General features: G+C 43.0%; 1 long non-coding RNA gene across 1 annotated transcript; it reads right to left on the bottom strand.

Moving 5' to 3' along the window:
- Positions 1 to 37,340: 37,340 nt before the first annotated feature.
- On the bottom strand, positions 37,341 to 45,789 carry LOC124258958. The gene is made up of 3 exons (XR_006893718.1): positions 45,779 to 45,789; positions 45,464 to 45,469; positions 37,341 to 37,438 (listed from the first exon to the last, which is right to left on the bottom strand). It is a non-coding gene; the product is annotated as an uncharacterized LOC124258958 (long non-coding RNA).
- Between the last annotated feature and the right edge of the window lie 26,300 nt (positions 45,790 to 72,089).

Here is a 72,089-nt window from a genome sequence, read left to right as displayed (position 1 = left end):
CCTCTTCGTGGTGGGCCTAGATAGGGGAATTTTATTCCCTGAACTGAACGGACATCACCCAGTTAGGGCTGACCCCCCGAAGCTGGTTTTTCACTGGGTTACAAATAGCCAAGAAGAATTTTATCTTTCAACTCCGCAGCCCAGTCAGCCTTCCTCCGGTAGTGACACCAACCATACTGGAGATGGGACTTGCCCAAGGGGAAGGCACAGAACCCGACCAAGAATATCTTGGTCAAACCACCTTAAAACCACACTACTTGAGTGTGCGAGAGCGACAGGATGGCCTGAAAATCCACGTATCAATGGCAAGTCGCTGAAGCTGCATTGGGACAATGCCATGCCCATGTATGCTTACCTGACGGAGCAAAATCTCCGAGATCAATTCCGGCGGCTTAAAAATCTCTTGCCCCGTGAGCCAGTTCAACCCACAACTGGTGCCCGTCAGGAACCTTTGCATGAACAGAATGCTCAAGTGGCAGCAGACCCAAAACTTCTAATGGACGTCCGTGTCAACCTCTTTCCTCTTGCTGATGGAAACTCTTCCGGCGTAGAGCCAATTGGCCCCGAAATTTCAGACCCTCACTCTTCCCCTTCTTCAGTTGCAGATCTTTCCGAAAACCCTGTGTATATTTTGTTTCATTCCATTTATGATGAAATATCTGGCATACCTTTAGAAAATCGGAGGCCAATTAAACAAACAAATGAATCTTTTCCCAAAACTGAAATCAATTTATTAAATGATATTATTTCTATGAAACTTTCATCGGACTGTTCATTACATGAAGTTAATTGTTGTGTCTATGCTGCCGCTCGAACCTTGGAGGAAATTCACACAGTTTCCAAAGAAAAATCATCTAATACTAAGAACAATACACCAAAGAAAAACCGGTTTCAAGTAAAACTAACGGAAACTCGAAAATACATTTCCTGGATAGAGCTGTGCCTGAAGTTAAGATCATCAGGGAGTCCAATGTCAAAACGGCAAAAGACAATTTGGAGAAAATTAAAATTACAATACAAGACAACAAAAGAAAAGGTACTTCTCCAAATTGTCGATTCCCTTAAGGCCAAAATAAGGGTTTGGACTGAAAGAAAGAAAAAATGGGAAAAGAAAAATAAATTTATCAAACAAAATAAACTTTTTAGAAATAATGAAAAGCACTTTTACAGGCAATTGAAAACAAAGGGTGATGGTGAACATGATAAACGGCCTCCCTTGGATGCCAATGAAAGGTTCTGGAAACAGTTGTGGTCTGTACCCTGCAACTGTAACCTTGAGGCACCATGGGTCCGTGATTATGACCATGCAATGCATGAGAAAGTAACTAGGTCGTTTGTCTGTTACACTGTTACATCTCACCAGATTGCCTGAAAAGTGTTATAAAAAAGTCCAAATCTAATACAGCTCCAGGGCCTGATGGCATTCGAAACCGGTATTGGAAACTGTTCCCCTGTGTCCAAACACCATTACTACACTGTTTTAATACTCTCGTGGACACAGGTGATGTTCCTCCATGGTTCTGCAAAGGTCGAAAAATACTCCTTCCCAAAAAAGGAGACTTGACTGATCCCAAAAACTTCCGCCCTATCACATGTTTGAATACACAATACAAAATATTCACAGGGTGAGCGACTGCTTGATTTACTCAAGTCTTTAATGAGTTACTGGTCGACTCAGCTTGAGATGTACTCGCAAGGGCAGGTGCAGACTTCGGAATCTATTCCAATCAGAAGGGGAATATTTCAGGGGGATTCCTTTAGTCCTTTGCTTTTTTGTCTGTCTTTAAATCCTTTGAGCTTTCTGCTCAATAAAGAGGAGGGTTACCATCCCGGACCTCCTCAGCACAGATCCCCAACACCTCCTACTCATCTCCTTTACATGGATGACATCGAGCTCCTTGCCAAAGGAGATACCAATTTGAAAGAGCAGGTTCTCCTTGTCGAGTCCTTTTCGAATGATATTGGCATGACATTTGGACTCGACAAATGTAATACTCTTCATTTGAAACGAGGCAAGGTAACTAATGATGGATCGGTCAAGTTACAAGGGGGAGGAGTTATTGAGCATCTTGTGGAAGATCAGGCCTACACCTATCTTGGAATGCAAGTTCGAGACAAGCTCCAGGATGCCCAGATTCAAGACAAACTTCGGGCCGAGTATAAATCTCGTCTAAAGAAAATCTGGAGCTCAGAGCTAAATGCTCGAAACAAGGTCAAAGCCACCAATACTTTTGCTGTGCCAGTCCTTTCCTATTCCTTTGGAGTAGTTGATTGGACGAAACAAGACATCCAGAGTCTTGACCGTCTGACCAGAAGGATCATGTCTGATAACAGAGCCCACCACCCTCGTTCCTCTCTTAACCGTTTATACATGCCAATCAATTCTGGAGGTCGGGGTTTGATTAATGTGGAGGCTCTTCATGATAGAATTTTATTGTGTACTTTTGCACATATTTATTTATCAGATGATCCTCTGGTGATGCATGTGAAGACTCATGATGAAAGCAAGGAATTCCACAGCTATTTTAAGCGTGCCAAGGTTGTTGGACAGAATCTGAAATTTGAGGTTGATTTTGTTAATGGCGATGTACTACTGGACGGTACAGTGATGGGAGTAAACCAGGTGAAGTCCTTCACCAAGTCTGCCCAGAGTCGGTCTTTTGTGGAGAAGCTTTCTGAGAAGCCATTGCATCGTGTGTACATGCAGTGTGTTGAACAGAATAGCACTCCCACCGACTCCTTCGCCTGGATGAAGTCGGCTGGTCTTAAATGTGAAACTGAGGGCTTCCTGTTTGCTGCTCAGGACCAGTCACTTCCCACTCGCAATCGCCTAAATGTGATTCTTAAAGAAAATATCAATATGAAATGTCGACTTTGCAATGAATTCACGGAGACCGTCCAACACCTTGTCAGTGGATGCCCTCCTTGGCACAAACAGCATATCTTAAACGACATGATGGCATGGCTCGTTGCTTTTACTACCGTCTCCGACATGCCTGTGGCTTTGACTCCGAGGTCCATCCATGGTACGACCCTGAACATGTCCAGGGCGTCATGGAAAATGATGCTTTCAAACTTCTCTGGAATAGGCCCATATACAGCCTCAGAAGATTTCCAGCTAACAAACCTGATCTTGTCCTTTTTGATAAAGCCAATGAATTTATTTATATCATTGAATTTTCTGTCCCTTTTGACACCAATGTGATTGGCAAGATTAAGGAAAAGCATGATAAATATGCGGACCTCGCCTTTGAAATGTCTCGCTTGCATCCCAAGTACACTGTCGTCAGGCTCCCCATTGTTCTCGGTGCCCTTGGTTTGGTACCTCCTGATCTCTTGGCGCAGATCAGGAGAGTGCCCGGGTTCTCCACCGGGAGTACAGCCCTTCTGACACTCTGGGTAATGCAGAAGGCGGCAGTGTTGGGGAGCCTTCATATTCTCCGGAAAGTTCTTGGTGGGTTCGACTAGGCAGCGTTTCCTGGGAGAAGTCCCATTCGCTGTCTGGGCTGCGTGTAGAGGGGGCAAGGGCCCTGAGCTGATGATGAGCCTTACCAGCCTGACTGTGCCAGGATCACCCAAACCCTCTCTGCTGCATATTATCTTTAATCTGTAAAACATAATAATAATAATATTAATAATAATAATTGCATTTATATAGCGCATCGTTCACTAATAAATGCTCTGTGCGCTTAAGATGGAAATTGACACTTGAAAAGAAATGTTTTGAGGCCAGTCTTAAAAGATGTTAGTGACTCGCTGGTTTTGAGTTCAAGCGGTAGCGCATTCCACTTCATTGCTGCATTGAAAGCGAACGACCTTTTGCCAAAGTTGGTTTTGATGTTTGGCACTGTCACTAGCATTTGGTTTTGTGATCTCAGTAAGCGTGAGGGCTGATACAGGGGCAGTAACTCTGCAAGATAGTCAGGGGCCATTCCGTTGAGACACTTGTACGTCATTACAATAGTTTTGTAGTCAATTCTTGCGGTGATTGGTAGCCAGTGTAAATCGTTTAGAATTGGAGTAATGTGATCGAAGACTTTAGACTTTGTAATGATTCTTGCAGCAGTGTTTTGGAGGGCTTGAAGGCGACGTAGCTGATCTTGGTTGACGTTGTTGAGGAGGCTGTTGCAGTAATCTACTCGGGACATGACCAGAGATAGAACAAGTTTTGAAGTAGCATCAGCACTCAGATAGTTGCGGAGTCTTCCAATGTTCCTGAGATGCATATGGGCCGTACTAATGATGTTGGAGATCTGCTTGTCCATTTTCAGATTTTCATCGAGAATAACCCTAGATTCTTGACCTTCGGGGTTGGAGTTGTGGCAGTATTCCCTATTCGGAGAGATGGCATGTCAAGTTTGGATAGTTTTGTTTTCGACCCAATAAGCAGGAATTCTGTTTTACTTTCATTAAGTTTCAGTAGGTTTTTAGTCATCCATGTCTGAATGTCATTGCAGGAATCAGAAAGGGTGTCCAAAGATGGCAGGGCTTCTGTGGTAGGGATGAAGAATAGATTTGATTGTCATCTGCATATTGATGTTGGTTGACTTTATGCGTGTCTGCTATTCTTCCCAGTGGTGTAGTGTACACAGACAACAGCGCTGGTCCTAGTACGGAACCTTGTGGGACGCCACTCCTGAGATCTGTGGGACATGATGTTTTGCTCTCAATTTTAACTACTTGAGATCGATCTGATAGGTAAGATTGGAACCATGAAAGAGCAGTACCCTTGACTTTCAGGTCACTTTCCATTCTTGACAACAACGTGTGATGGTCAATAGTGTCGAAGGCTGCCGAAAGATCTAGAAGAACCAGTGCTGATACGTTTCCTTTGTCTGCTTCTGTTAGAATGTCATTGGTGACTTTTATGAGTGCTGTTTCAGTGGAATGGTTTGGTCGATATGCAGATTGATGTTTGTCAAGCAGCTTGTGTTTCTTCAGATGTTCAGAGAGACGGGTACACACAACCTTCTCTAACACCTTCGAGACAAACGGGAGATTAGATACAGGTCTGTAGTTGTATACACCATACACAATATACACCATGCACAATATACCCCATACACAATATACAAAAGTGTATATTGTGTATGGTGTATATTGTGTATGATGTATAGTGTTTATTGTGTATGGTGTATATTGTGTATATTGTGTATGGTGTATATTGTGTGTGGTGTAATGTGTATATTGTGTATGGTGCATGGTGTATATTGTGTATGGTGTATATTGTGTATGGTGTATATTGTGTATGGTGTATATTGTATATTGTGTATGGTGTATATTGTGTATGGTGTATTGTGTATATAGTGTATGGTGCATGGTGTATACACAATATACCCCATACACCATACACAATATAAACCATGCACAATATACACCATACACAATATACACTATACACAATATACACTATACACAATAGGTTTCTCACTTAATTAAAATGGTATCCGAAATTTGTGACAGACCTTAAAATAATGCTAGCTTCTGTGCTTTGCCTTTTGTTGTAGATTTAGATGTTTCATTACACTGGATGTCAAAACAGTTGTACAATATTTCAGTGAAACTGTCTTGAGTTCTAGCATTATTCCAGTCTTATTCAGTTGAACATGATCATTAAGCGTTATAACTGGAGATATCCATGTTATTGGTCCCTCGATAATACATATCCTTCGTCATGGCAGCCGACAAACGTTCCCCATGTATTATACAGTTCCATTATTGTATAGCCATTTAATTTGTCAAAAGTGTAAATACTACTACTTAAGATACCTGAGGTTAGTTGTTATGGCGCTTGAAGGATAGACGTTGTGAGCTAATTGTGATGACATGACAACTTGCTCCCCTCTGAACCGTTACTTCGACACGTTCCAATTTATGTCAAAGTTAAGAAAACTCCTGAAAAACAATACAATAAACAATAGTATACAGACACAATACACAACGGCGAGAGTGTCCGGTATAGCATAAAGCAGTTTTGTTTCCCATTCAGTTTGCATGGGGATTTCACCTTCTTATTAGTTGAGATGAACGCAGTGGTGGTGGTGTCGAGAATGGCGTTGTACTAAAATAGTCATTCATCTCGCCGGCTTGTACATGGCTTGTACATGTCTTTTTACTAGCGGCCATTGTATGTAGGACAAACAGACCAGTTGGTATATTGATGCAGACAAGCCAGCGTTGAATGTTTATCAAGCCTCTGCAAGCATGGCGGCCTTTACAAGCAACACTTCTTTCTTCTGTTTCCGTTCAAAAAAACCCACCAAGGGCTCAGCTGAGTGTTTTCGCAACAACTGACATTTCAAGGTCTGCAGGTGGTTGTTCAATGAAAGTGAACTATTCCACGCCAGATTCACTCAAGAGCACGTGCCATGACTATTGTCCTATCAGATTTCTGGCACCTTGTCATTCCAGTGTGGGAACCAGAAGGAAAACACAAACTGGCGAGGTTGAAGAAGGGTTATATCGCCGTCCCGTGCCAGAGGTACACGCAGGGTTTTATAAGCCTTCAACTGTTGATGCATTGGACTTGCTGGGCCACCATACACCATACACACACACCCCTCCCCTAGCATGTCTATGACGGTCCTGTTTACACGCCGAGAGCAGGCACAACCGCAAACACGCACAGTCACTCGCCTGGGGTTTACGACAGACGCTGTACGGCACCACAATGGTTTCCTATCGTTAATCACCTGCTTGAGTATGTGAGTCAGAATCGGTTAAAATGAAACTGTTGCTCTCTACTGAAAGTATTCCTTGGTATATTATCATCTGTCGATCAGCTGTTGCTGCCGTGTGTTTTATGTATGATCCTAGCTAGACGCTCTGCTGGCCCGGACTCACTCACTCACTCACTACAGTAAACAGGCGTAGGGTAAAACTGGCTCTTGGAGGCTGGCGTTTGGCGTTTGGCGTTTTGCGACTGGGGTAAGATGGTTGGCTATTGGCTGTTAGTTTACATACTTTAAATGCAATGTTACCATAGGTAGGAATATGCCTTCAACAACTATTTAGGGAGTATTTGATAGCCAGTCTGATACCGTAGTGAGTGGGTCAGCTAGCAGCTAGGTGGCCTCAAACAGGTTGGCCATCAACAGTACAAGTAAACTTGTAAATTATATATATATGAAATATGACATATATGTTTAAATTAAACGCTATATTCATAATGGGAATACAGCCATTGACATAATAATGTTATGTATTCAACAACAGAACACCCATTCCCAGCTGCACCAGACACCCAGGGCAAACTATATCAATTATAATTATATGTAAGGATTAAAACTCTAACTATTGTTTGTTTGTTGCCGACACTGTACAACATACTCCGCATGACGTCATCCTGGAACCAAACCAGACAATACAAGTGATGGGCCAGAAAACACAGACACATGCGCATTTGGAAATATTGTAAAAAGCGAAAACAATATGATAATTTTGAATATTACATGTTTCTGCAATAGTATTACATATTTTGTATTCTGCATATACCTGAATGAAAGGAAGGAGGTGTATATGGTTCATGTCAGTTCATACGCGATTTAGTGCTCGCAACATATGCTTACTTTGGACATGTAGCTAGGAGGATATTGAAACTATGCTGAATGCCAATCACACCACTACAGATGTATATAGATTGTGTATAGATTGTAAGTTACACAGCCGCCAGTCACCAAACGCCAGGTTTTACGCTATGCCCAGTAAACATGGCCTTGCTTGAACTACAGCATAACATGGACTACAGAACAGAGTCAGGGAATGCGGAGCAGATCGTTTGTTTCGCATCTATCATCAGGCCTACGGATGCTCGTGCCTGAAGGCGAGTTCTATACCAATATCACCACAACCATTACTACTACTACTACTACTACTACTACTACTACTACTACTACTACTACTACTACTACTACTACTACTACTACTACTACTACTACCATCACCATCACCACTTCTAATACAACTACAAAAGGATAAAGTATGTTTTTTCTGAATATATGAAAAAAAACATGAATATATTATTTTTTCTCGGATAACATGGATACCTCTAGAGATAGTACAGGTCGTTTTACGCCCCTGTTAAGCGATAGACGGAGAGCTTTGAAAACAATTTCTGCAGACTTATTGGTCCACAGCGCCATTATGTTTTATTCTTGCCACAAAAAGGACGAGTCAAGTGTGTTTTGGTTCATATACTTGTAACCCTCTGTGATTGTTAATTTTGTTGACATATTTGGGCTGAGTTAACGCCGAGAAAGGAGATCTGTTATTATGAAATTATAATTTATTTATTTATAATAGGTAAATTGGAAAGGATAAAGAACTGATGTATGATATCAATGGCGATTTGTGTGTGTCCTTTTTCCTAGGCTAGTTGCCGGTTCCCGCCCTTTGCGATATTGGGATATTGGGACATGCGAGACGGGGCCCAGCTTATCCTTTGGTTTTGATTTCACAAGAGACACTGTATATACCGGGGAACATACCACCATTGATAAGAACCTGGATGAACGGCAAATGAAAACTTAAGGTAAGCCAAAATGTTTTGATCGAAGTAAATCTTCTGTCTTTACAGTTAACCCACACACAGAGAAAGGGAATCTACTTTGTGAGACAACGTGGGGAAGGTCAGACTGACCCAGCCACTGCTGTCAGTCAAGTATCTAATGATCTTGCACACGTTCATCTCCAGCACGCTGCACGAGAACAGTGTTACCATATAAGGCATATAAGGCAATAATAGTACTCGTAGTAAAAGACACAGACGTAAACCTTGGCTTGGCACTGATTGTAAATAAACTCGGAAGGGTTTCTTTTTTCAAGGCGAAAAATATATTTTTGAAGAAATATACATAATGACAACAGAAGTGGATATCGTAAAACAAGTAAAGAGTATAACAGAACGATAACAGAGTACTTGAGGTTAGGGATGTATGTGATGAACAAAATAGCAAGGTCCACATTCGACAAATATCTAAAGAAGATTAACACCAATCTCCAGGCACCGGACGTGCAGATGTTGCTCAATGAGGGCGACGAGCCCCACGTTACAAGTAGTCACATTGCAGAGAGAGAACGTTTGGAAGCCATTAGGGGGCAAGATCGGCAAGTGTTCTGTACTATAGATCATGTTAAAAATACATATTCGATTTCTTCAGCTTCCAAATTTGTCTTGAAGCCTGAAACATGGCTCTGCTGTATGGCGTGCTCACACCGACTGAGTGAAAGCCGCCATTGTTCCCCAAGTGTCGTCCCCCTGCAGGTACGTTATGCAATGACATGCCACCACAATAAACATGGCCTGATTCTTGTGATCAAAAACACCGGATCTGAAACGTGTTTGTTTAGTTAGCGCAGTATCACATTCCTGGTGTGGTGCTCGCCATCTAGTACTGGACGTCCGCGGCCAGCGACGACATGCCCCAGCAGCAAGAATATACCTTGACAAGGTCTTCCCCCCCCCCGGTACGATACAGCGTGTCAGATGGGTAACACTACAGTAACATCTCTCAGATTCAACACGGATAATAACAGTTACTTTGTAAAATGTACAGCATTGTTTCTTGATTTACTAACTTCTCCGAACACGTGTGTATTGCCTTACCTGAACATGGTCATACCAGTTAGAATATTCTGGCAAGTACAATGATCTTTGTCTTCTTGGCGTTTACCGCTAAACTGAACGTCTAAGTGAATAGGATACCGAGTTATTCATGTTCATGTGCAAGTCCAACTGACACAATTTCGTGGAGTCATTATTCCAACTTAGAGAGTTGTCCACCTCTCCTAAACACAACCACATTTGTTTCGTCAAGCTCTACCGTAAGTTTCGATTCACATGTAAACGTCTCTAAACCTTTGGCTGATTTTGAAGACCTGTCGCAGAATCTGATACAAGTATAACAATGTCGTACGTTAATACCTTTAATAGAAATGAGAATAAGGACATTATAAGCAGTCGTTTCTTCAAACCAAGAGGACAGTCAAAAGAGGCTACCAGTTGACATTATGCCACATACATGCGTCTGTCTTCACAGGCAAATCAAACCGTAGAAAACTATAATAATTGCAATACATCAGCCGTAAATGTCAACTTTGACAAAACTATATTTACTGTTTTTAAAAAAGGATGAAAACTCAAAAGAAGAGTAAATCAGATAAGTTTTTACTGCCCACCAGAGTAGTATTCGCTAACACCCTTGAGCTCAATTGACAGGCAACTCTACAGCTGAAGCCAAGAAAACTTTAGAAACTATTACAATATGCCTTGACTGAAAGTTTTAAGTATTTGTCATGTGATGTATACGAATGCGAATGTCGACATCAAGAAGCATTGTCCAGGTAGATAGCTCACGCTTGAACGTTGTATTGTTTATTACAGTGCCTGTCCATGATCTCTTCACGCAACCCGTCAAAAACTGTCACATAACAGATTTAAATACAAGTGTCGAGCGTGATTGGTTCAAGTGGGTTTTACACGTGAAAGCAGTTCCGATCAGACTTGGCCTTGACTTCGTGTGGATATGGTAAGGAGACAGGCGTCAAACAGCATTTCTTGAATCTACTTGTAAGAGGAAGAAGAAGAAGACGAAGCGAAGATTGCTTCATACAAGAGTGACATGCATAGCTCCAGAACAGCTCCTGTACTCACTCACTCTTCGCAAAACTATATTAATACATTTCTTTCAGCATAACCCAATTCACTCATTGACGTCTCTGAACATACCAGTGAAACACAAAGAAGGCTCACAACGAGTAGATATGAATATCCCTGGTCACAGTGTTGAATATCTCTATAAGCTGATGCGATGTTGGATGACTGCAAGATCAAAGGAGGACAAGGAACGTATGGAGTGCGTTTGTGTGATACAACGAAATGTAAGTTTGCTAGTAGGGTCAATTTCTTTGCACTAGATGGACAATGTGGACTATCTGTGAGTTAGATTAAGAGAGAACGTCCATGATATGTGCGTTAAATCAAAGGAGAAAGTAAGAGAGCTACACTAAGGGTGACAGCCCAACGTTGGTCTGTATTACAGACCCTGAACTGCATTATTTCCCTTCTGCCCAGCCCTTTCTCCACTGCTGAAGCCCTGAATGAAGCAAGTCTAGATTTTCTCATCTCACTGGGCTGCTTTTCAATTTAAAAGGAATTATTTGTTTCTATAACATACAGTTACATATGTTCAGAGACTACGCGTTAGTCTAGTCGGATGTCTGTGAGCTGCAGGGAGAAATTAAGTCAGCTGCTGGAGAAAGTCGACTGAATGTGAGCACAGATGGGAAGTCATCACTGATGCAGTGAATGCTACTCGAGCGAATTACCAGAGTTTCAGTGCAATTTACGAGCTACGCTTGGACAAGGCGATCATTAAACAGCCAATAATGTGTAATGTGATACCATTTTGCAGATAAATGACATTAAAAGTGAGCTATTTGCACACCTATTATCTTGCTTTATTACAGCCTCTATCAAATCATTCCAGTCAAAAATTGTTTTTCATAATATTAGCCTCGTCAATAGTCAGCGCGGCCATTACTCGAGTTTAATTTCCGGGCGTGTAATAACCTCGTTATGTCACATTAGGGAAAACTCAGCTCCACGGGGAACATATTTCTGCCAATGCGCAACATGGCGGCACTTACTCTTTCTGGAGAAAATAGATCCAACCCTGTGCAACATGGCACCACCTACTGTCACTGGAGAAGACGGTTCTACTCGCTTACGAGTTGCACGCTTACGACAAGGCGTGTATTTCCTCACTGGAGAAGACGGTTCTACCCGCTTACGACAAGGCGGGGCTTTCTCTCACTGGAGAAAACAGTTCTACCCGCTTACGACAACTTGTGTCTTTCTGTGGAAACAATGGTTCTGCCCGCTTACAAACAGAGTAGAGTCTGAGAATACGCGAAGAGGAATGATTGCGGAGTTACACAAGTGAAAGTCCAAGAATACATCGAGGGGAGTGGTTACACAGTTATACAGGTGAGAGTCCAAGAATAAATCAAAGGGAGTGGTTACACAGTTATAAAGGTGAGAGTACAAGAATACGTAGAGGGGAGTGGTTACACAGTTATACAGGTGAAAGTCCAAGAATACATTGAGGGGAGTGGTTACAAAGTTATACAGGTGAGAGTCCAAGATACATGGAGAGGAGTGGTTACACAGTTATACAGATGAGAGTCCAAGAATTCATGCAGGGGAGTGGTTACACAGTTATACAGTTGAGAGTCCGAAATACATCGAGGGGAGTGGTTGCACAGTTATACAGGTGAGAGTCCAATATACATCGAGGGGAGTGGTTACACAGTTATACAGGTGAGAGTCCAAGAATACATAGAGGTGAGTGGTTACACAGCTATACAGGTGAGAGTCCAATATACATCGAGGGGAGTGGTTACACAGTTATACAGGTGAGAGTCCAAGAATACATCGAGGGGAGTGGTTGCACAGTTATAGAGGTGAGAGTCCAAGAATGCATCGAGGGGAGAGGCTACACAGTTATACAGGTGAGAGGCCAAGAAAACATCGAGGGGAGTGGTTACATAGTTATACAGGTGAGAGTCCAAGAAAACATCGAGGGGAGTGGTTACACAGTTATACAGGTGAGTGTCCCAGAATTCATTGAGTGAAGTGGTTACACAGTTATACAGGTGAGACTCCAAGAATAAGCGAAGGGGAGTGGTTACACAGCTATACAGGTGAGAGTCCAATATACATCGAGGGGAGTGGTTACACAGTTATACAGGTGAGAGTCCAAGAATACATCGAGGGGAGTGGTTGCACAGTTATAGAGGTGAGAGTCCAAGAATACATCGAGGGGACTGGTTACACAGTTATACAGGTGAGAGTCCAAGAATACATCGAGGGGAGTGGTTACACAGTTATACAGGTGAGAGTCCAAGAATACATCGAGGGGAGTGGTTACACAGTTATACAGGTGAGAGTCCAAGAATTCATTGAGGGAGTGGTTACACAGTTATACAGGTGAGAGTCCAAGAATACATTGAGGGAAGTGGTTACACAGTTATACAGGTGAGAGTCCAAGAATACATCGAGGGAGTGGTTACACAGTTATACAGGTGAGAGTCCAAGAATACATCGAGGGGAGTGGTTACACAGTTATACAGGTGAGAGTCCAAGAATACATCAAAGGGAGTGGTTACACAGTTATAAAGGTGAGAGTCCAAGAATACATCGAGGGGAGTGGTTACACAGTTATACAGGTGAAAGTCCAAGAATACATGGAGGGGAGTGGTTACAAAGTTATACAGGTGAGAGTCCAAGATACATGGAGAGGGAGTGGTTACACAGTTATACAGATGAGAGTCCAAGAATACATGCAGGGAGTGGTTACACAGTTATACAGGTGAGAGTCCAAGAATACATCGAGGGGAGTGGTTACACAGTTATACAGGTGAGAGTCCAAGAATACATCTAGGTGAGTGGTTACACAGTTATACAGGTGAGAGTCCAAGAATACATAGAGTGGAGTGGTTTACACAGCTATACAGGTGAGAGTCCAAGATACATCGAGGGAGTGGTTACACAGTTATACAGGTGAGAGTCCAAGAATACATCGAGGGGAGTGGTTACACAGTTATACAGGTGAGAGTCCAAGAATGCATCGAGGGGAGAGGCTACACAGTTATACAGGTGAGAGTCCAAGAATACATGGAGGGAGTGGTTACACAGTTATACAGGTGAGAGTCCAAGAATACATCGACAGGAGCAAGTTACACAGTTATACAGGTGAGAGTCCAAGAATACATCGAGGGGAGTGGTTACACAGTTATACAGGTGAGAGTCCAAGAATACATCGAGGGGAGTGGTTACACAGTTATACAGGTGAGAGTCCAAGAATACATCGAGGGGAGTGGTTACACAGTTATACAGGTGAGAGTCCAAGAATGTATCGAGGGAGAGGTTACACAGTTATACAGGTGAGAGTCCAAGAATACATCGAGGGGAGTGGTTACACAGTTATACAGGTGAGAGTCCAAGAATACATCGAGGGGAGTGGTTACACAGTTATACAGGTGAGAGTCCAAGAATACATGGAGGGAGTGGTTACACAGTTATACAGGTGAGAGTCCAAGAATTCATCGAGGGAGTGGTTACACAGTTATACAGGTGAGAGTCCAAGAAATACATCGAGGGAGTGGTTACACAGTTATACAGGTGAGAGTCCGAAATACATCGAGGGGAGCGGCTACACAGTTATACAGGTGAGAGTCCAAGAATACATCGAGGGGTGTGGTTACACAGTTATACAGGTGAGAGTCCAAGATACATTAAGGGGAGTGGTTACACAGTTATACAGGTGAGAGTCCAAGAATACATCGAGGGGAGTGGTTACACAGTTATACAGGTGAGAGTCCAAGAATGCATCGAGGGGAGAGGCTACACAGTTATACAGGTGAGAGGCCAAGAATACATCGAGGGGAGTGGTTACACAGTTATACAGGTGAGAGTCCAAGAATACATCGAGGGGAGTGGTTACACAGTTATACAGGTGAGAGTCCAAGAATACATCGAGGGGAGTGGTTACACAGTTATACAGGTGAGAGTCCAAGAATACATCGAGGGGACAGTTACACAGTTATACAGGTGAGAGTCCAAGAATACATCGAGGGAGTGGTTACACAGTTATACAGGTGAGAGTCCAAGAATTCATCGAAGGGAGTGGTTACACAGTTATACATTTGAGAGTCAAAGATACATCGAGGGGAGTGGTTACACAGTTATACATTTGAGATTCCAAGAATACATCGAAGGGAGTGGTTACACAGTTATACAGGTGAGAGTCCAAGAATACATCGAGGGGAGCGGTTACACAGTTATACAGGTGAGAGTCCAAGAATACATCGAGGGGAGTGGTTACACAGTTATACAGGTGAGAGTCCAAGAATACATCGAGGGGACTGGTTACACAGTTATACAGGTGAGAGTCCAAGAATACATCGAGGGGAGTGCTTACACAGTTATACAGGTGAGAGTCCAAGAATTCATTAAGGGAAGTGGTTACACTCTTATAAAGTTGAGAGTCCAAGATACATCGAGGGGAGTGGTTACACAGTTATACAGGTGAGAGTCTAAGAATACGCGAAGGGGAATGGTTACATAGTTATATAGGTGAGAGTCCAAGAATACATCGAGGGGACTGGTTACACAATTATACAGGTGGGAGTCCAAGAATGGATCTAAGGGAGTGGTTTCACAGTTATAGAGGTGAGAGTCCAAGAATACGCGAAGGGGAGTGGTTACACAGTTATACAGGTGAGTTTCCAAGAATACATCGAGGGGAGTGGTTACACAGTTATACAGGTGAGAGTCCGAAATACATCGAGGGGAGTGGTTACACAACTATACAGGTGAGAGTCCAAGAATACACAGTTATACATTTGAGAGTCCAAGATACATCGAGGGGAGTGGTTACACAGTTATACAGGTGAGAGTGCAAGAATGCATCGAGGGGAGAGGCTACACAGTTATACAGGTGAGAGTCCAAGAATACATCGAGGGGATCGGTTACACAGTTATACAGGTGAGAGTCCAAGAATACATCGAGGGGAGTGGTTTCACAGTTATACAGGTGAGAATCCAAGAATATACATCGAGGGGAGTGGTTACACAGTTATACAGGTGAGAGTCCAAGAATTCATCGAGGGGAGTGGTTACACAGTTATACATTTGAGAGTCCAAGAATTCATCGAAGGGAGTGGTTACACAGTTATACAGTTGAGAGTCAACGATACATCGAGGGAAGTGGTTACTCAGTTATACAGGTGAGAGTCCAAAAATACATCGAGGGGACTGGTTACACAGTTATACAGGTGAGAGTCCGAAATACATCGAGGGGAGTGGTTACACAACTATACAGGTGAGAGTCCAAGAATACACAGTTATACAGGTGAGAGTCCAAGATACATCGAGGGGAGTGGTTACACAGTTATACAGGTGAGATTCCAAGAATGCATCGAGGGGAGTGGTTGCACAGTTATACAGGTGAGAGTCCAAGAATGCATCGAGGGGAGAGGCTACACAGTTATACAGGTGAGATTCCAAGAATTCATCGAGGGGAGTGGTTGCACAGTTATACAGGTGAGAGTCCGAGAATACATCGAGGGGAGTGGTTACACAGTTATACAGGTGAAAATCCATGTATACATCGAGGGGAGTGGTTGCACAGTTATATAGGTGAGAGTCCGAAATACATCGAGGGGAGTGGTTACACAGTTATACAGGTGAGAGTCCAAGAATTCATCGAAGGGAGTGGTTACACAGTTATACATTTGAGAGTCAAAGATACATCGAGGGGAGTGGTTACACAGTTATACATTTGAGATTCCAAGAATACGCGAAGGGGAGTGGTTACACAGTTATACAGGTGAGAGTCCAAGAATACATCGAGGGGAGCACAGTTATACAGGTGAGTTACATGAAGGGAGTGGTTACACAGTTATACAGTTATACAGGTGAGAGTCCAAGAATACATCGAGGGGGTTACAGTTATACAGGTGAGAGTCAAGAATACTTCGAGGGGAGTGGTTGCAAAGTTATACAGGTGAGAGTCCAAGAATACATGAAGGGGAGTGGTTACACAGTTATACAGGTGAGAGTCCGAGAATACATCGAGGGGAGTGGTTACACAGTTATACAGGTGAGAGTCCAAGAATACATCGAGGGGAGTGGTGGGGAGTTATTAAGGGCAAGGGAGTGAATGTGAATTCAGAATAAATGTTTTCATTCGTCTTACACCACAATTGTACTAGTGATAAGTGAGAACGCACGAACGCCATAGTCCGGCTGCAGACAGGCGACTCGGCTTCGGCGGTAGTCAGGTTTTTCCACTCATCGCCGAGCACCATTACAACGCTCTGGAACCCTTATTAGATGAATTGGTCAACACGTGACCTACCCAGATGCGGTCGACCACTGTCACAACTACAGCGTAATACAGGTTGATACGGGTTCGTAACTTACGTGACAGACTCACCACGGCTACAGCAATACCAGGATTGCGTAGGATTTCAGCCCAGACAATGAGAACGCACCGCAGGTATTTCCCCGAGACGACCAGTTCGAGGCGTCATACTGTGAGATCAGAAGCTTCGGCCGCGACGTCAGTAATGTCAAAGACACAGATTATGCCCACAACAGCATTAGAGACGTGGTTGGGTTTGCAGACATCATGGGGAACGTTATGCTCAAACTGCATACAGGAAGTGGACATATTTGGTGGCGGGAGCGTATTTACTTGATACACGTCCTGGCAGTTTTAGGGCACAACATTACACAGATGGAATCAGTCGACCATTTCTCCTTCCCATTATGCAAGAAGCAATCGTCATTTTTCAAGGCGACAATCCCCAACCTCACACGGCAAGATTGACAACGGCCTTTTGAGGAATCATGACATCCAAGTACTGTCCTCAAGTGCTCCAGATGTACATTTCTTCCCCCATCGAACACTCATTGGATGCGTTTGATGACGTCAGCAGCAGCCACAGAACCTCCAACAGCTGGCAAAAGTGCTGCAGGAAGAGTGGGTGAACATGCACCAGGCAACAATTCGTAATCTGATATTGAGAACAGCTGACCTTCACCTTGACATGAGATTGATTCATGTGTGCCATGACGAACCGGGATAAATGACAATGACGTGTGCCAAATTTGAGCAATTTCTTATAATGTTTGTATTATCTTTTTAATAAATGTGCATACATCTGAAAACCGCTTTTGCGTTTCTTGTTTTGCAGGGTATGTGTTTTGGCATCTACTTTCCATGTCTAATGCTTTTTGCTGTCTAACGTCATATCATATAGTCGAGAGTAAGAACTATTGTGGCAGCTTCGTCGGCAGCTTTCTTCTATCTGGCAATGCTGTATTTACCTCCAATGATTGGAGCCACACCAGGCGTCAGGACCTGTATGTTGAAAGAAGACATTGGAGTGTCAGTCATGTTTGAAGCCGTGAATCATGTCACTACGGCTACTATAGTCTGATTGCAGTGAAAACGTACTGATGAATTTCACTTTAAACAAAAAAGTAAATCAAATAAAGTGACATTAAGATTGCGGATCCTCATCTTTACCTTACCAATTGAACATTAAAATCTCAGAATTTTATTCCACTTAGGATAAAAGTTGTTTAACAAACGATCATAGTTTCTAAACGCTATTATCGGTTTGTATTACAAGGGGGTATGCACATGAAATGAAACCACGAGAACAAGAGGGGTTGGTTTCTACGGTAGTCTAAGTTAACGCTCATCACACACCGCACGTGCATTTGTTTCACTGTTCCAACTACTGCGCGTACCCCCTTTAAATGTTCAATTGGCAAGGTAAAATTATTTGATTTACTTTTTTGTTTCAAGTGAAATTCATCGGTACTTTTTCACTGCAAACAGACTATAACTTCAGGATGTAACCTCAGAAAAATACATCACCCTTGCAGATGAAAAAGATAAACCACCGCCCGTAGAGAACAAAAACATTCACTCTAACTTGGCGGACCCCGAACTTAAAGTGTACAAGAAACAAGAACATGTGCATGTTGTTCGACAATGATAACGTTTGTACTTTGGGGCCAAATCCATTTTTTTCAGTCATATGTGGATATTGTCTTTTGTCCGTCAGTGTAGACCAACACATGGCTCTTCCAAGTTCATCAAGCCCGTATTGCTAATAGCTCAGATGGTGGAAATGCAGAAAAGCAAAATATGGTGTAAATTCAGCCGAGATTACAAGGGCTGCCATGACAGAGCGTGTGAGTCACCCCGTGCACTGACTGACTCATGATCACAGTGACCCTTTGTGTAGACGGCTGTGTAATCCCCGTGTTTAGATACAGTGACTACAGCACAGTACGTGAAGGCCTCACTCAAACACATTGTTATCAGCCTTGTGGTCCAATGTTGCCAGCTGTAGTAACCTGTATACCATCTTTAGATGTCGTCAACTTAAAGTTAGTACACCTAAAACACAGTTAGTACATATAGTACATATAACAACCACAGTTTAAAAATCACCCAGAGTTAGATACCAACCACAGTTAGTAAAAATCACCCAGAGTTAGAGGACACTAACCACAGTTAGTACACAAGACCCACAGTTAGTACATATAACCCCAAGTTAGAGTACACCATCCACAGTTAGTACATATAACCCCAAGTTAGAGTACACCATCCACAGTTAGTACATATAACCCCAAGTTAGAGCACACCATCCACAGTTAGTACATATAACCCCAAGTTAGAGCACACCATCCACAGTTAGTACATATAACCCCAAGTTAGAGCATACCATCCACAGTTAGTACACATAACCCCAAGTTAGAGCACACCATCCACAGTTAGTACACATAACCCAAAGTTAGAGCACACCATCCACAGTTAGTACATACATAACCCTTTAGAGCACACATTATCCACAATTAGTATATAACCCCAAGTAGAGTACACCATCACAAGTTAGTACACACAGTTAGAGCAATATCATCCACAGTTAGACCACATGACCCACAATTAGAGCACACCTTACAGTTAGTACACATGACCCACAGTACACCCATCCACAGTTAGTACCCACAGTTAGTACATACAGTTAAACCCCCCAGTTAGAGTACACCATCAACAGTTATTAAATAGAGCAGCATCCCCAAAACATAACCCCCAAAGTACACCATCCACAGTTAGTACATATAACCTCAAGTTAGAGCACACCATCCACAGTTAGTACATATAACCCCAAGTTAGAGTACACCATCCACAGTTAGTACATATAACCCCAAGTTAGAGCACAGTACCATCCACAGTTAGTTAGTACATATAACCCCAGTTAGAGTACACCATCCACAGTTAGTACATATAACCCCATCCACAGTTAGTAGATGTAACACCATCCACAGTTAGTACATATAACCCCAAGTTAGAGCACACCATCCACAGTTAGTACATATAACCCCAGAGTTAGAGCACACATATAACCACAGTTAGTATATATATAACCACAGTTAGTATAACATATAACCCCAAGTTAGTAAAGTATATCCCAAAGTTAGAGTACACACCATCCACAGTTAGTACAGTTATACAACCCCAAGTTAGAGCACATCATCCACAGTTAGAACACATGACCCACAGTTAGAGCACACCATCCACAGTTAGTACACATGACCCACAGTTAGTACATATAACCCCCAGTTAGAGTACGCCATCAACAGTTATTAAACATATCCCCAAAACAGAGTACACCATCCACAGTTAGTACATATAACCTCAAGTTAGAGCACACCATCCACAGTTAGTACATATAACCTCAAGATAGAGCACACCATCCACAGTTAGTACATATAACCCCAAGTTAGAGCATACCATCCACAGTTAGTACATATAACCCCAAGTTAGAGCATACCATCCACAGTTAGTACATATAACCCCAAGTAAGAGTAAACCATCAACAGTTAGTACGTAAAACCCAAAGTTAGAGTACACCTTCCACAGTTAGTACACATGACCCCAAGTTAGAGTATACCATCCACAGTTAGTAAACATAACCCACAGTTAGAGCACACCAACCACAGTTAGTACATACATAACCCTAAGTTAGAGTACACCATCCACAGTTAGAACACATGACCCACAATTAGAGCACATCATCCACAGTTAGTACACATGACCCACAGTTAGTACATAAAACCCCCAGTTAGAGTACACCATCAACAGTTATTAAATATATCCCCAAAACAGAGTACACCATCCACAGTTAGTACATATAACCCCAAGTTAGAGCACACCATCCACAGTTAGTACATATAACCCCAAGTTAGAGCACACCATCCACAGTTAGTACATATAACCCCAAGTTAGAGCACACCATCCACAGTTAGTACATATAACCCCAAGTTAGAGCACACCATCCACAGTTAGTACATATAACCCCAAGTTAGAGCCATCCACAGTTAGTACATATAACCCCAAGTTAGAGTACACCATCCACAGTTAGTACACATAACCCATCCCAAGTTAGAGCACACCATCCACAGTTAGTACACATGACCCCACAGTTAGTACATAACATATAACCCCAAGTGCAGAGCATAACCAACCCCAGTTAGAGCACACCATCCACAGTTAGTACACATGACCCACAGTTAGTACATATAACCCCCAGTTAGAGTACACCATCAACAGTTATTAAATATATCCCCAAAACAGAGTACACCATCCACAGTTAGTACATATAACCTCAAGTTAGAGCACACCATCCACAGTTAGTACACATAACCCCAAGTTAGAGTACACCATCCACAGTTAGTACATATAACCCCAAGTTAGAGTACACCATCCACAGTTAGTACACATAACCCACAGTTAGTACATATAACCCCAAGTAGGAGTACACCATCCACAGTTAGTACATATAAGCCCGAGTTAGAGTACACCATCCGCAGTTAGTACATATAACCCCAAGTTAGAGCACACCATCCACAGTTAGTACATATAACCCCAAGTTAGTTTACACCAACCTCAGTTAGTACACTTGACGCATTAGCGGTGTATATTGCCCACAATTAATGTATATACATTGCCCAGTATAACTTCATCCAGCTAGCATACTTTACTCGTTTAGAATACATAACCTGCAGGTATTATATAAAACCCATAGTTCGTATACATCATTTACATTTAGTAACTATCACACACAAATTAGCACGCATCACCACTCGTGCTATACATCAGTAGTACCAGTTAGTGTATAGTCCCCCAGAGTTAGTACATATCCCCCCAAATTAGTATATACCCCCACAGTTAGTATATACCTCCCGGAGTTAGTATATATCCCCAACAGTTATTATATACCCCCTGCAGTTAGTACATATCCCCACAGTTAGTATATATCCCCAACAGTTAGTATATATCCCCCATAGTTAGTATATATCCCCTGCAGTTAGTATATATCCCCACAGTTAGTTTATATCCCCACAGTTAGTATAAGCCCCCTGCAGTGAGTATATATCCCCACAGTTAGTATATATCCCCAACAGTTAGTATAAGCCCCCTGCAGTTAGCATATAGCCCCACAGTTAGTATATATCCCCCACAGTTAGTATATATCCCCTGCAGTTAGTATATATCCTAACAGTTAGTATATATCCCCCACAGTTAGTATATGTCCCCCCACAGTTAGTATATGTCCCCCCACAGTTAGTACATATCCCCCACAATTAATATATTCCCCACATTTAGCATATATCCCCACAGTTAGTATATATCCCACACATTTAGTATATATCCCCACAGTTGGTATATATTCCCCACAACTATTATACCCCCTGCAGTTAGTATTTATCATCCAAAACTGTGTTGATTTTGTGAGATCAGACGATATCCCCTAGGAGATATCGTTTTGACAGTAGATTTTAACCAATGCCCAGACAGTGCTATGGCTTTATGAACGTGATGATGTCACAATGCTATGACATCGCTGCACTGCAATTCTATTGGCAGTACCGTGTTCAGAGATGTACATATTTCATTGAAAACTAATGAAGAGTGCTTTTTTATGATAAATCGAATCTCACCCTCGTGTCTACTGATATCAATTATATCAACACTCGTTGATAAAAGTAAAAATATGTATTTGCAACTTTATCAACTCGTGTTGATGTGATTGATATCAGTAGACACTTGGGTGAGATTCTCTATATCCCTCGCAGTTAGTATATATACCTCGCAGTTAGTATATATCCCCCACAGTTAGTATATATCCCCGGTCGAAATCACCTAACGCTCCACCCTATCGAGGTCACCTAACGCTCCACTCTATAGAGGTCACCTAACGTTACACCATATAGAGGTCACCAAATGTTACACCATATTTAGGTGACCTACCATAACAGCCTGTCGAGGTCACCTATATCAGAGTCACGTTACGTTACACTCTATGGAAGTCAACTTACGTTACACTCTATGGAAGTCACCTTACGTTACGCTCTATGGAAGTCACATTACGTTACACTCTATGGAAGTTACATTACGTTACGCTCTATGGAAGTCACATTACGTTTCGCTCTATGGAAGTCACCTTACGTTACGCTCTATGGAAGTCACATTACGTTTCGCTCTATGGAAGTCACCTTACGTTACACTCTATGGAAGTCACCTTACGTTACGCTCTGTGGATGTCACCTTACGTTACGCTCCATGGAAGTCACCTTACATTACACTCTGTGGAAGTCACCTTACATTACGCTCTATGGAAGTCACATTACGGTACACTCTATGGACCTTACCTGACGTAACGCTCTATGGAAGTCACCTTACGTTACGCTCTGTGGAAGTCACCTTACGTTACTCTCTGTGGAAATCACCTTACGTTAGCTCTATGGAAGTCACATTACGTTACGCTCTGTGGAAGTCACCTTACGCTTCACTCAATGGATGTCACCTTACCTTACGCTCTGTGGAAGTCACCTTACGTTACGCTCTGTGGAAGTCACCTTACATTACGCTCTATGGAAGTCACCTTACGTTACTCTCTGTGGAAGTCACCTTACGTTAGCTCTATGGAAGTCACCTTACATTACGCTCTATGGAAGTCACATTACGTTACACTCTATGGATCTTACCTGACGTTACGCTCTATGGAAGTCACCTTACGTTACGCTCTATGGAAGTCACCTTACGTTACGCTCTATGGAAGTCACCTTACGTTACGCTCTATGGAAGTCACCTTACGTTACGCTACGTCACCTTACGCTCTGTGGAAGTCACCTTACGTTACGCTCTATGGAAGTCACATTACGTTACACTCTATGGAAGTCAACTTACGTTACGCTCTATGGAAGTCACATTACGTTACACTCTATGGAAATCACCTTACGTTACGCTCTATGGAAGTCACCTTACGTTATGCTGTATGGAAGTCACATTACGTTACGCTCTATGGATGTCACCTTACGTTACGCTCTGTGGAAGTCACATTACGTTTCAGTCTATGGAAGTCACCTTACGTTACGCTCTATGGAAATCACCTTACGTTACGCTCTATGGAAGTCACATTACGTTACGCTCTATGGAAGTCACCTTACGTTACGCTCTATGGAAGTCACCTTACGTTACGCTCTATGGAAGTCACATCACCTTACGCTCCATGGAAGTCACATTACGTTACGCTCTATGGAAATCACATTACGTTACGCTCTATGGAAGTCACCTTACGTTACGCTCTATGGAAGTCACCTTATGTTACGCTCTATGGATGTCACATTACGTTACGCTCTATGGAAGTCACCTTACATTATGCTCTATGGAAGTCACCTTACATTACGCTCTATGGAAATCACATTACATTACGCTCTGTGGAATTCACCTTACATTACGCTCTGTGGAAGTCACCTTACATTACGCTCTATGGAAGTCACATTACGTTACACTCTATGGAAATCACATTACGTTACGCTCTGTGGAAGTCACCTTACATTACGCTCTATGGAAGTCACCTTACAGTACGCTCTGTGGAAGTCACCTTACGTTACGCTCTATGGAAGTCACCTTACGTTACGCTCTGTGGAAGTCACATTACGTTACACTCTATGGAAGTCACATTACGTTACGCTCTATGGAAATCACATTACATTACGCTCTGTGGAAGTCACCTTACATTACGATCTGTGTAAGTCACCTTACATTACGCTCTATGGAAGTCACATTACGTTACACTCTATGGACCTTACCTGACGTTACGCTCTGTGGAAGCCACCTTACGTTACGCTCTGTGGAAGTCCACTCTATAGAGGTCACCTAATGTTACACCATATTTATGTGACCTACACTAAGAGCCTGTGGAGGTCACCTATATCAGAGTCACCTACCGTTACACTCTATGGACGTCACCTACCGCTACGCTCTATGGAAGTCATGGCAGGTTGACAACAAGACCGAAATGTTTGGAAAGGATTGATTACTCCGTCACGCTCTAATCAAGATGGGTAATTGAGAAGCGATAGGGTCACTTGAGTAGGCAGTCGGAACACTTCAGTGTTACCTGAGCAGGCATTCGGAACACTTCGGTGTCACCAGAGAGGTAATGGAAGGCCCATTTAGGTAGTTTAGAGGCATTAGACCGCCAACACAAAATATTCCAGATCGCGGCGAGTGATTGTGCGCTCGCATTAACTGAGCTCGAGTTCACAATGGGGGCAATTACACGTAATCACAGCGATTTAGTGGCTTCATGTTGCTCATTTAAACGATAACTGTTGCATGTCAATTGCACAGGCGGGTATATCTTATAAAGGGACTTCCTTTAATTGTGGACACTTTCAGTGGAAGTCAATTTGAGCAGCTTACTGCCTGTTTGGATGCGGGGAGGTCATTGACGGACATCAATACAAACTACAGCACTAAGTGTCCTTACTCTGTAAACCCTACTTAAATATACGTACTGCACTTACTCTGTGAACTCTACATAGAAATCCGTAACCTATATTTACGCCAGCACTTGTAAAGGCTAACAGAAAACCTGTACGGTATTTTGCACTGCGCCACCACTTCGCCGCCAAGCTTCTTGTTGTTATCCCGCTTCTCGGTCATCACAGCCGGATCAGGGGTATTATATTATACGCTCATTTTAATTTAGGTTTCTCAGTTCAGTATCAGTGGCAGCAAAACACATCGTTAGATGTAGCTAAGTATGACAAATAGTTACTCTTTAGTATCTTTTCTTTATTACTTCGGATGTGTAAAGTAGAGCATGTTTGAAGTGTGTTCTTCAAGCGAACATGATTGTGTATATGTTTTAGTGCCGCCTATATAGCGACACAAACCAGGTTAATGTGACAAGATGGTAATGGCTCTATTGTCACATTCGAAGCGGAAGGACGCTGCGGCGGCCGCCCGGTTCCATCAAACACTGATAATGTAGCTTTATTGTTCCACTACGTCGAGATAAGCAAGCCCCCATGGGGCGCTGCTGGATATAGTCGCTGCATTTGGCCAGAATGGGTTATTGTAATGTCGGCCAAACATGTGGGTCAGCAGGACATCTCACATACCTGGTTTAACTACTTGGTTTGTTGATGGGAGTGAGCTGTGTGTGGTACAAGGTTGTTCAGGGTCATCTATGTTTCTCACTAACTCGTACAACCGCAGTAGGACTCCAGAACGCAGCTTCCACGGGAATTCAACGACAGCATTGATTTTGGTGAACAGCTTGAAAAGCTGATAAAGACAAGCTTCTTCTGTACTCATGACTGGAACAATAGCATGTTCCATTACTTTACTTCTTGAGATGGGGCAGGCTGGATTCTACACTTGAATTAGATCCATATAGTAAATAGCGTGGGAGCCAGACTAGGATACCATATGTGAAATAAATGATGTAAACAACAGTAAACAGCCCAAACTTAACATACAAATTGAATAGGCTACACTCCTGATCACTGCCATGTATGTTATAGTTGAAGTGTTAAACAAGACTCCTGATCAACGCCACGTATGTTATAGTTGAAGTGTTAAACAAGACTCCTGATCACTGCCACGTATGTTATAGTTGAAGTGTTAAACAAGACTCCTGATCACTGCCACGTATGTTATAGTTGAAGTGTTAAACAAGACTCCTGATCACTGTCACGTATGTTATAGTTGAAGTGTTAAACAAGACTCCTGATCACTGCCACGTATGTTATAGTTGAAGTGTTAAACAAGACTCCTGATCACTGCCACGTATGTTATAGTTGAAGTGTTAAACAAGACTCCTGATCTCTGCCACGTATGTTATAGTTGAAGTCTTAAACAAGAATGCCACTAAGGAAGAGCAACCCCTGTGTCTGACAGTCATCGGAGTGTGAAAGTCAATCTACACACACGCACAATTTGGTTGAACTGAGAATAAAACTGAAGTAATCCCACGACATGCTGAACAGCGTGTGTCTGCTGGAAACAGAAATGACCGTCCATTATGATGGTGTTTACAACAGAACAACATTACACCACTTCATACGAAGTTCATTTACCTTTCTGCGTTAGTTTACATCAGTATTAGTACCTACTGCTAATATTTCCCAGACCCCTTGTATTGCACATAAAGGTACGAAACAACTCAAAGTCCATTTTTATCACCGTATTTCGAGCGTCTGTATATGTTATATTATTAAAGGGGCAGTTAGCAGGGGACATCTTGGACCCATCTCTTCATTACTGGAACAACACGAAGTGTCGCCAGAACAGCTCAGGGGCAGTTAGCTGAGGTCATCTTGGACCCATTTCTTCATTACTGGAACAACAAGTGTCGCCAGAACAGCTCAGGGGCAGTTAGCTGGGGACATCTTAGACCCATGTCTTCATTACTGGAACAACACGAAGTGTCGCCAGGACAGCTCAGGGGCAGTTAACGGGGGACATCTTGGACCCATCTCTTCATTACTGGGACAACAAGTGTCGCCAGAACAGTTCAGGGGCAGTTAGCTGGGGTCATCTTAGACCCATCTCTTCATTACTGGAACAACACGAAGTGTCGCCAGAACAGCTCAGGGGCAGTTAGCTGAGGTCATATTGGACCAATTTCTTCATTACTGGGACAACAAGTGTCGCCAGATCAGCTCAGGGGCAGTTAGCGGGGGACATCTTAGACCCATCTCTTCATTACTGGAACAACACGAAGTGTCGCCAGAACAGCTCAGGGGCAGTTAGCTGGGGACATCTTGGACCCATCTCTTCATTACTGGGACAACAAGTGTCGCCAGAACAGTTCAGGGGCAGTTAGCTGAGGTCATCTTAGACCCATCTCTTCATTACTGGAACAACACGAAGTGTCGCCAGAACAGCTCAGGGGCAGTTAGCTGAGGTCATCTTAGACCCATCTCTTCATTACTGGTACAACAAGAAGTGTCGCCAGAACAGCTCAGGGGCAGTTAACTGAGGTCATCTTAGACCCATCTCTTCATTACTGGAACAACACGATGTGTCGCCAGATCAGCTCAGGGGCAGTTAGCTGAGGTCATCTTAGACCCATCTCTTCATTACTGGAACAACAAGAAGTCACGAAAGGACAGCTCAGGGGCAGTTAGCTGAGGTCATCTTAGACCCATGTCTTCATTACTGGAACAACAAGAAGTCACGCCAGAACAGCTCAGGGGCAGTTAGCGGGGGACATCTTGGACCCATTTCTTCATTACTGGAACATCAAGTGTCGCCAGAACAGCTGAGGGGCAGTTAGCTGAGGTCATCTTGGACCCATCTCTTCATTACTGGAGTAGCAAGAAGTGTCGCCAGAAGAGGTTAGGGGCAGTTAGCCAAGGTCATCTTGGACCCATCTCTTCATTACTGGAACAACAAGAAGTGTCGCCAGGACAGCTCAGGGGCAGTTAGCTGGGGACATCTTGGACCCATCTCTTCATTACTGGAACAACACGATGTGTCGCCAGAACAGCTCAGGGGCAGTTAGCTGGGGACATCTTGGACCCATTTCTTCATTACTGGGACAACAAGTGTCGCCAGATCAGCTCAGGGGCAGTTAGCTGAGGTCATCTTAGACCCATCTCTTCATTACTGGAACAACACGAAGTGTCGCCAGAACAGCTCAGGGGCAGTTAGCTGGGGACATCTTACACCCATGTCTTCATTACTGGAACAACACGAAGTGTCGCCAGGACAGCTCAGGGGCAGTTAGCTGGGGACATCTTAGACCCATCTCTTCATTACTGGAACAACAAGAAGTGTCGCCAGAACAGCTCAGGGGCAGTTAGCTGGGGACATCTTGTACCCATCTCTTCATTACTGGAACAACACGAAGTGTCGCGAGAAAAGCTCAGGGGCAGTTAACTGAGGTCATCTTAGACCCATCTCTTCATTACTGGAGTAGCAAGAAGTGTCGCCAGAAGAGGTTAGGGGCAGTTAGCTGAGGTCATCTTGGACCCATCTCTTCATTACTGGAACAACACGAAGTGTCGCCAGATCAGCTCAGGGGCAGTTAGCTGAGGTCATCTTAGACCCATCTCTTCATTACTGGAACAACAAGAAGTCACGAAAGGACAGCTCAGGGGCAGTTAGCTGGGGACATCTTGGACCAATTTCTTCATTACTGGGACAACAAGTGTCGCCAGATCAGCTCAGGGGCAGTTAGCGGGGGACATCTTAGACTCATGTCTTCATTACTGGAACAACACGAAGTGTCGCCAGAACAGCTCAGGGGCAGTTAGCTGGGGACATCTTAGACCCATCTCTTCATTACTGGGACAACAAGTGTCGCCAGAACAGTTCAGGGGCAGTTAGCTGAGGTCATCTTAGACCCATCTCTTCATTACTGGAACAACACGATGTGTCGCCAGAACAGCTCAGGGGCAGTTAGCTGAGGTCATCTTAGACCCATCTCTTCATTACTGGAACAACACGAAGTGTCGCCAGAACAGCTCAGGGGCAGTTAGCTGGGGACATCTTAGACCCATCTCTTCATTACTGGAACAACACGAAGTGTCGCCAGATGACAGCTCAGGGGCAGTTAGCTGGGGACATCTTTCATTACTGACCCATGTCTTCATTACTGGGGTCAACAGACCCAGTTCATTACTGGAACAACACAGTGTCGCCAGAACAGCTCAGGGCAGTTAGCTGGGGTCATCTTAGACCCATCTCTTCATTACTGGAACAACAAGAAGTGTCACGAAAGGACAGCTCAGGGGCAGTTAGCTGGGGTCATCTTAGACCCATCTCTTCATTACTGGAACAACAACAGGGGCAGTTAGAAGTGTCGCCAGAACACGAAGTGTCAGCAGCTCAGGGCAGTTAGCTGGGGACATCTTAGACCCATCTCTTCATTACTGGAACAACACGAAGTGTCGCCAGAACAGCTCAGGGGCAGTTAACGGGGGACATCTTGGACCCATCTCTTCATTACTGGAACAACAAGTGTCGCCAGATCAGCTCAGGGACAGTTAGCGGGGGACATCTTAGACTCATGTCTTCATTACTGGAACAACAAGAAGTCACGCCAGAACAGCTCAGGGGCAGTTAGCAGGGGACATCTTAGACCCATCTCTTCATTACTGGGACAACAAGTGTCGCCAGAACAGCTCAGGGGCAGTTAGCCGATGTCATCTTGGACCCATCTCTTCATTACTGGAACATCAAGTGTCGCCAGAACAGCTGAGGGGCAGTTAGCTGAGGTCATCTTGGACCCATCTCTTCATTACTGGAGTAGCAAGAAGTGTCGCCAGAAGAGGTTAGGGGCAGTTAGCCAAGGTCATCTTGGACCCATCTCTTCATTACTGGAACAACAAGAAGTGTCGCCAGGACAGCTCAGGGGCAGTTAGCTGGGGACATCTTGGACCAATCTCTTCATTACTGGAACAACACGATGTGTCACCAGAACAGCTCAGGGGCAGTTAGCTGGGGACATCTTGGACCAATTTCTTCATTACTGGGACAACAAGTGTCGCCAGATCAGCTCAGGGGCAGTTAACTGGGGACATCTTAGACTCATGTCTTCATTACTGGAACAACACGAAGTGTCGCCAGAACAGCTCAGGGGCAGTTAGCTGAGGTCATCTTAGACCCATGTCTTCATTACTGGAACAACATGTGTCGCCAGAACAGCTCAGGGGCAGTTAGCTGGGGACATCTTACACCCATCTCTTCATTACTGGAACAACACGAAGTGTCGCCAGGACAGCTCAGGGGCAGTTAGCTGGGGACATCTTAGACCCATCTCTTCATTACTGGAACAACACGAAGTGTCGCCATAACAGCTCAGGGACAGTTAGCTGGGGACATCTTAGACCCATGTCCTCATTACTGGAACAACACGAAGTGTCACCAGAACAGCTCAGGGGCAAAGTTAGACAAGCTAACAAGTCTAACAGTCAGAAGAGAATGCCGAGTCAACGCCGCACGTCTAGTTTGATTCATATTTTAAAAACACCTCATAAACTGAGGCGCTTGAACGATGAGAAACGCCGAATTTCCCTCTACGTGAGAGGAGTTGTGAAACTGGGAGCCCCTGGACGGAAATTGATAAAGGCAGTGGATAAAACATAGACTATAGATAACCATTCAACCTTAAAACAGCATAGGAAAGGTGAACTGAATATTCAACAGTGCTAAATGTGTTTCAACACATGGACTTGCTGTTTAAACAATAGCGCCTCGAAGCAGCAGCATGTGTATAGAGTGACTGAACTGTTGACTTTAATGTTCCAGAGTGAATCCTATTGTCCATTCGTATATCAAAGCTTTGAATTGAACTGATTGACTTGAATCAATAAATGATATGAATGAACTGCTTGTTTTGTCGGTTTTTGCATAGAATATAATCTTCATATACCTCGATGATAATATGTGTAGTCCCTAGACAGACATCGACACACACTTCACAGATCTACGAACCTCCCACTCATACCAATACATCTAACAAGTAATGTAATCATTTAAACTGTGAGTTTAAACGAGTATTTTACATGGATGAGTGCATTCCACACAAACGCTACACCCTCCTGTTAACAATGTGTAACTGTTTAGAGTTCGATGGTCTGAAAATACCCAGAGTTATGTTGACCCTAGACATGTGTGCTGGCGAGTTCATTCATCAGAAATCTGTTACTTACGATGTGTTTATAAATACGAACTGCAAGCCACACTCATAGTAATGTTTCATGTCGTGGTTAGAACCGTAATTGATCTATTGAAAGGTGTCATACATTTATGTTTAGATATATGTATAAAATCTACAGGCACATACATTCCTACAATACCACAATTCATTCAAATGTATTAAATACCGGTTACATTTAATATACACACACACAACAACAAAACAAAGGTTCAATGAGGGGGATACCCATGACCTCTCTGAAATAACTACCTTTATAAATAATAATGCACAACACATCTTCCCTAACCTATAATAAATACGGTACACTGGTCACACAATGTATGAATGGGAAGCTTCACCGGTAGGCGAGGTCGGTATGTTGACATTGTTAACCCGGTATGTTGACATTGTTATGGCCGGTCGCTTAGTCTATCTGCTACAACTAGCTATGAATAAACCTGCTTCGACAGTGAAACATGTTCCTCGCCTTTAAAATGTCCACATTAAAATATGTTATCTCTGCGATTAAGGATGAAGATCGTAAACATGAAATACGTTCCTTGCCTCTACATGTCTTATCTATTTCTTCTATCTCTTTCCTACAGAGATACAGCTTGTCTAACTTTCAATTATGTACAACTTGTACACCGTACAGGATGAATTTGATGCAGCTAGACGTACATTTTTCCTACTTTACCCGTCGTATATAACGTTGACACAACCCGTCTCTATTGTGCTATGATGTACCTTCAACACACACCCACAGGCCCCCACTGAGGGTCAGAAAATCGATGAACTAAGCCCTGGTTTACTATCCAGCCCCCCCTACTATATAACATGTAAAGGGTCATCACAGAAATACAGTGACATGATCGAAAACCGGACAATTACGCACACATCAACCGATATATCGTATTTTCAAGGTCTCACAAATATCAAAAGCTTTTGTCCATATCTCTGATGTGTGTAGGAGGCATATACACATGCTTCCCGTGGGGATGCATTTGTTGGTTTTTATCAAATCGCCAAAGACCGAGTTGCTGTGCCGGAAGTATACAAAACTAGGTCGTCAGCGCAATCAAATTGGTTAATAAAATGACAACAATTGCATGTGCGAAAATGAGAGTGAATTTCAAACGTCTTTCATCCAAGATGTCACGGTCTGATATTTTATCTTGGTAAGAATAATTTTAAAAACGAATACAAATATTTTTTATAGAAACTCATAATAATCCATTCATTCAGTGCAATGTGTTAGCCCATCAGATTGCCGTAGGTAGTGAAGTCAAGCGCTGACGACCTATTTTTGTATACTTCCGGCACAGCAACTCGGTCTTTGGCGCTTTAATAAAAACCAACAAATGCATCCCCACGGAAAGCGCATGTATATGCCCCCTACACACATCGGAGATATGGACAAGAGCTTTTGATACTTGTGAGACCTTTAAAATACGATATATTCATTGACGTGTGCGTAATTGTCCGGTTCATGTCACTGTATTTCTGTGATGAACCTTTACATGTTATATAGTAGGGTGGCTGGATAGTAAACCAGGGCTTAGTTTATCGATTTTCTGACCCTCAGTGGGGGCCTGTGCACACACCCTGCATTTATCAAAACAGGTCGCAGGCTCTGCCTAGCTAGGGCTATTTGAATATAGGGTCACGTGAGTTGTCAAGCGCGCTCAGTTCAAACCGGGCTGACAGGTGCTGTCTGTCTGTCTATTCAGGGCAGCACGCTATACATAGCTCTATTCATGACACTTTGCTTTTGTTTTTCACGTCTTATAAAGGGTTTTCTACAAGATTACATGACTGCCTTAAAATACCCACCTTTCATTAACCTTTCCTGACCTGTGACGTCCTGCCTATACATTAGCATATGCATCAGCTATGACCACGTGACTTGGATGAGCCAATGCATTTCCCGTAACCTTCCCTCCATCAAACCTACCTTCTGGCGACCACTGTCAGTACATTCCATTTACGTTCACTTGATTACGACAGCCTTGCCTGCACTTCGACAACCGCGTAACAACAACACTGCTTCTGTTTTGATATAATTAATACGGAATGAGGTGGAGGTCTTTACCGCTGACAAAATCGTGTTGTCCATCATAACAGTAATTAATCCAGTGACAGCACAATGCCAATCAAATGGCCGCGGATTACCATTGTCAGATTGTTCCCCTGGTCATCTTTCATAGAGCACTGCAGCTAATTGAGATAGGCATCCAGTCTAAGTAAACTTGGACTCGCAACACCGCTTATGCAGCAGGGGCGGATACAGCTTTTTGAGAAAGGGGGGGTGCACACTATTGAGAAAAGGGAGGGTGCACACTTCATTTTCACCCGAGTTTCAATGGTCATTTAATAAACTTTCAGGACAAAAGGGGTTGGGGGGGTGCGCACCCCTGCACCCCCCCCCCCCTCTGGATCCGCCTATGTGCAGAGTCAAACTATCTAACTTTCTTTATGTTTTATCTACCTATGTAAATATATCTAATACCTATGTGTGTGTGTACACACATGTATACATAATGTATAATATTATATCAATAGATGTGTATCTGTATCTACATGTATATACACAGGTGTCATATTTTCGCCAGTGTCACAAAGCTTTCGTTTTCCTCTAAAACCATTAAAATACATAAGCCTATATTATATGTTTGGCAGTATTGACGGTGTAAGTAGCGCTAAATCCCTGTCCTGTGGCATTCGTTGTCGGCCTTCTGGGGAAGTCGATCAATATGGTCGCATGTGATAGTTCAGTGACACTCATGCATGTGTGCCCACGTTGTCAACACGATACGTCACGTAGTAGCAGGGAGTACACCGTATTGACGTATCGGTGATTTAACACATGTTACTGACAAGTTGATTCCCACTGTGTTTACGTTTGTTGTGTAAACAATACCACTTGCTGGTGTTTTGTTGCAAAACACTAAGCAGCAGCGGTGAGCTGTCTAGACGTGAACATATGTCAACCAATGCAATAGTCAATGGTGTCTCATCACTTTATGTCCTTGTAGGTTGGTGACCGGTTTTACCAAACAAATATCCTACACTATGGTTTTGTTGTGCCTCCATATTTCGAGACAGAACCAAGTCAACAGTTGTTTAACTGGATTACGACTGTACAATTTACAAAATAGCTGAGGCAATCGGTGGCTTTAACTGCACCAACTTGAAATTACACAGATGATTTCAAAACCTTTATCTCAGTCACATCCTGAATATGATTCGGTATTTTAGTGACAGTTTCCATTTGGAGACTGCCAATCTCCCCATCGACAGAAAACAACCTGAGTTCTTGTATCTCATAAGCTCCAGCGTACAGGAACTTCGTGACATCGGCAGTCATATCCTTACACACACAGGATTCGACTCCTTACACACACAGGATTCGACTCCTTACACACACGACTCCTTAGGATTCGACTCCTTACACACACAGGATTCGACTCCTTACACACACAGGATTCGACACACACAGGATTCGACTCGATTCTCCTTACACACACAGGATTCGACTCCTTACACACACAGGATTCGACTCCTTACACACACAGGATTCGACTTAGTTTTAACTCTCGATTTCCAAACTGGAAACGTTAGTCCTCTATACGCAGAACTATTCATTGTGAAGAAATACTGTTACCTTCACTGTATTAAGGATTACAGCCAGTCTTTGGCTGAGGGATTTGGTGGTACATTCACTGGACAGAGCAATACACCTCTCCTTGTACCCAGTTTTATTGAGCTTTGGACTGTTTGTTTTGCTTTAAACATTTTATTGAGAATAGGTGAATGGGATTGGGCACAAGTTGTCCAACGTATGCCACCTTCTCCCAGATATACAGCTGACTTACAATTAACACTCTACACAAACAGAAGCGTTAAAGACTAGGGAAGAAAGGAGAACAGAGAGGACATAGTTTACCTACATATAGGACCTGTACATATTTGAAAATTGTTCTATTATCATATTCTGGTAAATCCCCATTTCAATACTAACATCAAATTGAGATCAGTTCGTACTAGGCTGTAGAAAGCTCAAAAACATAATCCAACAAAAAATCGTGTCCGTTGACTGGTCGTAAATCAAAGCTACACCCTACTTACATAAACCCACGAAGTTCCGAAACAATTATAATTTCACTATTTAAAACAATATTGTCATTGTTTACTCGTTTTAGTCCTTATGTGACTATCAAACCCATTATTTTGTTTACTTAAAGTCTTTACTTGACTTTTGACAACTGTTAATCAACTGTGCTCTGACTTGGCACTGTCAGAGACAGCCTCTCCGGCAATGGCGGTTCTCTATAAAAGCATAACACACAAGAGATCAATTCAGTGACAAGAGATATCACTGCTGCAGGCCTTGGCCCATTGTGCACGTGAATTACGTGCCGCTGCCTAGCACGTTACACATGTATTCAATGTTTTGATGTGGATCGAACATTCTGTCCAATTTGTGTATTTTACTACGATACTACATACATTTCTATATTATGCATCTCTTTCTACTATTAACAGGTCACATTTCAAGAAAGAATGATGTTTGTAATTTATTCACATTTACTAACACACACCATTCAGCTGTTTCCTATACCTAGCCTACACCAATCACCATTTATCTGTCTCACCTCATTTATCAGTTTAGTATGAATGCATTTTAAAATTTGTTTTCTGTGGCAAAACGAATAGTATTATGGGGCCTTGGGATAGTTTTATACATAAACGTTTTGCAATCGTGTGTTGACCTACATGTTCTTACATTAACAGTTTATCATTACAGAAGAAGGGGAAAACAATCATTTCTTCCCATGAGGAGTTATGATATTTTCCGAAGTGCTTAGTTTGTATCTGGATTTCAGTACTAAACAGGAATGGATATATTTTCAGGTATTGTAGTCAAACTCGTGTAGGAAGCTCACGAGTTTCGTATAATTCGTATGTAATGAGACCGAGTGTGCTATTTTATTTATTACCCACGTGTTGTATGCTTAAAATTGACAAAATAACGCATTTTTGTTATTTTTATGATTTCAAATCGAAACCGGTTTCATAAAGAGGTTGCGGAAGAATTTTGTTGAGGACTCACCTTTGCACGTCTTTTGACATTCCTGAATATGCGCAATTGAACATAGTTCTTATCTGTTTTACTTAATAAGGAAGACAACAGCATTAGGAAAATTAGAATTTTAATAACTGCAAACACAAGCTTCAAAAAAAGCAAATATGTTTCATTATATACTCAGCAGTAAAAAAAACCATCAGTACGAATTCAAAATTAGATAGGCACTGTAATAAAATCATTACAGAAATGGACATAATATTCAGATCAAAAACACTTTTTGTGTACAATATCTTAACACATCAATAAATAACGCTGCACAATTTCAAGACATTACGTGAACGTTTGCAGTCCATTCAGATTCTTGACTTCAGTATCTAGTGTGACCACCACGAGCGGCAATAACTGCAGCACAGCGTGTATGCATGGAGTGCACCAATCGATTGATGAAGGCCATTGGCATGACATTATTCAGTCTCCTCTGAATTTAGTCTCAAAGATGTTCAATTGGGTTTTAATCAGGACTAAGGGCTGGCCACTGCATAATTATTTTGATTTAAACATATTTATTTAAGAGAATGGATTAGGTACAAGTTATGTTAACTTAGTGAAACCCTCCCCTATTTACAGTGCTTACATGGAAAAGTGAAACAAACCATATGTACAGGGACAGAAAGATATATACGAAAGGATATATGCAATACAATGAATACATGAATTATTTTAGATCATAAACTTTATATCCAATTACTGAACCTTTTTGGAGTTTGATATATATTTTTGAACTTCATTAAAAATTTGAATGTTGTCACTGTACGGAAGATCTACACTGCCATTTAATAGTACGTGTTAATGTTGACACCGTTCTGCTGTAGGAAGTCCCGTGTAACTCTGGCAGTATGGGCCCGGGTGTTATCGTGGGGTCTGAGAGCTTGGTCGATGTAGCGCACCTCTGTGATGCCGCCCTTCTCCATGGACCAAGGTTCAGGAACACCACCCCATACCATGATGCTTGCACCTCCCCTTGAGTCTCTTTCCATAACACTTTGGTCTGAGTAACGCTGGCCACGTCGTCGCCATATTCTTGTTCTGTCATCTGCAGTTGATACGCAGTTCCGACTCTAATCTGTGAACAGAACAGTTCTCCGTTGCCTGTATCGCCAGTTTTGGTGTTGTAGGGCAAACTGTAGACGTTCACGCCGATGACGATGGGTGAGGATAGGTCCACGGTAAGGTCTACGTCGCTGTTAAGACGTCGGCGTACTGTATCAGTACTGATTGGTCTTCCGTGTGTTCCCACTGTCTGGCGTGCTGTTTCGGATGCCTGCATGAAGGGATTCTGTACATGCTGTCGCACAACATGGCGGTCTTGTCGTCTTGTGGCCCGGAAACGTTGCTGCAGCCTGTAGATGGTCCGAACGTTGACCTGGAAGTGATTGGCAACGGCTTGTGCAGTGTGGCCAGCTTCAAATCTTCCTAGAGCCTGGAACCTCTCAGCTGTCGTGAGTCGCGGTATCCTGCTGACGTTGTAATGTGAATCTGTCATCCAGGTTTGGGGATGCATTTTATAGGGCTGGTACTTGTGTGAAAAACATGGAGAACACAGTACCATCTCCGAGATCAGGTTGCGTTTTTGAGACCATTTCCTGCGTCCCATACTGAGTTTGGGAAGGAATGTCTTTGCTCAGGTAAAGTTGGAGATGTTGTAAAAAATATACCATCAACACTTTAAATGAGGTTACAGTTATCCGTTTCTGCGAAGGAAAATTCCAAACTGACGTTTCTTTTGCTGCTTAGTATAGAATGATAACGAACTATCAACTCATATCACATTAGCCCGTACGACAAAAGATGTCAAAGACAAAAGATCAAAGACATACCGTCAACCGTCACTTGACGTGTTATCCTAGTGTAGCATATGCGTCGGCACGGTGGAATTCTCACGCTTTTCCTCGACCTTAGTGTTAATATCTAACTTTTATGTATTTGTGTTACATTTTCAAGTAATCACGTTCATGTGAGATGTCTCGTCTAACGTAATTGACGTAGTAAAAGTAGAATGAATGAATTCATTTGATGTTTGTTGCGAATGAGGATGTAGTTCCGTCACTACGTGACCTAATTGAGAGGTCATCTGTAATCCAATAAAGTCGTTAGAATGTTAGGTCAAGTCGTTACGGCACAGACCAACGCGATACGACACTCGTGTGATTAGTATGCAACTACCCATACGTTGACCACGTGTGTAATAATGGGACTTCTCCCAGGAAGCACCGCCTGTTGAACCCACCAAGAACCTTCCTGAGAACACGGAGACTCCCGAACACTGCATTCTGCTGCATTACCCAGAGAGTCAGAAGGGCTGTGCTCCCGGTGGAGAACCCGGGTACTCTGCTGATCTGCATCAAGAAATCCGGAGGTACCAAACCCAGGGCACCGAGAACAATGGGGAGTCTGATGACAAGTGAGACATTTCCAAGGTCATGTCCGCGTATTTAGCATGCTTTTCCTGAATTTTGCCAAAAGGGACAGAGAAGTCAATGATGTAAATACATTCACTGGCTTCATCAAAAAGGACAAAATCAGGCTTGTTAGCAGGAATCATTCAGGCAATATGGGCCTATTACCAAAAGTTAACAGCAAAAAATTCATGACGCCCCAGACATGTTCAGGGTCGTACCATGGATGGACCTCAGAGTTTAAGCCTCAGTCATGGCGGAGACGGTAGTAGAGGCAGCGAGCCATGCCATCATGTCTTTTAAGATATGCTGTTTGTGTCAAGGAAGGACATCAACTGGCAGTTTGTTGGACAATCTCTGTGAATTCATTGCACAATCGACATTTCATGATTACATTTTTTTGAGAGCGGGAAGTTTAGGTTGGATTGCTATTCTGTTCCACACACTGCATATATACGCGATGCAGTGGTTTCTCAGAAACATTCTATGCTAATGGCAGACTGAATGAGTTCATCTGGTTTATTCCCATTGCTGAACCGTCTAGCAGTACATCGCCATCAACAAAGTCAACCTTAAATTTGACATGATCCTTATCGTTATTCTCCTTATTATTATGAGTGCTGGCTGGAACAGAATGGATGTATTCAAAACCTGGATCCTGTTTTCCAGTTTGCAAAGTTTACCAATGACCACATTGATTTGATGGCCACACTGACTTGACTTGATGACCACATTGACTTGACTTGATGACAACATTGACTTGAATTGATGACAACATTAATATATATTGACTTGACTTGATGACCACATTGACTTCCCATATTTCTGCTCTGTTCTTCTCTGTCCATCTTGTAGAATGAATGTAAATAATACTATGTAAATACTACGGAGAGGGTGTTCTAAGTTGTATAACTTGTACCCAATCCTTTTCTCATGAATAAAATATGTTTAAAACAAAACAAAACAAAACTTGATGACCACATTGACTTGAATTGATGACCACATTGACTTGACTAGATGACAACATTGACTTAAATTGATGACAACATTGACTTGAATTGATGACAACATTGACTTAAATTGATGACCACATTGACGTAAATTGATGACCACATTGACTTGAATTGATGACCACATTGACTTGAATTGATGACCACATTGACTTGATGACATCATTGACCTGGCTTGATGATCACATTGACTTGAACTGATGACATTGACTTGAAATGATGACAAAATTGACTTGAATTGACGACAACATTGACTTGACTTGATGACAACATTGACTTAAATTGATGACAACATTGACTTGAATTGATGACCACATTGACTTGAATTGATGACCACATTGACTTGAATTGATGACAGCATTGACTTGATGACATCATTGACCTGGCTTGATGACCACATTGACTTGATGACATCATTGACCTGGCTTGATGACCACATTGACTTGAACTGATGACATTGATTTGAATTGACGACAATATTGACTTGACTTGATGACAACATTGACTTGAATTGATGACATCATTGACTTGAATTGATGACCACATTGACTTGATGACATCATTGACCTGGCTTGATGATCACATTGACTTGAACTGATGACATTGACTTGAAATGATGACAAAATTGACTTGAATTGACGACAACATTGACTTGACTTGATGACAACATTGACTTAAATTGATGACAACATTGACTTGAATTGATGACCACATTGACTTGAATTGATGACCACATTGACTTGAATTGATGACAGCATTGACTTGATGACATCATTGACCTGGCTTGATGACCACATTGACTTGATGACATCATTGACCTGGCTTGATGACCACATTGACTTGAACTGATGACATTGATTTGAATTGACGACAATATTGACTTGACTTGATGACAACATTGACTTGAATTGATGACATCATTGACTTGAATTGATGACCACGTTTACTTGAACTGATGACAACATTGACTTGACTTCATCCACCATACAACCAACAAGTTCCTCTTCATTTTGGCCAATTATTGGCAGTTAGGATAATCATTGATTGTTCCTGATATTTGAAGCATCGTGTGACATTTGGGGGAAATGACTCTTGTTCGAGAGTGTTAGTATTATTCAAGGTGTCAATTCCTTTGTGTGTGGATTGCAAAGTCAACAGCATGCGGTCTTCGTCTGATTTAGTAGAATGCGCTTCTGGTTTTGCGAGACGTTTTAAAGTAATTATAATAATTACTCTCTAGTCAGTAGCGAGGGTTCCTAAATCCCCGCAAACCTTTTCCATGATTAGAAGTGTCTAGATTCGTGTAAATTCATTCGGTGACCGCCGGTTAGAGAATAGTCTAGAAACACTCGCCGCAGTTATGTTTATGATATAAATGAAAACTGAGGAATTCGGTGTATTTTGTAAAACGTACTTCTTTCAAATCATTACGCAATAATCATGAATCAAGGTCTACAGGAACGATTTTATAAATTGCCTTGTATATGAAACGTTTTAAATCATGTCGTCAAATGATTCATGTGACCTTTTCCCACCGGTGTTACGTTATCGATAAACATGATACTTGATGCTAACAGATCGGGTTTGACGTCACTAGGTGGGGAGTGTGAGCGAGCACCTGCCATTAGTCTGGGCACGGGTCAATGGCCCTGATATCAGGGGACTGTCATAGTATCGATATCCTGTGAGGCATACTTACTCAGTAAAAGCGGCTACAACCAATGGTGGCCCAGAGTGAGGCCCCTTTGTGTTGATTGATTGCATGTCGTGCATCATCTTATTAACCGGCCAAACTCGCTGGGATATATATGTAGAACATGTTATGTATATTGGTAGGACGATCACTCCGAGGATACTCGAGACCTTCTGATGCAATGTTATGACGAAACTGCAGTGACCGACCCTTGCAAGGATTTGCTAACACAAAACTGACATATGTTTCTGTTTTGACGATAGCCATCATTATGGTATTCATGGGAGTTGCATATGTTGGCCATGTTGGTCCGTCCCTTCCGCGCCATGTTGGTCTGTCCTACAAGCACCATGTTGGTTCCTCAGTTCAGCGCCATACTGGCCCATGACATCCGCGCCATATTGGTCCATGACATCCGCGCCATATTGGTCCATGACATCCGCTCAATGTTGGTCTATCCCGCCAGCGCCCTGCTGGACCCTCCCTTCGGCGCCCTGCTGGTCCATTACATCCGCGCTATGTTGGTCGATCATACCCGCGCCATGTTGGTCCATGACATCCGCGACATATTGGTCAATGACATCCGCTCAATGTTGGTCTATCCCGCCAGCGCCATGCTGGACCCTCCCTTCGGCGCCCTGCTGGTCCATTACATCCGCGCTATGTTGGTCGATCATACCCGCACCATGTTGGTCCATCACATCCACACTGTATTGGTCCATCACATCCGCGCCAGATTGGTCCGCCCCATCTATGCCATGTTGGTCCGTCCCATCTATGCCATGTTGGTCAGTCCCATCTATGCCATGTTGGTCAGTCCCACTGCACCCACGCCATCTTGGTCTGACCCATCCGCGCCATTTTGGTCCGCCTTCTCCGACGTTGATCCACATATAATACACACGGAAACCATGGCTCAGTCACTCTAACGAGATAATCCTTCGACTGCAAGCTAGTTTGCTGAATCGTCAAAGAGAGGACTGTAAGATACCTGATGCCTTTGTGTCAATTCATTCCCAGTACAGCCTCAGAGCAAACACTTGATTCGGACCAAGGGATTGGCCTCACCAGCTCCTTCCCGGCACGGATTGGTAAAGAACCCATGCAAAACCGGCACTCGATCAACACAAGCGATCAAAATGTCCTCCCCACACAAACCTTTCACAACCTAAATGGATGCAAGAAAAACATAAGAGAGCTTAAAGCATGGATCATTCTAAAACGACGCATTTAAAGATAAGAGGCTATTCGGAGACGTTTCGAGTCCCATCGATGCTGTTTGCAGTGGAGGGATAAAAACGCGCGGCTTGATTGTCCTTTTTCAAATGTTTGCACATCGCCGGAAAATCTGTCACGCTTTGTGGGCTTTGCAGATGACGGGCGATTTCCGAAAAACCTCATTTTGATGACATGACAGGGCAATTTGCAGTTCTATAGATCTGCGCACTTCTCATTTCAGGGATTTCGATCGTGTTTCTTTTACAGAAGTATTCTTCCCATGAGGAGAGAGATAACACCGTGACATGTCTTTCAAAACACTGGCTCGGGCAGATGTTCCATAGCCACGTTGTGAAGACCCCGGGAGGAAGGAACAGACGTATGAACGTCTCGTATAATGCAAGTACACTTACACGTTATACCGATACACGGTGAGTGAGTGAGTGACTGAGTGATTGTCAACTAAATATATTAGTAAGTAAGCGTTTATGTGTGAGAGCATGTGTGTGCGTAACAGTATGCACGTGCATGTGTAACTAAGATGATGGAAGAGAATGTAAAATCAGCAATACTCATCTTCCTTTTCACAATTAGAAACATGCAAGGCAATTTTGCTTAATATTAAGCAAGTAAATATCACATTTTCGCTCACACATAATGATCAATCAATTCCTTTATAGTTGATACACTTCCGAACTGCACATTTCATTACTACACACTTTCCATACGGATTCCTCCGATACACCATTCAACAATCACATTTCACAGGTGAACAAATCAATAACAGATTGCTTCATACACCATTCAACCAATCACATTTCACAGGTGAACAAATCAATAACAGATTACTTCATACACCATTCAACCAATCACATTTCACAGGTGAACAAATCAATAACAGATTGCTTCATACACCATTCAACCAATCACATTTCACAGGTGAACAAATCAATAACAGATTGCTTCATACACCATTCAACCAATCACATTTCACATGTGAACAAATCAATAACAGATTGCTTCGATACACCATTCAACCAATCACATTTCACAGGTGAACAAATCAATAACAGATTGCTTCGATACACCATTCAACCAATTTACATTTCACAGGTGAACAAATCAATAACAGATTGCTTCGATACACCATTCAACCAATCACATTTCACAGGTGAACAAATCAATAACAGATTGCTTCATACACCATTCAACCAATCACATTTCACAGGTGAACAAATCAATAACAGATTGCTTCGATACACCATTCAACCAATCACATTTCACAGGTGAACAAATCAATAACAGATTGCTTCATACACCATTCAACCAATCACATTTCACATGTGAACAAATCAATAACAGATTGCTTCGATACACCATTCAACCAATCACATTTCACAGCTGAACAAATCAATAACAGATTGCTTCGATACACCATTCAACCAATTTACATTTCACAGGTGAACAAATCAATAACAGATTGCTTCGATACACCATTCAACCAATCACATTTCACAGGTGAACAAATCAATAACAGATTGCTTCATACACCATTCAACCAATCACATTTCACAGGTGAACAAATCAATAACAGATTGCTTCGATACACCATTCAACCAATCACATTTCACAGGTGAACAAATCAATAACAGATTGCTTCATACACCATTCAACCAATCACATTTCACAGGTGAACAAATCAATAACAGATTGCTTCGATACACCATTCAACCAATCACATTTCACAGGTGAACAAATCAATAACAGATTGCTTCATACACCATTCAACCAATCACATTTCACAGGTGAACAAATCAATAACAGATTGCTTCTATACACCATTCAACCAATCACATTTCACAGGTGAAAAAATCAATAACAGATTGCTTCATACACCATTCAACCAATCACATTTCACAGGTGAACAAATCAAAAACGGATTGCTTCGATACACCATTCAACCAATCACATTTCACAGCTGAACAAATCAATAACGGATTGCTTCGATACACCATTCAACCAATCACATTTCACAGCTGAACAAATCAATAACGGATTGCTTCGATACACCATTCAACCAATCACATTTCTCAAATCAATAACGTTCCCAGTAATGGAAGGGAAACATGCTGTGTCAGAAGCCTGTTCGAGGAAGACAACAAAAGGTAGCATACTGACGGTCGTGACACTGGTGACGATGTTTGTCTCTACCGACGTCGAATCTTTCATTGGATTCAAACACATCCGTCCGCCAGATCTGTCGCTGGCAGTGCATGGTTGTTCCAAATGCATATAGGTGTGCAGGATACTCCTGGTCAACGTAGGTAAACATATCACCAAATGTGTGTACTAGATTCATTGGTCAGTACATGAAATCATTCTTTTCGCTGGCGCCTGTAACCTTAGTCTTCTTGCACTGAGACGAACAGACTTCCTCTAAGATAAAGAAGCATATACATGTAGACTGACGCACGTGTCGATACCAACACACAGGTAATATAAGATGGGAATGGATTCACCATGCAATAGCATCTGTGGCAACAACGTGTCGATACCAACACACAGGTAATATGAGATGGAGACGGTTTCACCATGTAATGGTATCTGTGGCCACCACGTGTCGATACCAACACACAGGTAATATGAGAAGGAGATGGTTTCACCATGTAATGGTATCTGTGGCCACCACGTGTCGATACCAACACACAGGTAATACGAGAAGGAGATGGTTTCACCATGTAATGGTATCTGTGGCCACCACGTGTCGATACCAACACACAGGTACTATGAGAAGGAGATGGTTTCAGCATGTAATGGTATCTGTGGCCACAACGTGTTGATACCACACCCAGGTAACATGAGAATGGGATGGTTTCACCATGTAATGGTATATGTGGCCACAACGTGTTGATACACACACAGGTAATATGAGAAGGAGATGGTTTCAGCATGTAATGGTATCTGTGGCCACAACTTGTGATACACACACAGGTAACATGACAAGGAGATGGTTTCAGCATGTAATGGTATCTGTGGCCACCACGTGTTGATACACACACACAAGTAACATGAGAATGGGATGGTTTCACCATGTAATGGTATCTGTGGCCACCACGTGTTGATACACACACACAAGTAACATGAGAAGGAGATGGTTTCACCATGTAATGGTATCTGTGGCCACCACGTGTTGATACACACACACAAGTAGCATGAGAAGGAGATGGTTTCACCATGTAATGGTATCTGTGGCCTCCACGTGTTGATACACACACACAAGTAACATGAGAAGGCGATGGTTTCACCATGTAATGGTATCTGTGGCCACCACGTGTTGATACACACACACAAGTAACATGAGAAGGAGATGGTTTCACCATGTAATGGTATCTGTGGCCACCACGTGTTGATACCAACACACAGGTAACATGAGAATGGGATGGTTTCACCATGTAATGGTATCTGTGGCCTCCACGTGTTGATACACACACACAAGTAATATGACAAGGAGATGGTTAAACCATGTAATGGTATCTGTGGCCACCACGTGTCGATACCCACACACGTGTTATATGAGAAGTAGATGGTTTCACCATGTAATGGTATCTGTGGCCACCACGTGTCGATACCCACACACATGTAATATGGGAAGGAGATGGTTTCACCATGTAATGGTATCTGTGGCCATCACGTGTCGATACTCACACAGTGTCGTGTCACGCTTAGAAACAGCGTTCGAAAGACATATAGGTATATAGACCCTACCCTAGTACTATATAAAAGGAAAGAGGATGTAACGACGGAACCACCCCCTCCTCAATCAAAGTTAGATTTCACCACGTAAACTATTTTTAAGGCCCCGTCGAGGCCTACGGGTCGAAAGCGAGATGATTTCCCTACACAATGAGCTATAAAAGGTCACAATAGGATCATTATTTCAAAAGTTATACGCCACGACTCACCGAAAACAGCTACCTCCGCAATTCCAAGCCAAAATCATGGATCACCCAAGACAGCCAAATCTCACCTTTTAAATTCGTTTATTAATTCCAGCCACTTTGACAGCACCTATGTTGGGCTAGATTCGATCTGCAGCGGCATTCCACGGGTCTAAAAACTTATTGCAACATCTACAAATCATTTCCTCGACAGTAAGCAGGCATTTTCTTCAAAACCATCGGCAATCATACTCACTTGTCGGCCATAGACGGCCTTGACATTCAAGTGATCTCGACGGGACCTTAAAAATAGTTTACGTGGTGAAATCTATATTGAGGAGGGGGTGGTTCCGTCGTTACATCCCTTTCCTTTTATAAGCGTCTATATACCTATATGTCTTTCTAACGCTGTTTCTAAGCGTGACACGCCCCTGTGGATACCCACACACAGGTAACATAAGGAGATGGTTTCACCATGTAATGGTATCTGTGGCCACCACGGCAAGGAGAACGTTGCAACATCTTCATCAGTGTCGGCTACATAACGAGCCTAACTAATGCGACGTATTGCTAAACAGTCGGGTAGTCAGTCGTTCAGTTGACGTGTTCGCGTCTTCATGACCAAACCACAGTTGTCAAAGTGCCGCATGCATCCATCATCATGACTGATGGAGTTCATCCATGTGTTATAGCGAGTTATAAGGTTGCGATATCCTGTTCATATCACTTGCATCGTCGAAATTCCCACCTCCAATGCGGGCTGCTTAATGGCGTGTCACTGTCCAGTCCTTCCACTTGTTTGCCCGCCATTAATGTGTTCAGCGTTTCACCAGTTTATTGCGACTTTATACAGCCATGCCTAGCTGCGAGACGGGAGACTAAGTGTGGATATATAAACGACAAATTTAATATCAGCCTTAAAAGCCTTGACTCCTTATGACGACAGTTTTCCCGTAATAAACCGTACCTTTCATTGCCAAAGCACTTTATCGGTTGTTGACCTAGATCTTGGCAGAAGTGAAACCGAGGGTGGTCCAGCAGCTGTCGGCGTTGTGCAGAGTTACCTCCCTTAACCATGGCTGGCTGAATCCTTTTGTGGGCTCGCATCATGATCGAATCCAATGCAATACTGAACCTTGGCACGTCCGCATGTTCGTTGGTTGTGTTGCAGTGTGAGCGTCTTTCGGAAATTTTCGTCGACTTCCCGTTAGCTACGACTTGACAACACTAAGCATGGCATTCACTGGTTCACTTACCATGTCATCTATATGTAGAAATCACCTGATGTAAGGCACAGCTTTGAAACGTCGGTACAAGAGATTAAAGTAGATGTTATCAGTAACAATAGTATCAGATATTTATACAGCTGTTCTCGACCAGTAGAACCAGTAAAGCAACGTCCCTCCCAAACCCTATGGAAGCCTATAAGCCACTGAATTTGTTTCTATTATCTTGAAAATTGAAGATCTGATCAGTGTCTGTGAAAGTGTGCTTGTGGTGAAGTGTCAACACGCTATCTTGAATTTGAACTTAGTATCTTGCCTTTAGTTTCTTGAGATAATATCTTGCAAGATACTAAAACATCTGAGGCCCTAATAGGCTTCCGTACGAAACTGTTTGAAAGTTCAGATGGAAGCTCTTGAGGAAGATGTTTCATTATTCAGCGGACGCTTAAAGTGAACACACTGCCTGTAGACGCCTACTGTTGACGCTCTCTGGGGATGTTTCCAGCGGACGCTTAAGGTGAACACTGCCTGTAGACGCCTGTACTGTGGACGCTCTCTGGGGATGTTTACAGCGGACGCTTAAGGTGAACACTGCCTGTAGACGCTTACTGTGGACGCCTCTCTGGGGATGTTTACAGCGGACGCTTAAGGTGAACACTGCCTGTAGACGCTTACTGTGGACGCTCTCTGGGGTGGATGTTTTACAGCGGACGCTTAAGGTGAACACTGCCTGTAGACGCTTACTGTGGACGCTCTCTGGGGATGTTTCCAGCGGACGCTTAAGGTGAACACTGCCTGTAGACGCTTACTGTGGACGCTCTCTGGGGATGTTTCCAGCGGACGCTTAAGGTGAACACTGCCTGTAGACGCCTACTGTGGACGCTCTCTGGGGATGTTTACAGCGGACGCTTAAGGTGAACACTGCCTGTAGACGCTTACTGTGGACGCCTCTCTGGGGATGTTTACAGCGGACGCTTAAGGTGAACACTGCCTGTAGACGCTTACTGTGGACGCTCTCTGGGGATGTTTCCAGCGGACGCTTAAGGTGAACACTGCCTGTAGACGCTTACTGTGGACGCTCTCTGGGGATGTTTCCAGCGGACGCTTAAGGTGAACACTGCCTGTAGACGCCTACTGTGGACGCTCTCTGGGGATGTTTCCAGCGGACGCTTAAGGTGAACACTGCCTGTAGACGCTTACTGTGGACGCTCTCTGGGGATGTTTCCAGCGGACGCTTAAGGTGAACACTGCCTGTAGACGCTTACTGTGGACGCTCTCTGGGGATGTTTCCAGCGGACGCTTAAGGTGAACACTGCCTGTAGACGCTTACTGTGGACGCTCTCTGGGGATGTTTCCAGCGGACGCTTAAGGTGAACACTGCCTGTAGACGCTTACTGTGGACGCTCTCTGGGGATGTTTCCAGCGGACGCTTAAAGGTGAACACTGCCTGTAGACGCTTACGCCTCTGTGGACGCCTCTCTGGGGATGTTTCCAGCGGACGCTTAAGGTGAACACTGCCTGTAGACGCTTACTGTGGACGCTCTCTGGGGATGTTTCCAGCGGACGCTTTAAGGTGAACACTGCCTGTAGACGCTTACTGTGGACGCTCTCTGGGGATGTTTCCAGCGGACGCTTAAGGTGAACACTGCCTGTAGACGCTTACTGTGGACGCTCTCTGGGGATGTTTCCAGCGGACGCTTAAGGTGAACACTGCCTGTAGACGCTTACTGTGGACGCCTCTCTGGGGATGTTTCCAGCGGACGCTTTAAGGTGAACACTGCCTGTAGACGCTTACTGTGGACGCTCTGGGGATGTTTCCAGCGGACGCTTAAGGTGAACACTGCCTGTAGACGCTTACTGTGGACGCTCTCTGGGGATGTTTACAGCGGACGCTTTAAGGTGAACACTGCCTGTAGACGCTTACTGTGGACGCTCTCTGGGGATGTTTCCAGCGGACGCTTAAGGTGAACACTGCCTGTAGACGCCTTACTGTGGACGCTCTCTGGGGATGTTTCCAGCGGACGCTTAAGGTGAACACTGCCTGTAGACGCTTACTGTGGACGCTCTCTGGGGATGTTTCCAGCGGACGCTTTAAGGTGAACACTGCCTGTAGACGCTTACTGTGGACGCCTCTGGGGATGTTTCCAGCGGACGCTTAAGGTGAACACTGCCTGTAGACGCTTACTGTGGACGCTCTCTGGGGATGTTTCCAGCGGACGCTTAAGGTGAACACTGCCTGTAGACGCTTACTGTGGACGCTCTCTGGGGATGTTTCCAGCGGACGCTTAAGGTGAACACTGCCTGTAGACGCCTTACTGTGGACGCCTCTGGGGATGTTTCCAGCGGACGCTTAAGGTGAACACTGCCTGTAGACGCTTACTGTGGACGCTCTCTGGGGATGTTTCCAGCGGACGCTTAAGGTGAACACTGCCTGTAGACGCTTACTGTTGACGCTCTTCTGGGATGTTTCCAGCGGACGCTTAAGGTGAACACTGCCTGTAGACGCTTACTGTGTTTCCAGACGCTCTCTGGGGATGTTTCCAGCGGACGCTTCCAGGTGAACACTGCCTGTAGACGCCTTTACTGTGGACGCTCTCTGGGGATGTTTCCAGCGGACGCTTAAGGTGAACACTGCCTGTAGACGCTTACTGTGGACGCCTCTCTGGGGATGTTTCCAGCGGACGCTTAAGGTGAACACTGCCTGTAGACGCTTACTGTGGACGCCTCTGGGGATGTTTACAGCGGACGCTTAAGGTGAACACTGCCTGTAGACGCTTACTACTGTTGACGCTCTCTGGGGATGTTTCCAGCGGACGCTTAAGGTGAACACTGCCTGTAGACGCTTACTGTGGACGCTCTCTGGGGATGTTTCCAGCGGACGCTTAAGGTGAACACTGCCTGTAGACGCTTACTGTGGACGCTCTCTGGGGATGTTTCCAGCGGACGCTTAAGGTGAACACTGCCTGTAGACGCTTACTGTTGACGCCTCTCTGGGGATGTTTCCAGCGGACGCTTTAAGGTGAACACTGCCTGTAGACGCTTACTGTGGACGCCTCTGGGGATGTTTCCAGCGGACGCTTTAAGGTGAACACTGCCTGTAGACGCTTACTGTGGACGCTCTCTGGGGATGTTTCCAGCGGACGCTTAAGGTGAACACTGCCTGTAGACGCTTACTGTGGACGCTCTCTGGGGATGTTTCCAGCGGACGCTTAAGGTGAACACTGCCTGTAGACGCTCTCTGGGGATTTTTCCAACGGACGCTTAAGGTGAACACTGCCTGTAGACGCTCTCTGGGGATGTTTCCAGCGGACGCTTAAGGTGAACACTGCCTGTAGACGCTTACTGTGGACGCTCTCTGGGGATGTTTACAGCGGACGCTTAAGGTGAACACTGCCTGTAGACGCTTACTGTGGACGCTCTCTGGGGATGTTTACAGCGGACGCTTAAGGTGAACACTGCCTGTAGACGCTTACTGTGGACGCCTCTGGGGAGATGTTTACAGCGGACGCTTAAGGTGAACACTGCCTGTAGACGCTTACTGTGGACGCCCTCTGGGGATGTTTACAGCGGACGCTTAAGGTGAACACTGCCTGTAGACGCTTACTGTGGACGCTCTCTGGGGATGTTTCCAGCGGACGCTTAAGGTGAACACTGCCTGTAGACGCTTACTGTGGACGCTCTCTGGGGATGTTTCCAGCGGACGCTTAAGGTGAACACTGCCTGTAGACGCTTACTGTTGACGCTCTCTGGGGATGTTTCCAGCGGACGCTTAAGGTGAACACTGCCTGAAGACGCTTACTGTGGACGCTCTCTGGGGATGTTTACAGCGGACGCTTAAGGTGGACACTGCCTGTAGACGCTTACTGTTGACGCTCTCTGGGGATGTTTCCAGCGGACGCTTAAGGTGGACACTGCCTTTGGATGCTGCCTGTGGAAGGTTACTGTGAATGCTGCCTGTGGAAGGTTACTGTGAATGCTGCCTGTTGATAGTTACCGCGGTCTCTTAGAGTGGACACAGTGGCATCACATGCCCACAGACAACAGCACGAGAATATATGGCAGAAATCACGACTACTAGTACCACAGCATTCTGTGAACATTATTATCAAAGTATCATAGAAAAGTAACGGGAGGTGGAAATGGCACCCTTTCCATACCTCGAAATGCTATTTTCTTTAATCTTTTGAACGCGTTTGTAGTTTCCCACACAAACACTCTCATACCAAACCTGACTAAATATTACCAAACCTGCAATACAAAACAATAAACAACCCATGACCCACTTTGTCAGGTGCTGCATGGAGACAGGAGGCATGTCGCCGCCTCAGCCAGGTTCTCAAGACCGGGCCTCCACTCACCCACTGGAGGGACCGGTAGTTGGAGCATACAGCATGAAGAGAAATGAATGTATGCCCTGTTACATACGCCAGGGGAGCCAGTTCCGGGCTGTCTTCCTGCGGGACTCTCAAGGAAATGACCAGAATTCTAATGAAAATTAGGAATTGAATTCAACACGAAGGGAAGTGTCGAGGGATATATACCCTGGAGGCTTGGAGAGAAATAACACTGACTAATAATCTAAACATGAATTTGGTTATGCACAATATCAAATATTGGATTTGTTAGGTTCTATTAGTATCACAGCAGAGACCGCGATTTGCCCCCTGGCTATCGGAAGCATGCAATGGCCAGGAGTGGCACGATGTGGCGTGTCTCATCAAACTTGACATTGTACAGTATAAAGAAATTATGCGTTGTAGTGGTGCATGTTTTTAAGATCTTGGAATAATTAAACATACAAGTGTTTGTTTAATGCAGAGGTAGTCATGTGACCTGCTCCTTGTATTGGCACCGCATGAGTTCTAAAAGAAAACTGCCTTTGATGATTGGAGGCACGACTGTAACAGTTTCAGGCTTTAATGTCTTTGTGGTGCTGAAGGCGACCTCGCCGGTCAACAACAAATAACATTTGCAATGTTTCAGGCGCAGGTGATGTTACAAACAACACCGTAAACACATTTCTCCTGCGTGTGGCAATGTCAGAAGTGAATCACGACTTTGTGAAGTGTTAGTATATGATCCTGTGCTCTACTCAAGTGTCCTTTTGGAATCAACACCTCATCCCACACCAGACTCGTTTGTGGGGGCCTTTTGGTACACACTATCCACTTGCTGTTGTCTAGGCAACTGTTGTAGAGCCTGACCTTTCTGCACACACTATCCTTTCTCTGTTGTGAAGAGGTCCATTATGTGTCCACTATCATTTCTCCGTTGTCCAGGCTGACCTTTCTGTGCCCACTATCCTTTCTCTGTTGTAGAGCATTACCTTTCTGTTCACACTATCCTTTCTCTGCTGTGAAGGGGCCAATTCTGTCCCCACTATCCTTTCTGTTGTCCAGCCTCACCTTTCTGTTCACACTATCCTTCCTCTGTTGTCCAGACTCACCTTTCCGTGCCCACTATCCACTTTTTGCCATCGAGGCTGACCTTTCTGTACACACTGTTGTCCTGACTGGCCTTTCTGTTCACACTATCCATTTTCTATTGTCAGGTCGTGCACGCTATCGAGTCTCCTTTATCTGTTTGACTGGTATTTTAGAGGTTGGTGAATGAGAAAGGACCTCCAATCGAATTTTTCAGACATATCCACCCCATCTCTTCAAGATAAACCAAATACATTAATTTCAAGGAACAATCTTAGATTATACAGAAAACATTAATTAGGAATTAATCATGAACCTTACCTAGAACCCTACAAGACTGAGTGATCACAGACTAAAAGACTAAAAATTGAACTGCGTAGAAGAACAAGACCACCTACACCTTTGGAGGACCGGACGTCTCTGTGATCAGTGCTCTGTCCTTGATGAAGAAGCTATAAGAACATTACCTTATGTCCTGTAGTAAATATTCAGATGCAAGACACTCCTTATCTATTATATTAATATATTCCCTCTCCTCTAATCTAAATTACGTTTAAAACCTTACAACCAAAGAAAAAATAGCCTCCTGTTTACAAATGATAAACCAAATAGCATAGAAATAATGTGCTATCACAGATACAATTTCAAACAAATGTGGAAGATCTCTAGATTGTCCGAGGTCATTATACACATTGTATTAGTATATGTATCGTTACTCGTCACTGATTCTACATGGACCGTTCGGGCAATAAGCTATCCTGTATCGTGTATGATAGTTTATGGATGACATCTTCTTTGTCATATTATGATGCGACGTTTCGGTATAGGTTCTCATACCGTTGTCAAGCAAGAGTGAGGCACTACTGCACAGAACGTTTCGGTATAGGTTCTCATACCGTTGTCAAGCAAGAGTGAGGCACTACTGCACTGAACGTTTCGGTATAGGTTCTCATACCGTTGTCAAGCAAGAGTGAGGCACTACTGCACAGAACGTTTCGGTATAGGTTCTCATACCGTTGTCAAGCAACTGTGAGGCACTACTGCACAGAACGTTTCGGTATAGGTTCTCATACCGTTGTCAAGCAAGAGTGAGGCACTACTGCACTGAACGTTTCGGTATAGGTTCTCATACCGTTGTCAAGCAACTGTGAGGCACTACTGCACTGAACGTTTCGGTATAGGTTCTCATACCGTTGTCAAGCAAGAGTGAGGCACTACTGCACTGAACGTTTCGGTATAGGTTCTCATACCGTTGTCAAGCAACTGTGAGGCACTACTGCACTGAACGTTTCGGTATAGGTTCTCATACCGTTGTCAAGCAAGAGTGAGGCACTACTGCACTGAACGTTTCGGTATAGGTTCTCATACCGTTGTCAAGCAAGAGTGAGGCACTACTGCACTGAACGTTTCGGTATAGGTTCTCATACCGTTGTCAAGCAAGAGTGAGGCACTACTGCACTGAACGTTTCGGTATAGGTTCTCATACCGTTGCCAAGCAACTGTGAGGCACTACTGTACAGAACGTTTCGGTATAGGTTCTCATACCGTTGCCAAGCAAATGTGGAGGCACTACTGCACTGAACGTTTCGGTATAGGTTCTCATACCGTTGCCAAGCAACTGTGAGGCACTACTGCACAGAACGTTTCGGTATAGGTTCTCATACCGTTGTCAAGCAACAGTGAGGCACTACTGCACAGAACGTTTCGGTATAGGTTCTCATACCGTTGTCAAGCAAGAGTGAGGCACTACTGTACAGAACGTTTCGGTATAGGTTCTCATACCGTTGTCAAGCAAGAGTGAGGCACTACTGTACAGAACGTTTCGGTATAGGTTCTCATACCGTTGTCAAGCAAGAGTGAGGCACTACTGCACTGAACGTTTCGGTATAGGTTCTCATACCGTTGTCAAGCAAGAGTGAGGCACTACTGTACAGAACGTTTCGGTTGTCAAGCAAGAGTGAGGAGCAATACTGTACAGAACGTTTCGGTATTGGTTCCCATACCGTTGTCAAGCAAAGAGTGAGGCACTACTGCACAGGAACGTTTCGGTTGTCAAGCAAGAGTGAGGCACTACTGTACAGAACATAGGTTCTCGTTGTCAAGCAACTGTGAGGCACTACTGCACTGAACGTTTCGGTATAGGTTCTCATACCGTTGTCAAGCAACTGTGAGGAACTACTGCACTGAACGTTTCGGTATAGGTTCTCATACCGTTGTCAAGCAAGAGTGAGGCACTACTGCACTGAACGTTTCGGTATAGGTTCTCATACCGTTGCCAAGCAAGAGTGAGGCACTACTGTACAGAACGTTTCGGTATAGGTTCTCATACCGTTGTCAAGCAACTGTGAGGCACTACTGCACTGAACGTTTCGGTATAGGTTCTCATACCGTTGCCAGCAAAGCAACTGTGAGGCACTACTGCACAGAACGTTTCGGTATAGGTTCTCATACCGTTGTCAAGCAACTGTGAGGCACTACTGCACTGAACGTTTCGGTATAGGTTCTCATACCGTTGCCAAGCAACTGTGAGGCACTACTGCACAGAACGTTTCGGTATAGGTTCTCATACCGTTGTCAAGCAACTGTGAGGCACTACTGCACAGAACGTTTCGGTATAGGTTCTCATACCGTTGTCAAGCAACTGTGAGGCACTACTGCACTGAACGTTTCGGTATAGGTTCTCATACCGTTGCCAAGCAACTGTGAGGCACTACTGCACAGAACGTTTCGGTATAGGTTCTCATACCGTTGCTGCCAAATGTGAGGCACTACTGCACTGAACGTTCGGTATAGGGTTCTCATACCGTTGCCAAGCAACTGTGAGGCACTACTGCACAGAACGTTTCCTCGGTATAGGGTTCTCATACCGTTATCAAGCAACTGTGAGGGCACTACTGCACAGAACGTTTCGGTATAGGCCCTCATACCGTTGTCAAGCAAGCAGAGTGAGGCACAACTGTACAGAATGTTTCGGTATAGGTTCTCATACCGTTGTCAAGCAAGAGTGAGGCACTACTGTACAGAACGTTTCGGTATAGGTTCTCATACCGTTGTCAAGCAAGAGTGAGGCACTACTGTACAGAACGTTTCGGTATAGGTTCTCATACCGTTGTCAAGCAACTGTGAGGAACTACTGCACTGAACGTTTCCCGGTATAGGTTCTCATACCGTTGTCAAGCAAAGAGTGAGGCACCACTGCACTGAACGTTTCGGTATAGGTTCTCATACCGTTGCCAAGCAAGAGTGAGGCACTACTGCACTGAACGTTTCGGTATAGGTTCTCATACCGTTGTCAAGCAACTGTGAACGTTTCGGTATAGGTTCTCATACCGTTGCCAAGCAACTGTGAGGCACTACTGCACAGAACGTTTCGGTATAGGTTCTCATACCGTTGCCAAGCAACTGTGAGGCACTACTGCACAGAACGTTTCGGTATAGGTTCTCATACCGTTGTCAAGCAACAGTGAGGCACTACTGCACAGAACGTTTCGGTATAGGTTCTCATACCGTTGTCAAGCAAGAGTGAGGCACTACTGCACAGAACGGACTTATAGACATCAACAGGGATTTAGTAAAAACAACATGAAGGTATGCATCGAAGGGATTAACACCATCATATTGGTAATGATGCTGTGACAACAGGAGGAAGCCAGTTGCCCATGAGGACATCTACAAAATATAATAGGATCAGTTAGCAATGATGGCTGCTCTGTTGTTTTTATCAGTGTATTGTATGCAGATGGGATGAGATATCCCTGGACTCTGTTGATTGAGGGCTTGTGTCGGCGGATTTGAACTGCTTCTACTAGTCCTGAAGTTTTTTTGATAATATTTCATTGATATATTTAATGCATATCACTTAACATGTACAACGCAAGTCGTATTTTCGCTAAAGAGTTTTTTTGAGCAGTGCTGGAACTTTTCAAACCTAACAACAAACATGTATGATACCCGTAGTAAATGCCTCAGTACAGTATAACCAAGTACTGTTATAACGACAGTCATCCATAGGTGTATAGTTTCTGTGTCCAGCAGAACATATCACAATACCTCAGTAGAGTATAGCCATGTATTGTTGTAACCACAATCATCCCTAGGTGTATGGTTTCTGTGTCCAGCAGAACATATCACAATACCTCAGTATCGTATAACCATGTATTGTTGTAACCACAATCATCCCTAGGTGTGTGGTTTCTGTGTCCAGCAGAACATATCACAATACCTCAGTATAGTATAACCATGTATTGTTGTAACAACAGTCATTCCTAGGTGTATGGTTTCTGTGTCAGCAGAACATATCACAATACCTCAGTATCGTATAACCATGTATTGTTGTAACCACAGTCATCCCTAGGTGTATGGTTTCTGTGTCCAGCAGAACATATCACAATACCTCAGTATAGTATAACCATGTATTGTTGTAACCACAGTCATCCCTAGGTTTGTGGTTTCTGTGTCCAGCAGAACATATCACAATACCTCAGTATAGTATAACCATGTATTGTTGTAAGCACAATCATCCCTAGGTGTATGGTTTCTGTGTCAAGCAGAACATATCACAATACCTCAGTAGAGTATAACCATGTATTGTTGTAACCACAATCATCCCTAGGTTTGTGGTTTCTGTGTCCAGCAGAACATATCACAATACCTCAGTATAGTATAACCATGTATTGTTGTAACCACAGTCATCCCTAGGTGTGTGGTTTCTGTGTCAAGCAGAACATATCACAATACCTCAGTAGAGTATAGCTATGTATTGTTCTAACCAGAGTCATCCCTAGGTTAAAGATTTCTGTGTCCAGCAGGACATATCACAATACCTCAGTTTAGAATAACCATGTATTGTTGTAACCACAATCATCCCTAGGTGTATGGCTTCTGTGTCCTGCAGAACATATCACAATACCTCAGTATAGTATAACCATGTATTGTTGTAACCACAATCATCCCTAGGTGTATGGCTTTTGTGTCCAGCAGAACATATCACAATACCTCAGTATAGTATAAGAATGTATTGTTGTAACCACAGTCATCCCTAGATGTGTGGTTTCTGTGACAGCAGAACATATCACAATACCTCAGTATAGTATAACCATGTATTCTTGTAATCACAATCATCCCTAGGTGTATGGCTTCTGTGTCCAGCAGAACATATCACAATACTTCAGTATAGTATAACCATGTATTGTTGTAACCACAGTCATCCCTAGGTGTATGGTTTCTGTGTCAGCAGAACATATCACAATACCTCAGTATAGTATAACCATGTATTGTTGTAACCACAGTCATCCCTAGGTGTGTGGTTTCTGTGTCAGCAGAACATATCACAATACCTCAGTATAGTATAACCATGTATTGTTGTAACCACAGTCATCCCTAGGTGTATGGTTTCTGTGTCAGCAGAACATATCACAATACCTCAGTATAGTATAACCATGTATTGTTGTAACCACAGTCATCCCTAGGTGTATGGTTTCTGTGTCCTGCAGAACATATCACAATACCTCAGTATAGTATAACCATGTATTGTTGTAACCACTGGAATCCCTAGGTGTGTGGTTTCTGTGTCCAGCAGAACATATCACAATACCTCAGTATAGTATAACCATGTATTCTTGTAACCACAATCATCCCTAGGTGTATGGTTTCTGTGTCCAGCAGAACATATCACAATACCTCAGTATAGTATAACCATGTATTGTTGTAACCACAGTCATCCCTAGGTGTATGGTGTCTGTGTCAGCAGAACATATCACAATACCTCAGTATAGTATAACCATGTATTGTTGTAACCACAGTCATCCCTAGGTGTATGGTTTCTGTGTCAGCAGAACATATCACAATACCTCAGTATAGTATAACCATGTATTGTTGTAACCACAGTCATCCCTAGGTGTATGGTTTCTGTGTCAGCAGAACATATCACAATACCTCAGTATAGTATAACCATGTATTGTTGTAACCACAGTCATCCCTAGGTGTGTGGTTTCTGTGTCCAGCAGAACATATCACAATACCTCAGTATAGTATAACCATGTATTGTTGTAACCACAGTCATCCCTAGGTGTGTGGTTTCTGTGTCAGCAGAACATATCACAATACCTCAGTATAGTATAACCATGTATTGTTGTAACCACAGTCATCCCTAGGTGTATGGTTTCTGTGTCAGCAGAACATATCACAATACCTCAGTATAGTATAACCATGTATTGTTGTAACCACAGTCATCCCTAGGTGTATGGTTTCTGTGTCCAGCAGAACATATCACAATACCTCAGTATAGTATAACCATGTATTGTTGTAACCACAGTCATCCCTAGGTGTGTGGTTTCTGTGTCCAGCAGAACATATCACAATACCTCAGTATAGTATAACCATGTATTGTTGTAACCACAGTCATCCCTAGGTGTGTGGTTTCTGTGTCCAGCAGAACATATCACAATACCTCAGTATAGTATAACCATGTATTGTTGTAACCACAGTCATCCCTAGGTTAAATGGTTTCTGTGTCCAGCAGGACATATCACAATACCTCAGTATAGTATAACCATGTATTGTTGTAACCACAGTCATCCCTAGGTGTATGGTTTCTGTGTCCAGCAGAACATATCACAATACCTCAGTATAGTATAACCATGTATTGTTGTAACCACAATCATCCCTAGGTGTATGGCTTCTGTGTCCAGCAGAACATATCACAATACCTCAGTATAGTATAACCATGTATTGTTGTAACCACAGTCATCCCTAGGTGTGTGGTTTCTGTGTCAGCAGAACATATCACAATACCTCAGTATAGTATAACCATGTATTGTTGTAACCACAATCATCCCTAGGTGTATGGTTTCTGTGTCCAGCAGTACATATCACAATACCTCAGTATAGTATAACCATGTATTGTTGTAACCACAGTCATCCCTAGGTGTATGGTTTCTGTGTCCAGCAGAACATATCACAATACCTCAGTATAGTATAACCATGTATTGTTGTAACCACAGTCATCCCTAGGTGTGTGGTTTCTGTGTCAGCAGAACATATCACAATACCTCAGTATAGTATAACCATGTATTGTTGTAACCACAGTCATCCCTAGGTGTGTGGTTTCTGTGTCAGCAGAACATATCACAATACCTCAGTATAGTATAACCATGTATTGTTGTAACCACAGTCATCCCTAGGTGTATGGTTTCTGTGTCAGCAGAACATATCACAATACCTCAGTATAGTATAACCATGTATTGTTGTAACCACTGGAATCCCTAGGTGTGTGGTTTCTGTGTCCAGCAGAACATATCACAATACCTCAGTATAGTATAACCATGTATTCTTGTAACCACAATCATCCCTAGGTGTATGGTTTCTGTGTCCCTCAGCAGAACATATCACAATACCTCAGTATAGTATAACCATGTATTGTTGTAACCACAGTCATCCCTAGGTGTATGGTTTCTGTGTCAGCAGAACATATCACAATACCTCAGTATAGTATAACCATGTATTGTTGTAACCACAGTCATGCCTAGGTGTATGGTTTCTGTGTCAGCAGAACATATCACAATACCTCAGTATAGTATAACCATGTATTGTTGTAACCACAGTCATCCCTAGGTGTATGGTTTCTGTGTCAGCAGAACATATCACAATACCTCAGTATAGTATAACCATGTATTGTTGTAACCACTGGAATCCCTAGGTGTGTGGTTTCTGTGTCCAGCAGAACATATCACAATACCTCAGTATAGTATAACCATGTATTCTTGTAACCACAGTCATCCCTAGGTGTATGGTTTCTGTGTCCTGCAGAACATATCACAATCACCTCAGTGTGTCAGCAAGAAGCATAACCATACCTCAGTATAGTACAACAATGTATTCTTGTAACCACAGTCATCCCTAGGTGTATGGTTTCTGTGTCCAGCAGTACATATACAATACCTCAGTAGAGTATAACCATGTATTGTTGTAACCACAGTCATCCCTAGATGTGTGGTTTCTGTGTCAGCAGAACATATCACAATACCTCAGTATAGTATAACAATGTATTCTTGTAACCACAGTCATCCCTAGGTGTATGGTGTCTGTGTCCAGTAGTACATATCACAATACCTCTGTATAGTATAACCATGTATTGTTGTAACCACAGTCATCCCTATTTGTGTGGTTTCTGTGTCAGCAGGACATATCACAATACCTCAGTATAGTATAACAATGTATTGTTGTAACCACAGTCATCCCTAGGTGTATGGCTTCTGTGTCAGCAGAACATATCACAATACCTCAGTATAGTATAACAATGTATTGTTGTAACCACAGTCATCCCCAGGTGTGTGGTTTCTGTGTCAGCAGAACATATCACAATTCCTCAGTATAGTATAACCATGTATTCTTGTAACCACAATCATCCCTAGGTGTATGGTTTCTGTGTCCAGCAGTACATATCACAATACCTCAGTATAGTATAACCATGTATTGTTGTAACCACAATCATCCCTAGGTGTATGGTTTCTGTGTCCAGCAGGACATATCACAATACCTCAGTATAGTATAACCATGTATTGTTGTAACCACAGTCATCCCTAGGTGTATGGTTTCTGTGTCCCAGTCATCCCTAGGTGTATGGCTTCTGTGTCCAGCAGTACATATCACAATACCTCAGTATAGTATAACCATGTATTGTTGTAACCACAATCATCCCTAGGTGTATGGTTTCTGTGTCCAGCAGGACATATCACAATACCTCAGTATAGTATAACCATGTATTGTTGTAACCACAGTCATCCCTAGGTGTTATGGTTTCTGTGTCCAGCAGAACATATCACAATACCTCAGTATAGTATAACCATGTATTGTTGTAACCACAGTCATCCCTAGGTGTATGGTTTCTGTGTCCAGCAGGACATATCACAATACCTCAGTATAGTATAACCATGTATTGTTGTAACCACAGTCATCCCTAGGTGTGTGGTTTCTGTGTCCATGTAGTTGTAACCACATATCACAATACCTCAGTATAGTATAACCATGTATTGTTGTAACCACAGTCATCCCTAGGTGTATGGTTTCTGTGTCAGCAGAACATATCACAATACCTCAGTATAGTATAACCATGTATTGTTGTAACCACAGTCATCCCTGGTGTGTGTGGTTTCTGTGTCCAGCAGGACATATCATATCACAATACCTCAGTATAGTATAACCATGTATTGTTGTAACCACAATCATCCCTAGGTGTATGGTTTCTGTGTCCAGCAGGACATATCACAATACCTCAGTATAGTATAACCATGTATTGTTGTAACCACAGTCATCCCTAGGTGTGTGGTTTCTGTGTCCAGCAGGACATATCACAATACCTCAGTATAGTATAACCATGTATTGTTGTAACCACAATCATCCCTAGGTGTATGGTTTCTGTGTCCAGCAGGACATATCACAATACCTCAGTATAGTATAACCATGTATTGTTGTAACCACAGTCATCCCTAGGTGTATGGTTTCTGTGTCCAGCAGGAACATATCACAATACCTCAGTATAGTATAACCATGTATTGTTGTAACCACAGTCATCCCTAGGTGTGTGGTTTCTGTGTCCAGCAGGACATATCACAATACCTCAGTATAGTATAACCATGTATTGTTGTAACCACAGTCATCCCTAGGTGTGTGGTTTCTGTGTCCAGCAGGACATATCACAATACCTCAGTATAGTATAACCACTCATGTATTGTATTGTTGTAACCACAGTCATCCCTAGGTGTGTGGTTTCTGTGTCCAGCAGGACATATCACAATACCTCAGTATAGTATAACCATGTATTGTTGTAACCACAGTCATTCCTAGGTGTGTGGTTTCTGTGTCCAGCAGAGCATATCACAATACCTCCACGTGAAAAATATAATTCTTTATAGTCTGTCATGTCGATAATAAACGTCTGTCAACAAGAAGATCATTTCGAAATGTCTGTGGTTTCATTTGTTCAACCTATATCAGACTGATATAATAAGTTGAAGTCAGGTTTCAGAGAAACCAAGTCTGACATGTGTTTTGGATCTCACGTAACAATCTCACTTCAACAAATCTAGGTCCTACATTTTGTATTTTCTGTTACACGTTTGTTTATTTACCCCCAAGGAACAGTTTATCTTAGTTCTGTGACACGGCACCAGGGGCGTCACGTGGTGAAACCGACAACCCTGTACACTTGTCAGTTTCAGTAGCCACCTGTAGGCATTTGAATAAACAAACAAACTCCCTATAACCTAAACATGACATAACCAATTAATACTCCCACTTTCCCCACGTGTTGACTACATGCAGCACAGAGCTACAAGAAGGATCAAACCCTGTTTCGGCTGTTCACGCAACCTGTCATATCGTGACACGGACCAGTCTATTAATGATAGTAGGGATAGGTTACACTTCCATAATGTGTTTAATGAACTCCCCCGTGCGGGGCGCTTCCAGTTCAATACCAATTCCCCAACATCACATATAATATTGTGTGACACTCTCTTAACTCAACCCTTTTTCTACACATGCAAATAGCTGTTTCTAATTAGAATAAGCGTCCCCTTTGAAATGTTTCCATTATACCTGAATTCATCACTCACTGTCAAGGTAACTTCAATACATTTTACAGTTGCGCGCCGAATCTTGCCGCTTCAGGCTCGGCTTTGTTTACAGAGTATCAGCTTGTGCGGGAGACAAAGGGACGTGTAATACAACGATTTGAGAAATATGGCGTGAACGTTGCAGGCGTTCGTCATATGTGCCCGTTTCCTACGAATGATTAATAAAGTGTGACAAAACAACTCTACTGTCATACCAGGGTCTGCACGGACCACTAATGCATATCTTTACATTTGTAATCAACGTTGAACCATGTGAGAAATCTCACCCTAGCATTTCCGTGATCATCAGACGCCTTTCGGCCCTTCAGCAGCCAAGCCAGCTTCTCACCTAAGGACTAGAATATCACATTTTGCCACAAAATAGATAAGTGGTCATCTGGCCATCAGCCTGTGAGTTGGTGACTCTGGACATCTGAGTAGCCTTGCTCTAAGGCTGCACTGAAGGCTAAGCCCATCATTGCCTGTTTTGTAGATTAAATGGCATGTGTTTTATATCTGCGATGCATATTCTCATATCAGAATCAAGTACATATCAAAATATGTTAGTATATGTCCATCAATTATTAATCTTATGTCTATATTACAGAGTAAACATGTTAATATCATCAAGGATGGATGTCTATTTTGATATTATGTTGATAAGAAACACAAATCTTAATGCAATACATTACATGTACTTTAATTATCCATCAATTTATGTATATTAATTTTGGGCGGGGGGCCTGTTACTGAAATAAATTCTGTTCTGTTCCTTTAAAGAGGGAAGTTTAGATAAGCAGACGCCAGGCTGTTAGAAGGATATTTATATGTTTTAGAAATTATCATTTAAACTATTAATTATTAACCTATAGAGACTTGTGCAAGTTTAAGATCTGAGGTCCAAGTCAGGATTGCATAAGTAAATCTCCTACATATGTTAATAATTTCTTTCTGTATATGAGGTCGTTTTTGTGTTGGTGAGAGCAAGTGCAATGAATTTCTTTATGGAAACTTAACAATAATATATAATAATGATAATAATGGAATTCCTGTCATCATATTTCTGATTGTAGCAACACAGTGTCCTTATCAGACAAGTGCTTGTGTTTTGTTTCTGTAAGACAAGATAAAATATGTATTGCATAGCATTCCACGAAGGAACAGTAACAACATTATGCAAACTACAAATATAAACACAGCAGGTACAAAGTATAGAAATATACAGACACATTTCACATATAAATGATGTACATTATAACGTTTTCACAAATCAAATGTAGTATAATGACATGCAAACAATATGAGGAGACTATGGTAATACACAGAATTCATGTAAAATTGTAAATATGAAGACATATTTTGGGAATTGTTTCTGGACATCTGTTTGTGAAAATTGTTAAGAAGTGTTCTGTTTTACAGAGTGTAGACAGCTATTGACCCCCACCAGGGCAAGTTTTTCACCCTTGCAGTTTCTCAACCTTGACAGGCCTTCCTTTCCTCCCCAGTGGAAGAAATGGCGTTTCAACAACTAGGACATCACAGCTACATAGATACAGTCTTCTCGTCAGAATATATGATTAGCTGTCACCCAAATTATAGAGAACTTGCAGCAATTTGCACTAACAAGTGGGACATGAAATTAGCTATTTTAACATCAAACATCTTTTCTCCAAATACGATTTGTCTGACGAAATTAATGATTACATCAAGCTTTAAACTTCACCAAGAACCGATTGTGGTCGCAGCTGGTGAAAGTAAAGATACTTATACATGAAAAGCAGCTATTACAAAATGTGATGCCAGCTAGATATCTAACAATACGATCTGGACGAGGGCACAGGCTACTAAAACTTGATGTTGTACTACTTTATCTACACTTGTTCGGTAGCAGTGCTCACTCAGTTGAAGGAATGTTATTGTGCAACTATTGTGAATGGTATCAGCGTTAAGCACGTCTGTGTGTCACGTCTAAAGAATCAAGTGGAAAGAATCAGAGTCATTGCAATATCTGTCATGCTTTCTGCCCATTCATGACAATCTGGTACCACTTCAGGTTGTTCAGTCATACCTCCTGGGGAAAAGCGACAGCATGGGATGAAATAAGAGATTCTAACAAATATATTGGTTCAAGTATTACAATGATGAGCTTTTTACTCTTCCCCAGGCGTCTAATATATGTGTGTGTGTGTGTTGTGTAGTACACACACACGAACACGAACACACACACACTTCACTAGATCTCTGCTTGCCTGTTGCTACTCTACCCCTCTTCTCGTCTCTAGTCCTCCTGTTATCGGGTATGTGGTTTGTCAATGAAAGTGTTATATCAGGAACTACAGAGGTGAAACATCCCGACCCAGCAACACTCGAGTGTGAGAATATCAACTGCGACGGTAAATCAGCCACCTCTTGTACACCCAAGTGACACCCCAACCCCAACCCCACTCCGAGGTAAATGAATCTGTAACACGTCGTATTGAACACTACGTATCAATCAATCCCTTGTTTACCTATCAGAATACTGTTCTACTGTTTGTATGGGGGGCGGTGGGGTAGCCTAATGGTTAAAGCGTTGGCTCGTCACGCCGAAGACCCGGGTTCGAATCCCCACATGGGTACAATGTGTGAAGCCCATTTCTGGTGTCCCCCGCCGTGATGTTGCTGGAATATTGCTAAAAGCGGCGTAAAACCAAACTCAGTCAGTCAGTCAGTTTGTATGGGAGAGGATAACGGTAAACAGGCCTGCTCACACAAGCACCTGGCACTGACTTCGTGGTTCAATAACCAGTTCAGATACATGCATATGTATACTCCAGGCAGCCGGGCGCTATGGTCAGTACAGCCGGCCAAACTTGGTACCATACAAAAACCCTTTGTTGCTGACGCTCCCTTGTATTGCAAAAAGATTACCTGAAGCACAACTTAAGAAGAAAACTACTGTTCAAAGGAGATATTTCTGATGTTTTAATTACCGGCAAATATCAGCCTTCATATCACACAATTGCCACGTCATGACAGTCTGAGATGTCCTGTGATCTTTACATGTCCGCACTCCTAGTCTCCACAATTATGTCCGTCAAACACAACTTGATACCTTGTGTTCCTTGGCATCAAAGAAGATGTTAATAACTGTTTAATGATTTCAGCTGGACAGATATCATACGGAGAATGAACAAAGATGAAAGAGGTGTTATGCGTGATGTGTTTCGGTGGCCTTCGCTAGCTAGTGTAGCTGTGTTACATCAGTGCCAGCAGCATCTCCGCGGTTACCACAGCACCGTGCTGCCACAGAAACGTCATGTAGAAGTATGGTGCAAGTATTGATTTATATACACCATCCCCTGGAGGACAACCCCTTGAGAGCTGTGTACATTCAATATAATTATATAAGACTTGATTAATGTGACCAGATCTTCGGAGGACATGTTGGCGTTGTCAGCGTGAGCTGTCGTCGTGTAGCTGCGATGTATTCTGATGAGTGAACGTGAAAGCTGTAAACATAACATCTGAAAACGATGTAAGAAACTTCAGCCCTTTTTAGCCAAATGAAAATCTTTCTTTATTTTATGAATATGCCTATGATCTGTGGAAGAACTAGTGCGTTGTGTGCTTCGTTAATTCGCTGAGAACGTTTAAGACGTTGGTCTATTCCTTCATTGGTGTAATGTGCTAAGCCTCGGGATTGAGTATTTCGTGTTTATGTTGCTCAAAGCGGCGTGTTGCCTTGCTCATGGCCTTAATCGGCTCCGTCTGTAGAACAACGTGCAAAGCGGCACCTAACTTAAATAAGTTCAAATACAAAACAAACGAGAAAAAACTCTTCACTTTCCCAGCACTACTTTAAACCTAATAATAGATGGGAATGGTCGTTTTATCTTTGCGATATGATGGTTTTCTTTAAGAGGTTCAGACTAAGCGATTAGACAAATTCGTTCCTAGAATGTCATTACAATTCATTACCAATGACGTCACTGACCACATCTATTACATTTTCCAAAAGAGGAGAAAACGTAAATTTGACATGTTTTTTTGTGTCCGACGGGAAAATGTTTCACAAATAATATCTGTTGATATGTTTTGCAGGGGAATGTCGTCATTCAAACGAGCGAGCATCTCGCCACAAGACTGACGGATTTAGTTCCATGACTTAAAACCGTTGGAAGATCCTGATTAAACTACAAGCGAGTTTACTGTACACCGATCACGTCTTCTGAAGAACCATATCCACAGATTATAACATCTTACTGCTACAATGAAAAGCGTATTGCTCCAGACGAACAACGACATTACTTTTTATTTGTCCGTCACAAACCAGCACGTGCCAAGTGTCGTAATCCGTCTCGGGAATACTACATGTCGTGATTGTAAAGTCAGCATGCTGCAATTCAGTCATGGCGTGAAAACCCCGTGAATACGTTCAACTTGGTGATGTATCTCTCCAGCAAACCGAAAACAGCAGCTCCAACAAGACAGTAACGCTGCCCAAACTGGCAGTATTCATGACCGTCACGAACTTGGACTGATCTAATATTGTCCTGCGTGATTCAGCTAAATACGACCAAGAGGAAGAAGTAGGAAGAAATCAATGTAGGTGTTGACGAGCTTCTTCTTCCCCTAATCATTTGGCGTAATGTATGTGGACGGATTCCACCTATCGATTCCAGCAGGTACACAGGTCGATGTTCCTGCAAAGTCTCTATAATTTGAAGTTGTACAGTAATGAATGTCTTTTGTTAACTGTTACACCCAACGGTGCATCTATCTCACCCGGACAGGGGCACATACAAATTCCATGTAAACTTTGATCTCTTGATAGACACAAAAACAAACAAACAGTAAATAGAAGCCACAAACACCCTCTCTACATCCACAACAAATCTGTGCCGAAAGCAGAGTCGAATGTACAACTTCAGTTACTTCGTGAGCATGAGTTTATGAATCACTATCAAATAGTGACGATACCCGGTGTTACCGAAAGGTGTTCCTGTCTCAGCGACAAGGGCCCAACGGTCACAAATACATGCAAAGGCAAGTCAGATTAGCACCTGAAAAAGACACATTATGGCCCAAGTCAAAACAGTTACATGTAATTGCATTCGACATCACTTTGGTCATTGACGCGAAACATGCCCTCTTCATTCATATGACACAAAATCTGGAAAGTGCCACTATGGGCTGGAATGATGTAACTCTGGAAAGTGCCACTATGGGCTGGAATGATGTAACTCTGATCACCGGTGGCACCCGTCATAAACAAACGCAAATTGTTTCCCTGAAAACATGGAATTGTGTGGTACAAGTTTACAAGTTGTTATGCATTAACATTACATCCCTGGGCACAAGACGACCAGTCATGTATGTAATGATCATTATACCATGGAGGCTCTCTGCTCAGCCCTTTGAGCAGCTAAGCTGGATATCGGCGCTATACAAATGTTAGTATAATAATTATTATTCCAAGTTGCTGAGTGGTAAATGTTACCGTCACTGTCTCTGTTGCTATAATCACTGCTCCGTTATTTGTACCTTGACCCTATATTGTACTGCCTAAGTGATACATTTGTACTGATTTGTGGTAAATTAAAGAATGCAATTGTTGATAGCAACACATTTCTTTGTTATGTGTTGCATGGGACATTGTTGTCACGGAGGCGTCACAGCTGGAAATGACGTTTACATGCCTACCATAAAACGTTTTGAATGCTTATCCGATGCCTTAAATGTTAATGAAATCTTGATACAAATGATGCTCGATTTGTACCTCAGTTCTTGTGAAATATAAACACCAAAGGATGAATCTGTATGCATGTGAAACACATGATGTGCCCTTATTGTCCTCCTTAATTTCAAATTTAGCATCAGTACCATCACAAGGTACCAGCGAACATTACTGGCCTGAGACCACCAACACCTGAGGTACCGGGAAACATTGCTGGTCTGAGACCACCAACACCTTGGGCACCATTATGTACTGGGGAGCATTGGTGGTCTGAGACCCCCAGAATCTGGGGCACAATACCGTAAAGGGGAGCAATGCTGGTCTAAGACCCCCAGAATCTGGGGCACAATACCGTAGAGGGGAGCAATGCTGGTCTGAGACCCCCAGAATCTGGGGCACAATACCGTAGAGGGGAGCAATGCTGGTCTGAGACCCCCAGAATCTGGGGCACAATTAATACCGTAGAGGGGAGCATTGCTGGTCTGAGACCCCGAACTGGGGCCTACCGGGGCATTGCTGGTCATGGGGCACCATGGTGTACCAGGGAACATTGCTGGTCTGAGACCCCGAACACCTGGGGCACCATGAGGAACCGGGAAACACTGCTGGTCTGATACCTCCACAGGACTAGATTCAAATGAATGGCATTAGCTATCATAATATGTATATACAACATATGCTTATCCACTACTTGCAATGAATGTGATACATGACACATCCATACAATCATCTACTTACCATGGAACAGAAGGTGTGTTTCAACAACACGATAATCATCAACTACTATATCCAGTGTTTCCTTGGACCCGATTCAGGCACTTCCTTGTCTATACTTTGTCCCAGGGGAATAGCATTAATGTTAGTGATAAACTGATGACTGTGTCATTCAACGAAACTAACATTTCAACGTGACCCCGTAGATTGAGAATGCCATGCTAAGTTCAGTTTGCCATGTGGATGTGGTATTGTTTGAATCTTCCTACCCATTCAGCTAAACGCAATTCTCCGATGATTGCGAACTAATAAGGCTTTGTCGAAGGCTTGGATTACCAAGGTGTAGTCATATTGTAAATCATATGACGAGAAGAAATTTCGAAGTTGAAGATTGTTACTTTCTAACTTTGGAGTGGGTGGGTCCATTGGTCATATTGAATGCCTCCAGACTTTTGTTTAGTAACACAAAAGCTATATGTTAGTGTCCAATAAATACTCGGGCCCACAATCTGGTGATTGTGATTATATGCAGCGCCATGCTGCCACGCATCAACGAAGTGGCCGCACGCTGCGACGTAATTCAATGTAGCCACTGTAGCCACTGTAACTACTATAACAACTGTGACCACTGTAACCACTATAGCCACTGTAACCACTGTAGCCACTGTAACTACTACAACCACTGTAACCACTGTAACTACTGTAGCCACTGTAACTACTGTAACCACTGTAACCACTGTAACCACTGTAGCCACTGTAACTACTACAACCACTGTAACTACTGTAACTACTGTAGCCACTGTAACCACTGTAACTACTGTAGCCACTGTAACCACTGTAACTACTGTAGCCACTGTAACTACTGTAGCCACTGTAACTACTGTAGCCACTGTAACTACTGTAACCACTGTAACCACTGTAGCCACTAGTAACTACTGTAACTACCGTAAGCCACTGTAACTACTGTAACTACTGTAACTACTGTAACCACTGTAGCCACTGTAACTACTGTAGCCACTGTACTGCCACTGTAACTACTGTAACCACTGTAACTACTGTAGCCACTGTAACCACTGTACTGTAGCCACTGTAACTACTGTAACCACTGTAGCCACTGTAGCCACTGTAACCACTGTAGCCACTGTAACTACTGTAACCACTGTAACCACTGTAACTACTGTAGCCACTGTAACCACTGTAACCACTGTAACTACTGTAGCCACTGTAACCACTGTAACTACTGTAGCCACTGTAACTACTGTAGCCACTGTAGCCACTGTAACAACTGTAGCCACTGTAGCCACTGTAACCACTGTAACCACTGTAACTACTGTAGCCACTGTAACTACTGTAACCACTGTAACCACTGTAACTACTGTAACCACTGTAACTAC

This window comes from Haliotis rubra, unplaced genomic scaffold, assembly GCF_003918875.1.
Source record: "Haliotis rubra isolate DU_JTF1 unplaced genomic scaffold, ASM391887v1 Scf1179, whole genome shotgun sequence".
Classification (NCBI taxonomy): domain Eukaryota; kingdom Metazoa; phylum Mollusca; class Gastropoda; order Lepetellida; family Haliotidae; genus Haliotis; species Haliotis rubra.
Note: the sequence above shows the minus strand (reverse complement) of the source record. Positions and strands in the feature narration are given on the sequence as shown.